At 40.5% G+C, this 72,089-nt stretch overlaps 1 protein-coding gene and 6 non-coding genes across 8 annotated transcripts; 4 read left to right on the plus strand and 3 right to left on the minus strand.

The window, feature by feature from the left end:
* Positions 1-4,483: 4,483 nt before the first annotated feature.
* Positions 4,484-4,556, plus strand: TRNAM-CAU (transfer RNA methionine (anticodon CAU)). The gene has a single exon. It is a non-coding gene; the product is annotated as a tRNA-Met (tRNA).
* A 4,748-nt stretch (positions 4,557-9,304) lies between these two features.
* On the minus strand, positions 9,305-9,377 carry TRNAM-CAU (transfer RNA methionine (anticodon CAU)). The gene has a single exon. It is a non-coding gene; the product is annotated as a tRNA-Met (tRNA).
* A 1,604-nt stretch (positions 9,378-10,981) lies between these two features.
* Positions 10,982-11,053, plus strand: TRNAQ-CUG (transfer RNA glutamine (anticodon CUG)). The gene has a single exon. It is a non-coding gene; the product is annotated as a tRNA-Gln (tRNA).
* Positions 11,054-11,492: 439 nt separating this feature from the next.
* TRNAL-CAA (transfer RNA leucine (anticodon CAA)) lies at positions 11,493-11,598 on the minus strand. The gene is made up of 2 exons: positions 11,561-11,598; positions 11,493-11,538 (listed from the first exon to the last, which is right to left on the minus strand). It is a non-coding gene; the product is annotated as a tRNA-Leu (tRNA).
* Positions 11,599-22,743: 11,145 nt separating this feature from the next.
* On the plus strand, positions 22,744-38,364 carry TRIM27 (tripartite motif containing 27). 2 transcript variants are annotated; one of them, XM_019719147.3, is made up of 8 exons: positions 22,744-23,547; positions 24,511-24,606; positions 27,341-27,571; positions 31,924-31,946; positions 33,756-33,871; positions 34,001-34,033; positions 35,927-35,953; positions 37,533-38,364. In XM_019719147.3, the coding sequence occupies exons 1-8, from the start codon at positions 23,128-23,130 to the stop codon at positions 38,126-38,128; spliced, it is 1,542 nt and encodes a 513-aa protein (XP_019574706.1). In that variant the 5' UTR covers positions 22,744-23,127; the 3' UTR covers positions 38,129-38,364. The 2 variants fall into 2 exon arrangements, with proteins under 2 accessions (XP_019574706.1, XP_019574707.1); XM_019719148.3 differs by lacking the exon at positions 35,927-35,953.
* LOC141571952 (U6 spliceosomal RNA) lies at positions 29,981-30,083 on the minus strand. The gene has a single exon (XR_012496989.1). It is a non-coding gene; the product is annotated as a U6 spliceosomal RNA (small nuclear RNA).
* Positions 38,365-45,439: 7,075 nt separating the features above from the next.
* On the plus strand, positions 45,440-45,544 carry TRNAL-CAA (transfer RNA leucine (anticodon CAA)). Its single transcript has 2 exons — positions 45,440-45,477; positions 45,499-45,544. It is a non-coding gene; the product is annotated as a tRNA-Leu (tRNA).
* Positions 45,545-72,089: the final 26,545 nt, after the last annotated feature.

Raw genomic sequence — 72,089 nt, forward strand, 5'->3', positions numbered from 1 at the left:
TAAAATAAATGAATGGGACTATATGAAACTTAAAAGCTTCTGCACAGCAAAAGAAACAATCGACAAAATAAAGAGGCAACCAACTGAATGGGAGGAGATTTTTGCAAACAGTGCCTCCGATAAGGGGCTAATATCCAAAATATACAAGGAACTCATGCAACTCAACAACAAAAAAACAAACAACCCAATTGAAAAATAGGCAGAGGACCTGAAGAGATATTTCTCCAAAGAGGACATACAAATGGCAAATAGACATATGAAAAAATGCTCAACATCACTAATCATCAGAGAAATGCAAATAAAAACCACAGTGAGATATCACCTCACCCCAGTTGGAAGGGCTATCATCAACAAGACAAATTGTAACAAGTGTTGGAGAGGCTGCGGAGGGAAAAAGGAAGCCTCATACAATGTTGGTGGGAATGCATATTGGTGCAGCCGCTATGGAAGGCAGTGTGGAGATTCCTCAAAAAATTATGAATAGAATTACCGTATGACCGAGCAATCCCTCTCCTGGGTATGTACCCAAAAACTCTGAAAACATTTATACCTAAAGACACGTGTGCTCCAATGTTCATTGCAGCTTTGTTTACAGTGGCCAAGACATGGAAACAACCAAAATGTCCTTCGATAAATGAATGGATAAAGAAGTTTTGGTATATATACACAATGGAATACTATTCGGTGGTAAGAAAAGATGAAATAGGACCATTTGTGAAAATATGCATGGATCTTGAGATTATAATGCTAAGCAAAATACATCAGACAGAAAAAGCAGAGAACCATATGATTTCACTGATATGTGGTATATAAACCAAAAAGAACAAGACAAACATATGAGAAACAAAAACTCATAGACAGAGACAATAGTTTAGTCGTTACCAGAGCGTAAGGGGGGAGAGGGGTGGTAGTTGAGGGTAAGGGGGATCAAATATATGGTGATGGAAGGAGAACTGACTCTGGGCGGTGAACACATAATTTGAGTTATAGATGATGTAATACAAAATTGTACACCTGAAATCTATGCAACTTTACTAACAATTGTCACCCCAATAAACTTTAAAAAATAAGAAAGAAAAACATGCTACCTTTGACCTTGCGATTAACCTAAATTGCAGGTACTAACCCTAGATGTAAATTTCAGTCGTATCTCATACTGACCACCACGTCTCGTCTTTTTAGCTCATTTTCTCTTGCCCACTGGCAAGTTACTTAATGCATCCCTTTCCTCCTCACATCTTTACTTCCCTATTTTTACAACTTAGATTTCATGATTGATTTCCAGCATTACTAGCTTGCATAACCTTCATCTCCTTTGCCCCACTCCCAACCTTTGGTCAAATCAAACACACCACCACTTTCTCCAAACCTGAATCTGAATAGCTAAATGGATAGAGAATACTCCTAACTGTGCTCCTCTATTTAACCCCCTCTAAACCAAACTTTTATCCATCCACTCTGCTGAAATGTCCTTGTCAAACCCTAGCAGCTGCCATCTTGTGAAAGCCGGTGGTCAATTCCCAGTTGGTGAATTCCCACTCTTCAATTTGCTCAGTTTTTCAGTAGCATTGGCCCAGTTGACATTCCCTCTTTATGGAGACACATTCTTCACTTGCCTCCTGGAACATCACACTCTTGGTTTTGTTTCTACTTAAATGTAGTTCCTTCTTTATCTCTTCTTCTTCCCAATCTCTGAATGTTGGAGTTCTGTTGGGTCCATACCTGAGTCCTCATACATTCTCTGTGTATACTCTCTCCCTACATGGGCTCCCCTGATCATCTATCTATTCCCCCGATGATTCCCAAACTGATACTTCCAACTCCACCTCTCCATTGAGCATACCCAGTTATACAACTGATATCTCCACTGAATGTCTAAAAGGCATCTCAAACTAACATGTTCGAAGATTTCCTGATTTCCTCTTCACCCTCCAAATCTGCTTCTTCTCTAGTTCTCCTCATCTAGATAAAAAGCACAGCAGTAAATTGAACTCTTGAAATAAAACTTTGATTCCAAACTTCTTAGTAAAGAAACTGAGAGGATCCTGTTTAACTTGACTACTTGGCTGCCCTTTTCTCGTAATCTTTTTTTTTAAAATTATTGTTTCATTCAGAAGCAGTCTTATTCCTCCCCTACCCCTTCCCCCCATGAATCTTTTTTCCAGTGTATGAGTTTTTGTCACAATCTACATAACATGACATCAAAAAATATTGGAGAAAGAGCAGATACATTTCCATTTTACTGCAGTTCTTTTCTCCATTCACATTCTTAAAGTATTTCCAAATTAGGAACAGTCTTCTAATTCCACACTTTGAAAATAAAGGTTTTACAGTAGGACAATATTTTAACTTTTTTTTTTTTCCTGTGGCCAGCACAATGATAGCCATGGTGTAGGCACATGCCTAAGGTGCTGTCTCCTCTCATTTCCATAAAGTCGAAAAATCTCAGTAAGTGCTTCTGCCCATTTTGAAGAAACTAAAAAGTGATCATAAACCTGAATAAAGCATGAAAGCCTCCATATCACAATTGTGCAAACCACAATGCTGTTTAGCAGTGCTGTGTATACAGTCTGCAGGAAATTTTGCAGATAAGATCTTTTAATTTTCTTTGGTAAGAAATGGAATTTGCCAAAATTTACATTTGCACTGTCTGCCAAATATGCAGAAGAACAAGGTCCAGTTTGTATTTGAATAAAATATCCACAATAGTTTGTTTTATGTATCTGGCGGTTTCATTAACTCTTTATACAAATTGAGAAGAGGATTTTCAATGCCATGTTTCAAATTAAAGTAAGGAAGAGCTGGGGGAAGCATTTTGGTTGCAGTCATTTGACGCATCACTTGAAGTTGATGTATTGTAGAGAGCAAGGTCAACTGACAGAATCAGCTCCACACTGCAAGGGGCCAGTACCTGGTGCCAGAAATATCCCCTTTTGTTTGCCAGCAGGCTGTACCCCCTAAATCACGGAATAGAACAATCACAAAGAGCATGCGTGCTCTTTTCTTGTATTATGTAGGCTACTATTTTCTAGTGTGAGCATTGGTGTCATTTACGGAGACGAAACCTTTGATTCACAACTTTTTGCCTGTCTCATCTAGGACTTGTGAGATTCAGTGTCCCTCTCTACTGTCACACCTCCATGCCCAATTCCAAATCCTTTTCCACGTATTGTGCAGGACTCTCTGTTTTGGTTATTTATCTCCCTAATCCTGTTATATGTGTCTTTCCATCTGTCATTAAAATAACAAAGTCATTTATACTTTTTCAGTGATGCCTGGGTGGAGCTGGCGTTCACGGGGTAATTGTTCTCATTTTCATTAACTAAATTCAGAAAACATGGTCCTAATATTCGCAATGGTAAAAATTAAACCAGAGCTATTTCGATATAAAGCCCAATAGTTAATCTACAGTCTGAGCAAAGCGGTTAACGCTCACGACTACAAAATTCTTCGCACATTCAAGTTGCATCACTCAGAGTGATGTAATACTGGATGGCCCATTGTTGGGAACCGAAAATAATAGTTGTCATGGTCAGCTGCCAGGGACACAACAGCGACTGAAAGTACAGAAGACGGGTAAGGCGTGGCCTGTGACAGCAACGCCGGTCGGGTTTCAGCCCCGCGCGGGGCGGGCGGGTCATACCCCCTGCCGCCCTCAGGGTGTTCCGTGCTTTCCCCAGGCCCCCGCCCCCATCGCGGACCTCCGAAAAACAGCTCTTTTCACACCTGGAGGGGGGGGTTCCCGGGAGGTGGGACTTCAGTGCTGACACCCGGACGTTCCCGGCGAACCGAGGCAGTAGGTGAAGCGGCCTTTCCGCGTCCCTGTTCCGGTGACTGCCGCTCTCCCCTGCGAGCCGATCCTCGAGAGTCTGCACCAAGAACATTGTGTTCTTTAAACCAACGAGTCGCTGTGTGCAGGACCCCCCTTAGAGGTCGGGGAAGACTGCAGTCTGTTGAAAATGTAATGGGACTTGCGGAGGTGTTTTCTTTAAATGGGGACAGACGGCTTTAGGAGAAATCCATCTGAGAGGGAGCAAAGGAGACAGGGTGACGGCTACAGGTCCGGGCGCCAAGTCCACGAGAACTGCTTCAGAGAGTGAACACTTGAGTGCATTTAAATACTGATGGGAGAGATCACGTATGGAAGGAAAGTGGGCAAGGTGAGAGAGGAAGGAGGCGGGTTTCCTCTCACATAGAGACAAAAAGGGGCCGGTGTGAGTAAACGTGCAGGTTTGGGGTAGGAAGGTTAGCAGATTTTTCTTCTGATTTGAAAGGTGGTCATCAGTTCAGATTAAAGGTCGCGAAGGCAGTAGGATCAACAGCGACTTTCTTCATCTGAATGAAGTTTGAGAAGTTGTTGTACTTTTAAGACGTTGCAGGACAGCATTTCACTTTCAAAATTTAAGGTGAAAATAACCGATAGAAACTTTAAGCAAAGCAAAATGTAGTATTAAAAATGTACGGTGGGAGAATTTGCTCACCTGCCTCCTTAGCGCAGTAGGCAGCGCGTCAGTCTCATAATCTGAAGGTCCTGAGTTCGAACCTCAGAGGGGGCAGTAAGGCTTTTGGCTCCTCGTTCAGCATAAAGTCTACTTCTTGGTCTTTGGACTGAATAGATGTTTGTAAGTTGCCAAAAAGATTAAGGCTAAACTTTCTTCCTCCTGATTAGTAGATGTACAGATATTGTAAACAATAACATAAAGATATTTTTTGGTATTTTTAATTGTTTTTTGGGTGACACTAGTTAATAACTACGTAAATTTCAAATGTACAATTCTATAATACATCATCTGTATATTGCATTGGATAATCACCACCCCAAGTCTAGTCTCCCTCCCTCACCATGAATTTGACCCCCTTTACCCTCTTCATTCTCCCCCTTTCCCCTTGCCCCTCTGATAAGCACCCTTCTGTTGTCTGTGTCTATGAGTTTGCTTGTTGCTGTTTTATATCCCACACATGAGTGAAATCATGGTTCTTGTCCTTTTCCATCTGACTTGTTTCACTTAGCATGATACTCTGAGGATCTATCCATGTTGTTATAAATGGCTCTATTTCATCTTTTCTTATGGCAGAGTAATATTCATTGTGTATATATACCACATTTTCTTTATCCAATCATCTATCAAAGGACACTTTGGTTGTTTCCATGTCTTGGCCACTGTGAATAATGCTGCAATGAACATCAGGGTACATATATCCTTAGGAATGAATAAAGGAGCCACTTTAAAATGGAGTGGGAGCTGCCACCCCCAAGGAACTGCTTTGCATGTCTTATACCTCAAACCTTTGAAATGCTAAAACAGGGAAAAATAACCTTTGCCCTGCGCCTAGAACAACCTTGTGCCCCAAAGAATTGCTTACAAAGGTATCAGGAAAGCAGTTATTATGACTCCTGGACTCGTGACTACTGGACTGAAAATTTAAAACATTGTTTAGAATTAATGTCACTGTTATTATGTTACCTGCAATAGAAATATCTTTCTTCTATTGATGTTGCTCTCCTTCCTTTTCTCATAAGTTCCCATGGCCTTTGTCTCCTAATCAGTACATTGTTTAGGTTTCTGCCTGAATTAATGATTCCCAAATAGCTATTCTTGTTTATCTCAAATAAACACTTGTAACCTCTTACTTTGAAAGGCCTTCCTATATTTAGGTTAACAATATAGATATTTTTCTTTAGTTCTTTATGTGTAATATACTTGTTATAGTCATCTTTTTCCAATGGACAAGCTCTTTTGTCCAAGTTCCTCTGATTTCTATTCCTTCTTGGGACAGTATCCTTCTATTGGTGCAACTTTATTTATTGAAAAAAAATGGACAGATACATGAACACCTGATTTATGCAATCTTCCCAGCAAGTCTTGTTGTTTCCTCATCATATATACATGCGACCTCTTTGCCTGGGCCTCCATACTTAATCTGGTCCTAATTGGTTTCCCATCTGTACTGGCTAAATACTGTTCTGCAAAAACATGAGTCCACCAGGAACCTCAGAATGTGACCTTATTTGGAAATAGAGTCTTTGCAGATGGGCTTAGTTAAATTAAGATGAGATCATACTAGATTCGGGTTAGTCCTAAATCCAGTGACTGGTGTCCTTATGAGAAGGCCACGTGAAGATGGAGGCAGAGACTGAAGTTATGCTGTCACAAGCCAGTGAGTACCAAGGATTGCTAGCAACCACCAGAACCTGGGAATAGGCAAGGAAGAATTCTTCCTGAGAGGTTTCAGAGGGAGCAGAGCCCTGTCAATACCTTGATTTTGGACTTCTAGCCTCCAAAACTGTGAGGAAATTAATTTCTGTTGTTTTAAGCCACCTAGTTTGTTGTAATTTGTATTGGTCATCTTAGGAAACTAACACACCTTTCCATCTCTCACTCCCCAGTCTTCCATCACATCACCTCAACTTGTTTTATTTTCTTCATAGCACTTATTTCTATATGAAGTTGACTTGTCCTTTTATTTGTTTAACATGTTGCGTACGGCGGGGTTTAAATCCCTCATACCCCTCTGTTCCGGGAGGTTTTTAAAAGAAACTACTTTAAAATGCACTCTTCTCTTTAAAGCGTAAATGCTTCTATGTCATTTATTATTTTTCTATGGAATTTTTTAGGATTTACTCACCTATGATGTTAGTAATCCCTCCTGGTGTGATACTGCAGAAAGCAGCTTCCTTTGTGCAGTGGGACACGGCAAAAATTGCATATGTACCGAGTTTCACTTCTCACTTTTTTTGATGCGCACACTTTACACAATCGTGTGTGATATTTTTTCTGTTCTCTTCCCACTTTAAATAAAATAATTCGGTGTTTTCCCAAAAATAACATAATTCAAAATCACCTAAGGGATACTAAGTTTCCAAATGTTATAAACAAATCACTACAGTTCTGGAAAACTCTGTTTATTCGTACATCCACTGTTGTGAATGTAACACGTGAAATGACTCATGGGTGAAAAAATGTATCCAATTCAAAATCACTATTTTTTTAGAAAAAAAATAATATGAATTCTAAAAAGTGTACATATGATGCAGACTTTATTCATTAACGACATTTGCCCGTTAGATATTAACGAAACACAAATAATTCAATAAAATATGCAAAGTAAAAAGAGTCAACAGTAAAAACGAGAATTCTCGTTATCCATCCTTAACGCAGGGCTCAGAAAAAATGAAGATTCTCGTGATCCGTATGCAACGTATTAACACCTTTATTGTCTATTTCCGACCCACCCCCTTAAATTGTAAATTCCATGAGAGTCATCTCTGGGTCTGTTTTATCCACTCCTGTATTTCCAGTGCCTAGCACAGTATCTGACAAACAAAACAGATAAATCAATGAATTAATTAGCATATTAAATGTTATTCTTTTCCTTCCATGTTCCTTATCACTATCTTATTCTAGGCAATCAACAGCTCAAACTTGAATTTTTGCAGTAATTCCCTCAGGAGACACCTATCGGCATTCTTTTTGCAGGCCATACCTCTTTGGTTCTGTCTGTGCTGGAAAAAGAGAGGGCAATATTTGGACTGCTCCTGCAAAATGTCTCGACGTCTGGAGAGTCTGTATTTTAGGACAGCTCCTTCAACAGGTCATTCTGGTGCAGACTTAAAGAGACATACAATAGGGAACATCTTAACAGTGTCTTTTGGACCCTCGGCCTCTGGTTCCAGTAGTCTGCGTCTGACACAGTTAAGGATTTGGGAGAGGCCAAAAACATAGGTGGCCTGGCTGTTCAGGCAGCCCCTTAGGAATACTTGATCCTCATTGGAGCTATTACCATTCAAAAATCTATTCGTCTCCTATGTAGAATCAGAAAGTATTTCTAAGTTCACCCAGAATTATACAGGCTTGCAGGACTGACTCACAATAACCAAATGTCTGAGGCATCCAAGCCAGAGTGAACATATTATAGCCATATTGGTGGTTGATCAGCATATTGTCTCTCATGTAAAATAAACTCTACATTGGAAAGCAAATAACATTAGATGGTTGCTCTGTGAAACGGTAATAACAGCAACAGAAGTAACAGAATATTAATGGCTGTGATATCAAGCAATGGTGGTCTGGTGCCAAGCCAACCCAAGCTCACTGAAAATTGTGTTGGCTTATGTAATTGCCTCAGGCAGAGATGGAAACACGGAGTCTAATCATAGCATTCTATTTTCCTAAACAAGGTTTCAATCCCATTGGTTAGATGAGAATTTTTAGTTCTATTTAATTTTCGTCCTTGGTACATTTCTTGGTTTGGATATCCAGAAAAGATTCCTCAGCCGCACATTTACCAACCAACTCTTGAGTAGATCGCTTCTATAAATGGCCAACCACATCCTTTATAAAGCAGATGTAGTATCTTCACTTTGGCTTTATTTTTTTAGTTAAATGGGATTAACAGGCAAATAATGTGATTCTGGCACAAGGTCTTGTAATCTAAAGTGCTGCTTAAAGAGTCTATTTAGGATGGATTTGAAGCCGAGAGGGAACAGATTAATAGGGAGAGACACAGCTTTGAACAGTGTGTGGCACACAGTAGGTGCTCAACAAATAACTGTTGACTACTTCCCACTTGATAAACACAGATGTTAAGAGCAGGTTATTAAGTATCAATCTTGTTCATTTTTATTTGAGTCAGGTGGTTATCTTGACTCTCTATCACTTCTTGTTTCTTCACTTCTTGTTTCTCTTTTTGCTGCTTCCTTCATCTTCTGGTTTGCATGACTTAAGAGATCCAGTCAACAGCACTGAAGTAGGAAAAGACGTCCAATGCAACGAGACAAGGGGGAAACTTTTTCTCTTTTTTATGTAGGATGCCACTAGTGATCTGGTGGTAAGCAATTCCAGAATAATGGCAAAAGATAAACAATCAGTAATTAATGAAAATTATTGCACATCGTACTACACATTCCACATCCCCAGTACAAGCCTCCATCCCCTCCTCCCTCCCAACCAGTGAATTTCTTGACGCTGATGTTTTTGTAACAAAAACAATTGCCAAGCAGATCTCAAAGGCATTTGAAAAAATCTCCTAGCTTTATCTATAATTGGTATTTTTAAAAAGGAAGAATTTTGGAATATTTAATTCTTAACGAAAATCACTATTTTGTACGAAACATTACATGGTTGGGCTAAAGAGAAAATTACCCGTTCAGTCTCATCGAAGCAATTTCCTCGTTTTTTTGTTTTTTTTTTTTAATCTTAGTGTACTCTTTCTACCGAAAACATAGAGGAAGAACAAAGATGTGTTTACTCCTTTCATTATCTGGATCTTTTAGGTTAAAGGAAAAAAAAAAAAAAACAAACACTGCCCCCTCTGAGGTTCGAACTCAGGACCTTCAGATTATGAGACTGACGCGCTGCCTACTGCGCTAAGGAGGCAACTAGCTAACTGCGGCTCCCTGATGCTCTACCAACATTATTATATGCGAATCGTTTTAACTTCTGAACCATAGTATTTCAAAATAAAATGGAACTGATTTATTTTGCATCTAAAATAGCCAAAGTTTAGACGACAAAGCCATGCAGAACAAGACGAGCGCCGACTACCAGCCCAACCCTGTTTCCCCCGCGGACTTTTCTTCGGAGATTTCAAGTGCTTGGAGCGCGACTGAGCCCGGCCTTTGAGGAAGTTCTGTTCGGGTATGCCCCGGGCCTGCGGGCACAGTCCGCCTTCTGAACGGCACCCAAGACAAATAGCTGGGGCTGCACTCTTTTGCTCCCTCGTGAAGTTCTCTTGAGGCGCTCGGTCCCCTAAAATGGATGGAGGTGGGGGCAAGGGGACCTCAAGATTCTTTCCTTACTTAGCAGTTCCCGGGCTAAAACCAAACGCCCGGACTTGCTCAATCCTGAAGTCCGAAGGGTTACTTTCTGCGGTCCAAGCGGATCTAGAATCCACAAAGTCCCCTGGAACTCTCGGTCTGTAGAATCAAGCTGGCAGCCGCGAGAAAGCGAATCGGCGGGTGTCAGGCAGGTCAGGGGGTTCTCGGCATGCCCGGGGGGCGAGGCCTCCCCCATTCGCTGGAGGCGTGGTGGGTGGGCGAGGCACCGAGAAGCGTTGGAACCGGAAGAGAGAAAGGACCGGGAAGGAGCGACGGGAGAAGTGCAAGTCAGGGGGCGACCAGCGGACGGTAGAGTGGCCGAACGGTCTAAGGCGCTGGCTTAAGGCTCCGGTATTCTCGGAGTCTCGGGTTTGAAGCGCACGCCTGCTAAGGGCAGTTTCTCTGGCGCAGTCTACATTCCTTTATTATGTCCAACGTGGACAGCTCTCACAGGCTTCAGGTCGGGTTCGTCAACTCCTACCACTTCTGTTTTCCAAAAGGTTAGGGATAACACCCGTGCGCACCCTCTCCAAAAAGGTCACCAACGCCTGATAGCCCTTCAATTCATTATTTCGGTTAACAAAAGGTTAATGAGCACCTACCTGCATGTGACATTTACTGACTTCATCATTGTATTTTCACCACTCAGAAGTACCCAACATATAACAGACCTTCATTTAATACATTCATTTATTTTTTAAAAGTTGATTCTGCAAGTGTCCTAGAATGAATAAGTGAAACTGTAGAAAGATGTTATATTTTTATTTTGGTAAGATCTCCCTTTTGAACGGTGAGATTAAAATCTAACTTGCCCTTGCTTGGGTTGGAAATAATGGCAAAATCAAAATCACCAGCGGTGACAGTATTCTCGAATCAGGATCCTGCCCTGTCCCTGACATCCAAGGAAAGAACTGTGGAAGGAGGCTCGGTGAAAGCACTCAGTGAAAACCTTCTCCTGCCCAGTTCCCATCCTTGTGTTGGACTTTTCCTTCGCCCTAAGGCTGAAAAATGCAGAGATCCATCTTTTAAAAAAAAAAAAATGCTTTTAAATTAATTAAGAAAAAGAGGCAGAACTTTCTTTTAAACCAACGTCTCCTTCAGAAAAAAAAAAAAGCAGGCGTAAAGCAGTATTAGGACGATAGTAGGAAACAGCTTACCAAAAGAGGTTCCATGGTGTAATGGTTAGCACTCTGGACTCTGAATCCAGCGATCCGAGTTCAAATCTCGGTGGAACCTTCCGTTTTCCTTTCTCACCTTATTTACCATCACGCGAGAGTATCAGCCAAGCTGCTTTCAATTCTAGCGTTTAGATTTCTGAAGGGCTCTCGCAGCGAGATGAAACAGGAGATTCCGGTCCATTGTGTCAATAAGCTCGGGACAAGCCTGTAAATCACCGAGTCTGTGTACGGGTCCTTCTGTTTTAACCAGTGTAATTTTTCTCCCAGGACACCCCCGGGATAATGAGCTTTCAGTAAACGGGCCTTCAATTGAATAAATCAGTATACAGGGCAAAACGTGATCTGTGATTAAGTAGCAACCAAAACTGACAAGGAAGGGGACAGACGTCACTGACCGTCAGTCATTAGGATCGAAAAGGAAAAGGTAGAGAGAAAAATGAAAACAAAATAAACAGCTGAGAAAGTGATTCGAGGTTAAAACGGAGGCAAAACCTTTGTGTCAGAAGTGGGATTCGAACCCACGCCTCCATTCGGAGACCAGAATCCTCCGGCAGGGGAAGCACAGCTTGAGTCTGGCGCCTTAGACCACTCGGCCATCCTGACACTACGAGACAGTGGCTCAATCACTGACCCCCTCAGTTGCTTCAAATGTGTTCTCACTGTAAGCCACTTAATGTTTTTCAGTTTAGAATTTCTCCAAGAAATGGGCGTGTAAATCTCCTTTCTCACTGGAGTCGGGAACTTTGCACGCGGCGTGGCCTGCCTCAGTGGGCCCCAGTTGGGCGTTTCCTTCTCTCCCGACCAGCACGCCCCGGGGCACCCGAGCAGAGAATTCTAAGAACGCGCAACCGACTTCCGACTGGACCAGAGAGAACCCCTATTATCCGTGACCAGAGCACACTTAGCGAGGGCTCTGTTCCAGAGAAGACGCCGGCAAACCAGCCGAATTGGTGGGAGCTCCGCGGAGAGGAGTGAGCGATCCAGTGTAGACGCAGGGAAAAAACCGGCGAGTTAGTATCCGCGGGAGAGGTGCCAGGTGGATGGGGTCTGGAGGTCGTGACCGTGAAGAGTGGATGCTAGTGTGAGGAGCAGGCCTGGCCCGCTCCGGAGTTGAAAAAGAAAGAAGCGCCAGAGTGAAAAGCAGAGAGGCGTGAAGGGGATGTTGGCACTGAGCCCAGGTCCCCAGTCCCTGGCCCCGCCAGACTCCCAGTTCACCTCCGCTCTGTCTGCATTCGGCAGGAGATTTAAGGTCTATCAGTGGAATTTTATCCCAGAGATAAAGAACCGTAGACACTGACGTTGGAAGGTCTCCCAAAGAAATGGCCGGATCTCCACGCGGTCCGCAAGACTCTTCAGTCTACAAGCTTGGTCCACCCCCACAGAGCTTCCACGTCGGGAGTTTAGTTCCTTAATTTAAATATAAACGACAACCAAGAATCACCAGATGTTTATGAAAATATTTCTACAATAAAGAAAAGGGCTAATATAGACAAGAGGTGGGAAAAGGAACTAAGCGGCAACAAATACAATGCAAGAAACTGGATTTAAAAAAAAGAAATCCTCAGTGAGGTGAGAAAATATGTTGCATTCGTGAAAGGAAACAAATGGGTAGTTCTTAAAATTAATATTTTGATGGCAGACATTTTTTAGAAAGAATTTCAAAATAAAGTAGAAATCTCCTAGAAAGTGTAGGATCGACATGGAAAGTAGGAGAGACTCGATAAGAAAATAAACGGGTGTATAGTGAAAGGTATACCATCAAATTACCAAGGCTTCCAGGAAGAGAAAAGGAGAAAATGAAGGAAAGCAGATGAAGCTAGAACACAAGATTATTTTCCAGAACTGAAGACCGTAAATCTCCAGATTTAAAAAGGCCCACCAAATACCCTGTATGTGTGACAAGAGACGCACATCAAAGCATATCATCATGAAATATCAGAATCTTAGAGATAAAGTGAAGATCCTAAAAGCTTCCACAGAGAAAACAAAAAGCTTGTATAAACAGGGTTAGGATTCAGAATGGAATCTTTCTTCACAGCAACACTGAAAGCTGGAAGACAGTGAAACGATGCCTTCTAAATAATTTCCATAGAGGTCAATTATTTTCACACTAGATTTCTGAACCCAGCCAAACTACCAATCAAATGTGAGTGGACATTTTTAGTCCTACAATCTCTCAAAAAATTTCCCTCCCATGACCCCTTTCTTGGAAAGCTTCTGAGGAATTGTTTCATCAGTGAATTAAAAAGAAAAAGGAAGACATGAAGTCTAGTAATAGGGCACCTAATACAGGAAAAACGGTGAAGATGAATGAGCTCCAGGATGCCTACTGCTTAGAAAGCAGTCAGTCTAGAGTGGAGCAGAAGGAAGACTAACAGAAGAATGTTTCCAAGGAGGAAAATGGAACTGACGTATTTGCCTCATGTGTTTGACCATAAAAAGAGTGTCGAAAAGCTGGTGTTGAATTAGGAATAAACGTTTAGAAAAGTAAGCAAAGACACAGAATGCAATTACTTAGGAAAACTGTTTGGCAGTATCTAAAAAATTAAACATATACTATCCTGTGATCCATCACTTCCACTCTAAGAACTGAGTGCACTTGTCTATTTATGGACATAGAGAAGAATGTTCAGAGCAGCTTTATTCATAACAGACAAGAACTGAAGGTAACTCAATACCCACAATGGCAAAATTATTAAATAGTGATATACAGTGAATCACACTACACAGCAGAAAAAAAATTGAATGACTGCTGTAAGTAGGAATGATTCTTACAGACATAATGAGTAAAAAAATGTCAGACACAAAGAGGTGCTTACTGCATGACTATTTATATAAAGTTCAAGAACAGGCAACATTAATCAATGTTTCTAGAAATTTGGAATAGCGATTTTTTTCTGAGTGACCTCTGAGGGGTGGGTATTAATGGGGAAGAAGGACGAGGGAGCTTTCTGGGATGCTGAAAACGTTCTTCATTTTTATTAACAATTCATTAAGCTCTACACTGAAAACCTGTGCACTTTATGCATTTTTTACCTTGAAAATGTTAAAATTATAAGACAATTTCTTACTCAATGTCAATTCAATGCTATATATTTGTAAGCTCTGAAGATATCAAAAGAAGAAAGAAATTGTTGTACTCTTGGGAAGACAGGGAAAGTTTTATAAGAAGCTGATTCTGGAGGAAGTGGGTTGCCTGCAAGGAAAACAGAGGTACCTACTTGTTGAAGTTCAGCTGAGGAAGGGAAGAGAAATGGTTCCTGAGTTCACAAAGGCATTGTAATCTCCCTTAGGTCCAACATACTCCAGTCCTTCGATAATTTCTCCCTTGCGGTTCAGGATGCCATTCCTTCCCACTCTGTTACTCTTTTTCATAGGATCCTGTCTCTTCCTTCATAGCACTAACACCAATTAGTAACCATATATTTGTTTGTTTAATAACTTAATGCCACTCCTTATTCTAATTATTTCATACTAGGTGACAAACGCTCCCAAACTTATGGGTCATTGGTGTGATTCTTCTGCTCTGTGTGGCATTGACCAGCCACTCAGAATGCATCCGGCTGACAGTTGGGCTATTCCTCATTCACATATCTGATGCTTGTGAGGGAGTGGCTGTAAAGATGGGCTCAGTTGAGCCCCTCCCCCTCTATAGAGTCCCATGGTAGGGTGGTGGAACACTGTTGTGGACTGAATTGTGTCTCCTCAAAATTCATGTTGAAGCTCTAACCCACAATGTGACTGCATTTGGAGACAGGGCCTTTATGGAGATAATTAAGGTTAAATGAGGTCATAAGTGTGGGGCCCTAATCCAATAGGATTGGTGTCCTTATAAGAAGAGGAAGAGATACCACGGTTGAATGTGCACAGAGGAAAGGCCATGTGAGGACACAGAGAGAAGGTGGCTCTCTGCAATCCAAGAAGAGAGGCCTCAGGAGAAACCAATACTGCTGACACCTGAACCTTGGACTTCCAGCCTCCAGAAAATAAACTGAGAAAATAAATTTTCTGCTGTTTAAGCCACACAATCTAGTATTTTGTTATGGTAGCCCAAGCAGACTAAGAGACCAAGGCAGAGAAGGTCAGCCCGCTCACAGGCCAGGACCATTACTGGTGTAGAATCACTGCCATTCTTTATTGGTCAGAGCAGTGACAGGGCTGCCCAGATTCAAGGGAGTAGACTGCACCTCTCCATGATGCAATGTCATGTGCATACAAGGAGGGAAGAAACTAATGGTGACTATCTTGGAGATAGTGACCATTCCTGCCCCCACCCAGCCTCCAGTGAGCTCCATAAGGGCAGGAATCTTTTCTAGGGGTCCCTTGCTGTTTGAAAGGAGGGGTCAGATTAGCTTTTCCTCCACTGTCTCCAAAGATTTGATCCTCAGGAAACTGAATACAGTTAAATGTTGGAAAGCAACTTACCAATTCAAAAAGAAATATTTAAATGACTAAAGATAATCACATTTTTCAATGACAGTATTACCTGAGTAAAAAAAAGTGTTTGACAGAAACCTGGGTTAGATCAAGAGAGGCCATGTGTGTACTGGTTAGTTTTGACCCTGGAGCCAGTCTACCCAGATCCCAGTCCTGGCAGTCATTCACTGACTATGTGACCTGAGACAATTCACTTAACAATTTCTCCAGCCAGAATCTAGAAGGATTTTGTGCCTTAACTGACAGAACCCAATATATAATAGCTTCTAAATAGGTATCTATTATATAAAGAGCTCATATCTCCTTCTCCAGAATGAGAAAATGATTGGTGCAAATCAATTATTCTTAAGTATGCTGATTTTTTTTCCTCCTACTTATGTTCAGTCCTCTGGATCCATAGCAGTGCATTCTGAGAGGCTGCCATCTGGGTTCTGTTTTGGTGGGCTTGCTGGGTGATGGTCAGAAAATTACAAAGCCACACCTGTACAAAAGAACTTCTCTTTCCCAAAGTGCAGGCAAATCACTTTCCTTTATCAGATGTTCTTCTCTCCTCCCTCTCTCCCCATCTCCCTCTATCTCTTCCTCTTTCTCCTTTTCTACCTCACTTCATTATTGCATGCCAAAATCTAGATTTCCCTACTTTAAGATGTTTCTCTCCTTGTCTGTTTCAGCTTCATTCTACTTAGAAATAGCTCAGGAGAATGGCACTGACTATCTTGATTTTTGTCCTGCCTATCTGCCTATTCTTCTGTTTCTATTAGCGCTTTCCACACACACCAATGTCCTCTTGCTTGTACCACTATTGCAATAACCTCCAAATCAATCCTCCTGACTTATATTGCCTTTACTATGACCCAGACTATCAATAGGTTACTGCTATGCTCACAAAGCTTCAATGGCCCTTCCTCTTACAAGGATTCAGGACTCAGAGTCTGTCTTCCATAGCCAATTTTATCACTATTGCTTTTTCTCATGAATTTATTTGGCCAAATTTATCAGTATTTCCTGTCTAAATTTTCTTCCACATATCCACTGCTAAACTTATTGCAAGTCAGATTCTCTCGTGGTTTACCAATATCCTACCAATAGATTATTTATTATTGCTTTTACCGAAATCCACAAAGGATTTGAGGTGTTTGAAGGAGTATAACCATACAATAAATAAAACATAAGCACTTTCAATTTTGAAAAAACAAAACGTCTCAGGATAGCGTATGTCTTGAGTTCTTGTTTGTAACCCTTTGCAGTCTCTTACCTGACTCTAACTACCCCTGTCTTTCGTAACTTTTAAATTATCTGTGCTTATTTTGTTTATAGAATAACACACACTTGTAGTAAAAATAAAATTTATGTTGCAGAAATATATAACCTAGAAAGTAAAAGTAAAAGTCACTCGTACTCTATCTCCTCCTCCCAGCCCTTGCAACACATTTTATTCATTTGGTTGATTTCCTCCAGATATTTTTTAGAGTATGTACATTAGTATATTACTTTACAAGGATTAATTAATTCTATATAATGTGTTGCAATCTGTTTTTAACATAAGTGGGATGTCTTTTCACATCATTACATATATTCTTTTTAATGACAAAACAGTGTAGTATGTACCATAATTTTTAAATACATGTTTCATTATTTTTTTCTTTGCTGTTTTCTTTTTTACTTTGGTTCTCCTTGTTTTTCTCATGCAGTCTCAACTAGACCAAAATCTAGATTTAAATAGTCAATACATTTGAAAACAGCAAGATAAATGCTGTCTTATAATGGAAAATTTCAGAGGATTTAGGATGGACAGACCACTATGTCAAAATGAGATGCCTCATGCTTCTTTTACTATTAGAAAAAAATTCAGAGCTTATTTGTAAGTGGATCAATATTTCTCAAAATTAAAAAGCTAATTTCTCAAGCAAAACTAATTCCTTTACTCAAGCAAAACTATTTTTAAAGTTTGAAATTTAAACTAGAACATCCATTTCCCTGCACAGGAGTGCTTTAAATACTTGAAAATTTATTTAAATACTTGAAAATTCATTTGTTTTTGCATAAGTAAGGCATGCACATGATACAAACTTCAAAAGATACAAAAAGTCCACTAACTTCTCACCCCAAAGCAGAAAAGCCTCCAGGTTCGTGGGAGTCCTTTGATCACTTCTCTCCAAGTTTCTTTCGCTGTGGACCTAGTGGTCCCCTCCACGTTGCTTTCTGCACCCCCTCCCCAGCCATCCATCACCTCCATTACCAATTAGAGAGCAAAGGCAAGAAGCTGAAAAGGAAGGCACTGTCGTCTTTCCCTTTGTGTCCTTTTACAAGCTACCCTGAAATGCTCTTTCAAGTTGGGATAAAATTAATGACCAAAGAGTAGGCTTTTTACCTAGACTAAGTCTGAGAGATTTCTAATATGTTTGTGAAGGTTTTCTCATCTTGTATTCATGGTATTTGTACAGCAAGGAATTAGCTTCAACTAAAGAGTTCTGGCCTTTGTTTCTTGGAAGGAAACCTCTAAAAACTTGGGATCTCACCAGTTATAGAAATGTCTGCTATTCCTGGTGGGTCCCTCAGCACACCTGACAGTTTATGCTAATGGAGGGCTCAGGGTGGGGTACCCACTTCTCAGGTCTGTTTTTTGGAGACTTGATTTTTGGCTGAGGGAAGATGTTAGGAAAAGATGAGGACCGAAGAGGGTTTGGCCCTAGCCAGGCTTCACATACTATTTTGAGTGCCTTTGGAGAGAAGTATGAAAGCCAAGAGGAGTTGTTTCAGAAAACTCTGTGAAATTCAGGTCACAAGTAGGGCTAATTCAGGGCCTGTGACACAAACTGCTAATGACTTATCAGTAGTCATTCTCGCCTTCTTCCTTCCTTGCTTACAAACCCTGATTTTTATCTTGGTTAGCAACGTGCTCAGCGGAAGACTACACTCCCCAATGTCTTTTGCAGTAGCCAATGATACTTACGTGGAAGCTGTGCAGTAGAAGAGCCTTTTGAGTGGGGTCTTCAAAGAAAGAGTGATTTTTCCCAATTTATCTGGAACATTTCCTATTTCTACCTGCTGTCCTTGTATAATTATTAAAAGCACCCTGCATAGTAGTTTCCTTAACTTGTCCCCTACTAAAGCATATTTATGTTGGTTTCAGTATTTCACAAATTCAAACAATGCTGTAATGACATCCTTATATAATCAAGCACTTTTGTGCAGATGGGAGAGAAGTAGAGCAAATGGTTCAAAAAGTTTGTGCATTTAAAAACATGAGCCAAATTACTCTCAATAATGTTCTCCCAATTAACATCCCCATAGTGGACTGGAATGCCCATTTCCTCACATTCTCACCAATACTATTATTGAGCTTTTTGATCTTTACTAATCTCATTAATTAAAAAGCAACACCACATAATTTTATCTCATTAATAGTGAGTTGGACCACTTTTCACATTTATTAACCACTTGTTCTTTTTCCCTGTACCATCTGTTCATATCCTTTGTGCTTCCTCATGCCTGCTTTTTACTTAGCTTTGTTGAAAGTATTTTGTCTCTCAAGGAAATTCATCCTGTCTTATTTGCTAAAAATAACTTTTCCCAATTTTCCTTTATTACTTGACTGTTTAGAGCTACTTTTTTTTGTATAGAAGTCATTTGATTTTTACTTGTACATAATCAAATGTATCCATTTGTAGCTTCTGGGTTTGGGATCATGTTTGGAAAGAACTTCCAGACAAGACTTATTATTATTATTATTATTTATTTATTTATTTTTTAAAGATTTTATTGGGGAAGGAGAACAGGACTTTATTGGGGAACAGTGTGTACTTCCAGGACTTTTTTTTTTTTTTCCAAGTCAAGTTGTTGTCCTTTTAATATTAGTTCAGCTTCAAGTTGCTGTCCCTTCAGTCTTAGTTGTGGAGGGCACAGCCCAGCTCCAGGTCCAGTCGCTGTTGCTAGTTGCAGGGGGCGCTGCCCACCATCCCTTGCACGATTCGAGGAATCGAACCGGCAACCTTGTGGTTGAGAGCCCACTGGCCCATGTGAGAATTCAACGGGCAGCCTTCGGAGTCAGGAGCAAGGAGCTCCAACTGCCTGAGCCACCCGGCCGGCCCAAGATTTGTTATTTTTAATCAATCAGTTTTCTTTTTAAAGAGCTTTTATGGATTCATTGTTTTTAATTCAAATCTTACATTGACCTAGAATATATTTTGGTATAAGAAGATGAGATCTTTTTATCTTTTCCCCCAGCTAGCCAATTGTTCAGATCATTTACTGAGTGTGTAACACCAACCTGCAATTTCTCCTTCATCTTTTACTAAATTCTTATTCACATTTAGGCCTTCTTAGTTACTATTCTGTCCCTTTGCTCTACTAGCTTATTGTTACTTTAATTATTGTAGCTTTGTGTTTTTCCTGACCATTCTTTTTGTTTTCCCAGATTAACTTTAGTAACATGTGGTAAAGGCAGGTAAGAGAAAAGATGGTAAGAGTAAGCAGAAATACCTTGGGCCTCATTAGGTCCTACTCAGTTTGGTGCCAGGAAGTAAAACCAATCCAAGGAGAGAGGGGTCAACAGTATCAAATGCCTCAGAAACAATAAGATGCAGACTGAATAGTGTCCTCTGAATTTAGCCCATACTCTTAGAAATCACTGGTATTCTTAGGGCAGATAGGTTGTGTAGAGGGGGTAGGTAGGAATTCATTTTAAAATAAAACGTTTTATTAATAAAAATTGTATTTTATCAGATAGGTTTAGTTTCTGTTGCATATACAGACAATCCAAATAAGTGGCTTAAACAAGACAGTGGCTTTAGTCTCACTCACATAGATGAAATTTGGATGCAGTCACTCTGTAGTGAGTAAGGACCCAGGCTTCTTTACCTTTCACTACATCATGTTAGTGCTGCCTTCCATTTTCAAGATTGCCTCATGGTCCAGGACAGCTGCCTGAACTCCTGCCATCATGTGCACATTCTAGGCTGGAAGAACTTGGAAAGGGTAAGTTTAAAAAGGGCATACTTCTCAGCTGAGTAGACTTTCTTTAAGAAGTTTTCTCAAAATTCCCATCCAAAAACTACCACGTAGCTATCATTGGCTACCCACAATCTCAAGACTGTTAAAATGTGAAAGAAGCTCTGGGTGAGGTAAGGGTGTTCCTAGGAATATCCATAACCAGCCAAACAAGGTTTCATATTGTAGCATTGCCTTTTTGAATTTACTACAATACTGGCAGCAAAGGGGCCTGGGAAGTATCTTTCAGCCGGACATATTGCTACCTGGAACAAAACTTGAAGTAAAGAGTGGAGACTGGCTATAAAACAGTCACCAATACTCCCTTTCATGTTGTGTTAAGATTGATAGACACTTATTAAAATAAATAGCTGTACCAGAAGTCCCAAACTGGAGGGCAGAAGGCCAATTTTCATCTTGCATAGATGATTTTTATAATTTTTAGTTAATAAATTTCATATAAAATTTTCATATAAGATTTTTGTCTTCTCTTGAAAATCTGAAAATTGGCAATATGCTGGGCCTATATTCTCAATGGTCATCTTTAGCTAAATAGAAATGAGCTGCCTCTCAGGAGGGACATTTGTCCTCCAGTTAGTCACAGTCCCCATCTTTCCCTATTGATTTGACCTCCTCATTTAAATTACCTTCTTGTCTCCAGCAGGCATTTGTGTTTGTACCTGTCATTTTATGAATGAATAAATAACTGTTACAAAGAAGTATGCATAAAATGTGACAGTAGAATCATTAATTATTAGTCTAATAATTCAACAAGCATTTAAGTACTGCCAATATGAGTAAAACTATGGACAAGGTGTAATGGAAAACATAGAAGGGCTGGAGAGGAGCTTCTGTCCTCAGAGTCACTTAAGGACCTGACCTCAGTTTCCTTATTCGTAAAGTACATTAGACAATGTGAGAGCACACATTATTTACTGTTCTAAACTAACCTTAACAATAGGTAAGAATTCCAAAGCAAAGTCAAAGAAAATCTTAAGATGGAAAATAACCAAGTATCAGAATCTGAGGTGTTATGTGAGCCTCGGAGGCTGATGAGAGAGAGAGAGATTAATGAGACCCACTTGTTTAGGTTAAACTCCAAGGAAGGACTCATGAGTAGGCCCTGGAGAGGACCATGGTGAGCACAGCCTGAGCCAGAGCTGGGCTGGTAGCATTGTATGAAGACTATGAATGGCAGCCGATGTTGGAGGCGGGAAGTGCTCAGACTGAACCCCACGCTCAAAGGTTTGGACAATGTCCTGGAAGCAAAAAAGCTTTGAAGATTTCTGTGTGAGAAGTGACTAAATGAAAGGGGGCTGTTAAGGATGATTCTCTCCCTTGCGGTTGTTATGCATTCATTCAGTTACTAATTCACTTAACAAACATTTGCAAACTGACATTTGAAATAATTTAGGTCAAAGTGTAGTAATGGAAATGAAAAGGAACAGAGGCAAGTTGAAAGGTAAAGCAAAGCAAGGCTGTCCAAATTCAATCAAATCTAGAGGATGAAGGACAATACAGAGAAAACAGCAAAGGAAACTAAGAAATACCAAGGTAGGGATGAAGGAGAAACCAAAAAAATTTGTAAATCTACTGGACAATGAAAAGAGCCCAGGTTATCGCAGGATTGCGAAGCTCCCAATACTTTGGGAAGGAACAAGCATGTTTAAGTCCTAGTCACCACAACTCTATGCAGCGGGTAAACGTCCTTAGGGTTAAACAAGCAAAGACATAATGAAGTCTCCCTCCTTGGTGCGGTGCAGTTATTCCCATTTCACCAGAGGAAACAGGCTCAGAATAGTCAACAATCTGCTTAGGAAGTAGTTGAACTGGGCTTATTTGACTCTTTGTCCCACAGGAATGTTGCCGTCTGATTAAGCCTTTCTTTTTTGAAACAAAATAGCGAGTGCCTGTATATGGAGTTGTTTAATAAAGCGACTCACAAACCGGCTGGGACTCGGTCGGCTAACCCTGTCCCTCCAGGGGAAGCCAGGTGCCTGTCCTTCCCACACCAACGCAGAGCCAGTTTGCTCTCGCCGGAGCTGAGTCCTGAGCACAGAGAGGAAATCTAGCCAAAGACTAGGGGTCCAGGCCCGTGGCCGCGGAAACTCGGCGGTGGGCCCGGAGCTTGCACACAGGGGCTACTGTCACCGCCGCGCCCCGCAGACACCGAATGCCTGTTAACGGGTCACCGAGGCTAGTGCACCTGCGCGTTCCGCCCTAGGGCGGGCGGCCAGGCCTCCTCCGCCCTCTCCCGGAGGAAAGAGTCCAGGCCCAGAGGCCACGAAATCACGTCGGTGGCGAGAGGCCCGGGCAAGCCCCGCCCTCGGAGCCGCCTCTTCCGCTCTTGCCGGGTGGGGTCTGCACGGCCGCCGGGATCCGCTCCGACGCGGCCACGTTGTCCTGCCTCTGGCGCTCGAGTCCCACGGGGACGCCCGGATCGCTTAGCGGCTGGGCTCAGCGGAGCCACAGCCTTGGCGAGCTACCCGTGCCGGGCACCGCGGCGCTGGGGGACGCCCCACCACTCTGCGGGCCAGTGCACAGGCGCGTCTGGGATCTGGGCCCGCGAGGCGCCGCCCTCCACCCGCCACGCTCTCTGCCCCACGCCGCCCAGAGGCAGCGAAGCGGAGGGCGCGCTATAGAGTTGGGCGCCGCGCAGAGCTGGGCTCTGGGGCCCATGCCCGTGCGCCCCCGCGGGCCCGCGCTATGGCCTCCGCGAGCGTGGCCGAGTGCTTACAGCAGGAGACCACCTGCCCCGTGTGCCTGCAGTACTTTGCCGAGCCCATGATGCTCGACTGCGGCCACAACATCTGTTGCGCGTGCCTCACCCGCTGCTGGGGCGCGGCGGAGATCAACGTGTCCTGCCCGCAGTGCCGGGAGACCTTCCCGCAGCGGCACATGCGGCCCAACCGGCACCTGGCCAACGTGACCCAGCTGGTGAAGCAGTTGCGCACCGAGCGGCCGTCGGGGCCCGGAGGCGAGATGGGTGTGTGCGAGAAACACCGCGAGCCCTTGAAGCTGTACTGCGAGGAGGACCAGATGCCCATCTGCGTGGTGTGCGATCGCTCGCGTGAGCACCGCGGCCACAGTGTGCTGCCGTTGGAGGAGGCGGTGGAGGGCTTCAAGGTGAGGGCCCGGCGCGCCCCGCGGGAAGGGGCGGGAGCGCGTGTCGGACAAAGGGAGGAGAGATCCAAAGAGGCTTCCTTTTTTCCGCCTAGAAAATGGCTGAGCAGGTTGTGTGGTTCACAGCCGTCATTTCCTCTCTGTCCGCTGCAGAGCCTCGGCATTCAGATTTGGGAGGAAAACCTGTAGATTGAGGAAGCCAGAAGCCCCCCCTCCGCCCCCACTCTCCTTTCCTTATTTGCCTCTGTTTACCGGCTCACGGGCAAATAAAGACAGCCCACGGAGCCCTCCCCACCCCCGTATAAAAGATGCGTGTAAAACCACGTGCACATCGGCAAGCCTCAGAGACGCTCGTACTCCTGTCGCCTTCTAGTTGATCTCAGACACATTAACTGGCTGTATACCCGCCTAGCAGGTAGATGCCCACCACCTACTCTAGAAGCATTTCCCCAGCACTTCCTGTGCTCCGTTCTGTTCCAGAAACTCATGGAAAAGAACACAACTCTTTACTGCTTAAGTTATTTAACCACTTTGAAACTCATAGGAGGTAACACAGTTATTATGAAGATTAAGTTAAAATGTGGATGGAGCCCCTTGTGAACTCTTGAACCAACAGACTAGCACAGCTAAACAGTAACATGGAAAGGAAGACATTTCCTCAGTGTGCTACTGTGGAAGAGCTGCAATTTAACTCCAAGCCTCCTAGTCCTGTCACCTTTCCATTAGGCCAGGCAGTAGGTATCCTTCCAGGGGCAGGTAGTTGACTCAGTTTAATTTACACACAACCTGCCAAAGGAGGGGTGTGGCGACCCCCTGTGCCCTCATGATGGCAACATTGTCCAAGGACAGGCTCTAATCCCCCACTTGGCTTCAGGAATGTGAGTTGCATGTGTGATAGCAGAAGAGCCATGCTGATGCTAAGATTTGCCTAATCCTGAACTTCCCAACTGTTTTTGCTTTTCTTAGGAGCAAATCCAGAACCAGCTGGACCACCTAAAAAGAGTGAAAGACTTAAAGAAGAGGCGTCGGGCACAGGGGGAGCAGGCACGAGCTGAGCTCTTGGTGAGTAAGCGTCTTTGGGATTCACAGATAATATCACTTCTGCTGGTTACTCCTTCTTTTGTAAGGCTTAACGTTGTCCAGACAAGTCTTCCAGACTTCTAGGTGAAGGTGGGGAAGTCCATATGGCAGTTGGGAACTAACCTGGAGAACCGAGCATTCCCATATTTTTTGGGGAAAAGATGGAAGAGCTAAGGTTGGGAATCCTGGAGAGCTGACCTATCAAAAGTTTAAACTGCTAGCTTTGTTTAGATCACGGGTGATCCTTGACAGAGCTGACATAGGTGAAATTCTTGGGCACAGCCAGCCTCCTTTGGTACCCTTCTGCAGACACACGCTGACAGTGGCTTTGCATAAGCCCCTGGAGTGTTCCCTTTCTTGACGACACTTCAATTCTGAGCTTTTCACTTTGTTTCCTTCTTTTAGTCTCCTAAAGCCTTAGCGAATGGCTGATCTGCTAATTTATGACAGGGATATTTGGGGATTTTGTTTTGAAAACCAAAACAAAAAGTAGAGACTTTTATAGTAAACACTTACATATCCACCATCTAGGTTTTTAAGCATTTTTTTGAACAATAAATAAAATAGTAAAAATTTCTACCCATTAGGAGTATTTGCATGTGAAAAGCAAACTGTTAGACCAGTAGTATATAACACTATTTTGTAAGAAATTTTGTCAGCCTGGCCAGGGTATAGCAGAGAACTTGTGGACAGGGAACTTATTCCCATGATGCCCTTAAATGCCACCACTTGTTCTGCCCACACAAGCTGAGACCTCAGCTTTCCTTGCTTGAAAGTAGGTCTGATGGATGGAGAATCTTCTAGTGAGCTTGAGTGGAGTCAAATCATGCACATGGCCTCTCCTCTGTGGGAGGATTGTCAACGAGGGGAGATAGCCCTTCTCTGATCATCAGGGCACCTGGACTTAGGAATATAACCTCTGTAGGCCTTCAGTTTCCTCATCTGTGAAATGGATAGGTTGGATTAGACTTGTTCTTCAGCAAGGCTAGTACTACCCTCTCTTCAGTGGTGTGTGGGTTTCTTTGGTTGTTACTTGAAGAATCAAGTGATTAGGGAGAGTAGGGCAGGGAGGTTACTTGTCCTGCAATCAAGAAACAATCCCATTGGCAGCCAGATGGCTCAGTTGGTTAGAGCACGAACTCTTAACAATAAGGTTGCTGGTTCAATTCCCATATGGGCGGGTGAACTGCACCCTCCACAAGTAGATTGAAAACAATGGCTTGGAGCTGAGCCGCAGGTGGGTGGCTGGTTGGCGCAGCTGTTGGGGCGTGGTGCTCAAAACACCAAGGTCGCCAGTTCGAGTCCCACATGGGCTAGTGAGCTGCGCCCTTCACAACTAGATTGAAAACAATGCCTTGACTTGGAGCTGGGCTGTACCCTCTACAAAAAAAAGCCACACTGTTCCCCAATATTACACAATTAAAAAAAAAAAAGAAACAATCCCATGCCAGCAGAATTGTCCCCCCACCTGGGGGCCAATAGCATGCCCTTGGAGAAGCACTGTATTAGTTGATCTTCAAGGTCTCTTCCAGCGTAAGATTTCCGTTTCTAAGATATTGTATCATTTATGTCTTTGAAAGACTTACCCCAGCTAAGGAGAGGTATGAGCCTATAAAAATGATCTGTAAGCAAAGGTGTTGTGAGTGCTTAAGAAGGGTTGTTAGAGGGCTGGTTAGCAAGGGAAGGTTCTCAGGAGTTGAGTTTAGATAGGTCAGCAAGCTTTCTGTAAAGCACCATCAGATAGTAAATTTTTTTGGCTTTGTGGGCCGTGTCATCTCTGTTATAACTATTCAACTCTGCTGTTGCAGCTCAAAAGCAGCTAAAGACAGTATGTAAATGGTAGGTGTCGCTGTGTTCCAATAAAACTTCACTGCAAGGGAGTAAACAAGGGGAGTTTGCTAATCCTTTGTTTAGAACAAAGTGTTAATAGAGCCCTGTCAGTGGGTGGTGGGGTAGAGATGGGAGGGCAGAGAAACTTTGGCAAATAAATCTGCACTAATGAACACCCTTGAAGGCCAGATGGAGGGTACAGATTACATGTGAAGGGCCTAAGGAAGCCATCAAGGTTATTATACAAGGTTTGTTGTACAAATTGTGTTTGAGTGTCCCAAAGCATCCTCCTCAGGTCACATATCTGACCATGTCACTTCCCTGACAGTCTTTCATGGCTCCCAGTTGCAGTAAAGTCCTTGGCCCCCGTAGCCTGCCAGGCAAGGAATGTTCTGGTCTGTTACCCTTTCTGGCCTCTTCCATCAGCATTCAGTTGTTCCAGCCAGACAGAACCGATGCCTCCTCTCCCCACTCCTTTGCCTGGGTCGTTTCTTCTGCCTGAAAAGCTCTCCTGGTCTTTGACCACATGGTGAACTCCATTCATTCTACAAGACTGTGTGAAGACTGTACCAACTTCTCCCACCATAGGCTGTCACCCTGTCTGGCTTATCCATTCGTGATTACATATATCTCATGAACCCAGCTCACATGACTCAGTACCTTGAGGGCAGGGACTGTGTCTGGATTATCACTGGGGTAATTCAGTCCTCGGCCATTATACAACCAGTCAGTAAAGAATGGAAAAAACAAGTGAGTGAACGAGATGCTTGTTTTAATATACTGGATGAAGTGATGAGGTCTTGGGGTAGGTAGTGGGGGGAGAAATGTGAAGGGCTCTGGAAGCTAACTTTTCTTCTCTTCACTGCCCTGCCCTGTGCCTGCACAGAGCCTTACCCAGATGGAGAGGGAGAAGATCATCTGGGAGTTTGAGCAGCTGTATCACTCCTTGAAGGAGCATGAGTACCGCCTCCTTGCCCGCCTGGAGGAGCTAGACTTGGCTATCTACAACAGCATCAATGGTGCCATCACCCAGTTCTCGTGCAACATCTCGCACCTCAGCAGCCTGATCGCGCAGCTGGAGGAGAAGCAGCAGCAGCCCACAAGGGAGCTCCTGCAGGTAGGGAAGGCATAGAGCCCCTGCCGAAATGCTAGCTCCTCTCTAGGCAGCATCCAGGCCCCTGCTCACCTGTCAATTCTGTGGGAGCAGCAAGGGCTCACACCAGTCTCTCTGTTGGGCGTGTCGGAAGGAGAACGTGTGCAATCACAGAAGCTCTGGTTGACAACATGGACCAGTCAGTCACACTGTCTCACAGAAAGGGCGGGGAGGAAGATTAAAACCCTGGCTTGCCTTGCACTGACAAGTGGTCTGATCATAGGCAAGGCTCTTGACCAGCCTGAGCCTCAGTGACCTCATCTGCTCATTATATCATGAGGGGTTTGGCCCACGTGCCATTTAAAGACCCTCCACTCTCCGATGTCCTGTAATTTTAGCATACACAGGTGCAGTACCACGACCACAAAACGACGAGCACTTAACCAGGAGTGGTCAGGCCGAGGAGTCCTGTGATTTAACCTTTATAGTGCAGGTGACAAAGCTGCAGTTGAGGGAATCCAGCAAGATCCTAGGAAGTGAGCTAATGCCTGTCTGTCATGTGTTCATTCAATGCATATGAATTGTCTGCTCTGGATCAGGCACTGTTCTAGGTACTGGGGTTAAGTGGTGAACAAGTTCTCCTGAGATTTATATTCTAATGTTGAGATCAGACAAAGAAGCGGACAAGCAAGTATCATAGGTGTTGATAAATGCCATTAAAAATTATGGCCCATCGCCTGTTTTTGTATGTCCTGTGAGCTAAGTAGGGTTTTTACGTGTTTAAGTGGTTGGAAAAAATCAGAAGCCTGTTATTTTATGTATGTGAAATCATTCAAAGTTCATTATCCTCACATTTTATTGGAACCTACCCATGTTTATTCATTATGTCGTGTCTGTTGTTACTTTTCCACTACAACAGCAGAGCTGAGTAGTTGTGACAGAGACTGTATGGCTCACAAAGCCTAAAATGTTTACTGTCTGGCCTCTTCAAAAGAGTTCACCAACTCCTTTAGAATAGTGAGAAGAGAGGGCCTAGCTTTGAGCCTTAATGAACCCCAGCATTTCATTGTCAATGGGAGAAGAAGGGGCTTGCAAAGGGAACAAGTGACCAGAGAGGCACAGTAATCAGGAAGGAAGAATGTTTCAGGAAGATGGGATAGACAACAGAGTTGAGGTCAAATAATATGCGTGCTGATAGACACTCGCTTTGGAAACACGGCCATTGCTGACCTCATGTAAAACCACCACCATGGAGCAAGTTGGGCAGGAACCGTGTCAGGAAGAGTTGCAGTGACTGGGTAGGGTGAATGGAGACTGCAAGAGGGATGACGTTAAGACTGAAGGAGATGTAAGAAAATACTTGAAGATGAGATAGGATTGTGGGGCTTCATGGGAAGGGATGCTTAAAGAAGCTAGTGGAACGTTTTGGAAGAATGCAGGGAGGAGAGCCTATGTTGTAAGGAACAAGGGGGAAAATCATCGAAGCTGTAAAACTGATGGACTAATCACCAGTGTGTGGTTCCTGAGAAGGCAGGGGAAATGGGAACTGGAGCGTGTGTGTGGGAGTTTGTTTTGGAAGAGCCTCTGTTGTAGGGGAAGAAAGGGGGAAGTGGGAGAGAGATGCAGGCAGGTTGTAAAGTGTGGTATAAAACCTGGAGACTTTTATTCAGTTTTGAAGTTGGACAGCAAGATCATCTGCTAAGCAGGACTTAGGGAAGATAAGGGCTTTGAAGAGTGTTGGAAAGTTCTGAAATTATTGTTTCAGAGCATAGGAAAGCCAGTTGGTTTGTAAGACATAGTACTTGGTTGTTGAACTTTGGTTTATACTGGGAACAGTCTGCTCTGTTGTCTGCTTTGCCGTCTTAGACCATGACTGCTCGATACAGGCACAGGGAGGCAGGTATTTGGACTGACCCAGGATTCCGGCTTTACAAGATGGACTTGAGGGTGTTTGTTTGTTTGTTTGTTTGTTTTATTGTGATAAAATGTACTTAACATAAATCCACTGCTTCAACCAGTTCAAATTGTATAGCTCAGTAGCATTTAGTAAACTAAACAACAGTCATCACAACTGTTTAGTTCCAGAGCACTTTTTATAACCACAAAAGGAAACCTGTGCCTATCTCTCATCCATTTTTACCCACTGGCAACCACTAGTCCTGCTGTGTGTCTGTGGATGTGCCTGTAAGGGGATCCTGAAATCTGTGGCCTTTTGTGTCTGTTCTCTTTCAGTTGGCATACTTTTTTCAAGGTTCATCCATATTGTAGCACTCATAAGTACTTCATCTTTTTGTGGCTGAGTGAGCCATTTGGATTACTACCAAATTTTGTATGTATGGACACATACCAAATTTTGCTTATGCATTCATGAGCTGATGGACATTTGGTTTGTTACCACCATGTAGCTATTGTGAATAGTGCTGCTGAAACATGAAAAACGTGAAATGCTTCACAAATTTCAGCATCATTTCTGTGCAGGGACGATGCTAAACTTCTGTGCACAGTTCCAATTTGAGAATATATACTCCCAAAGTGAGCCCTGGAGATCTTAAAACATTTTTTTTAAGGTAGAAGGTATTTGTGAGAATGTTTTTGAACAGATGAACCATGATATCAAAACAGATGATGAGGAAAGTAGAGAAAAAAAGAGGAATCATGGACTCCATGGGGAAGAGGGTCTTGATTACCAAAGAAGGTTGTGGTGTAAGTCACTGGAAAAGCAAGCTATACCTTGCTTACTGGGGAAATATTAGAGGTAGTCCCACTGAGGTCAGGAATAGGACCAGGAACCCACGTGTTGTCTACCTCTGTTTAATATGGTAATGGAGGTTTTAACCAGTTTAGTTAGATAAAACAATTACAAGTACAAGAATTGGGAAAGAGGAGATGCTATAATATATAATTGTAAATTAAAGAATCTCTTATTTGGAGACTATAATATAAAATAGTTTGCAATTACAAAATATTGGAAAGAACCAAACTTTCAAACCTAGATTGGTTGAGTCGGTTATTTGTGCAGACACACACAGACACACACACACAAATACTATGCAACTAAAAAAGAATAAGAAAGATACCTATGAACTGATACAAAGTGGTTTCCAGGTTATGGTCTTAAATGAAAAAAATCAAAGTGCGAAATACATAGAGCAAGAAAGAAAGAAATAATTAGAAAATACATGTATCTGGCTTGTTTTTGCAAAGGAAACACTAGAAGGATACACCAGAAAATATGAGGATGGGGAGAATGGAATGGGAGGGGATAGAAGAATGAGTGACATAAACTCTCTCCAACCAAGTCACAGATAATTTGAGCACCAAAATAAAAACAGTGATGGATTATAACCCATTGAATAATGTAAGAATCTATGAGTCCATACTAATAAATAAGAAAGGAAAATTCTTTCCAGTAGAATGTCGACTAAGTAATATAGAAGGAATTTTGAAACTAGCAAATAACCAATTGGAAACAATCATAATTCAGACAATAATTATTGATGGGTGCTAAATCTAAGGAGGGAAAGTTTATTAAGACTTGAAATATTAACATAATTTTTAAGTATCACTTATAGGTTACTTGTTAATTACAAAAGGAAAAATAGCTATACACTGATCAAAATGCCACAATAAGGGTCAAGCAAATATTGTGAATTTTTAGAAGGACACAACATATGCTAGTCAACAATGGAACAACCTGAATTTTGTCATGAGGGGAGTATCTGAGAAACCCTCAAATGGAGGGACATTCTATAAATTAACTATCCTGTATTAAACCAGTGCCAGTGTCATGGAAGACAAATCCATCCTAAAGAACTGTTCCAGATGAAAGACACATGTCATGATAACTAAATGGCAATGAACAATCCTGTATTAATTGAGTGGGAAGAGGAATAGCTGTAAAGAACATTATTAAAACAGTAGGTTAAATTAGAATATGGACTATGGATTAGATAAACATATTGTATAAATGTTCAGTTTCCTGAACATTGATAACTATACTGTAGTTATATAAGAAAATATACTTAGGAAATAAAGAAGTATAAAGGAGCAAAGGGATATAATGTAAACAGTGATCTCGCAATTGGTCCTGAGAATAAATATGGTTATAATAATTGGGTAAATCTGGGAAAAAGAATACACTGGGAGCTTTTCTGTGTATTTGAAATTATTTCATAATAGGAAGTCAAAAGAAGCAAGTTGGACAACTGTGGTCCATGGGTGGGATGCTTGAGTTAGTAAATTAGAGTCTTGAGGTCCTTGACCAGTGTTGCAGGAGGAGGACCCCAGCCTGTAGTTGGGTTTTCAACAAACTTCTGTGAAAGAAAACTGAAGTTATAAACGACTTCTCATGGTTATCCTTTTCCTTTCTCTTACAGGACATTGGGGATACATTGAGCAGGTACGGTTTTCTCTCTCCCCAGGGTTAAATCAAGACTGTCTCCCTCATATTTACAAATCCTGAAAGGAGCCCAGAGCCTGAGATGGACAGCTTGCCAAATGGACACCATACCCTGCTGTCCCTGAAGAGTCACTAGTGTGCAAAGAAATTAGATGGACTACAGATCTTCTCATTAAAACTCAGCGATTACTGACAGATTGTGGGGGTGAGGGAGTGGAGTAGGGGCTCACTTGGGAGGGTGCTAGTGGTTTGTGAGGACACTTCCATGAGGAGGGAGGGGACTTACAGGTACTTGGGCAAAGTACCGTTGATTATTGCTTCCTAAGCATTTCAGAATCCTTTTTCTTTCGTTTTCTCCGCCTACTTCCTGTAATGGGGAAAATATGGCCTTTGACCAGCTTAGTTATATAATTAGTGATAGCTACCTGGATTTGGGCTCTTATTGTTCTTATTTCTCTACTGTATCATCAGATGGGAAGTGAGGAAGAAAGAACTCCCAGGGTTGGGACATGACTGAGCAGGGAGAGCTCAAAGTGGGCAAGAAGCCCAATTCTTGGCGAAGTTGTGTCGGCAGACAGATGACGACAAGTCAGAAAGGCCTTGGGGACATAATGTTTAGTGGAGTACCTACAGGTGTGGAAACTGACTGAGAGAGCTGACCTTTGAAGCTGATGAAAATCCTCAATGGTGAAAACCCTCCAGAGGAAATGCAGCTTGATTATGTGGGAGCCTCTAAGGAGATGGGGGAGGGTCTCATGGATACAGTAGGTTGCTTCGGAGGGCTATGTGGATAGAGGCATGGTGATAGAATTGAGTTTCTTGAAGGCCACTTGGATGGAGATGAGTTGGTACTTGTAACTGTCCCAGCCAGTTGACCCCAGCAAAAATACTACCTTATTACTTTTTGATACCAATCTAATTCTGACCTAATGGAGGGACATAGGTCCCTTAGATCCCGGCACTTTGTGACATTGAAGTTTGGGTTTGGCCATATGAGACAGGAAACCAAAAATTTCATTGGCTTAAGGTTTAAACAAAAGTTTTGTCACCATATAAGAATGGTGCCCGGGGCTGGTCTGGTGGCTCCAGTGATCATCAGACTCTTGGGTTTCTTTCCATTCCCTCTTCTGCCATCCCCAAGGTATAGTCCTCATTCTTCGAGTCCACGATAGTTGCTAGGATGCCAACCTCAAGAAGAATGTTCGTCACATCACATTTCTTTTTAAGCAGACTTCTTAAATTACCTCAAGATACTTCTTACCTCTCATTGGCCAGAACTCTGTTGTCCCAGGATCACATCTAGACTGGGCAACCATGAACTCAGTAAAGTTTGGAAGATGGGAGAAGGAACAGTGTGGATAGGCAACTAGCAGACTTTGCCATAAACTCCTTGCTGGTGTGGGTAGTTGGATGTTGTCCAGACAGTACCCATCTGTCTAAAGGTACCATTCTCGCCATATTCGGGAACCTGAGGATTCTGGGTCATTGCCCACCATGAATACCAAGGGCTTTGTCATGGAATCTAGTGCTTTCTGGCCTTAAATTCAATTTAATTCAGTAAACCTTTTTGAGGACATGCCATTTGAAAAGCCATGAGCTATGTGCTTTGGGGGATGAAAAAAATGAGTAAGACGTCTCCCCTTCTCTGGTCTAGAGGATCATAGTCTAGGAGGAGCATGTGGAAGAGGCCTAGTTATTGCTTTTAAAGACTTGACCTCTGTAGCCAGTTTGGCTCAGGACCTGTCCTAGCCCCTGGAAGCTCATAAAGTTGGGGGAGGGACTCACTCTCTTTTTCTCTTTTAAACTTAGGGCTGAAAGAATTAGGATCCCTGAACCTTGGATCACACCTCCAGATCTGCAAGAGAAAATACATATTTTTGCCCAAAAATGTCTGTTCATGACTGAGAGTCTGAAGCAGTTTACAGGTAATGTGAAGAGGGATCTATGATGTGAAATGGATTTATGCTGTGAATATCTGTGTATTACCAGACAGGATACGTTTTCCAGCCACATAGTGTGGGATGCAAACTGAATATCTTTTTTTCTCCCCTTAGAAAAAATGCAGTCAGATATGGAGAAAATCCAAGGTAAATTTATCTACTTAATGGGCTTTTTATGTTGAAGTTTCTCGGGAAAACTAACATCTGTATTCAAAGTGGGGAAAGGAAAAAGGGGGATATGCTCAGGCCAGCCTTCACTGGTATTTGACACCTTCCTTTTTGCTTTGTTAATTTTTTTCAGTTAATAGCCTCTTGTTTCACTTTGAAGTCTTTTAACAAATGCACTCAGTTCTCAATCTACATTGATGAGGATAAAAATAGGCAATCCAAAATTGATACAGAATTAGTGTGATTGTTTTGATTTTGATTTTTTAATTGGAAAAGAGAATAGACAGAAACTATCCTAGTTGTATTTCATTTGAGCCAGTGTTTGTAGCTATAATCTGCCGAGTTCCTCCTGCTCATGGGCACAGGTGCAAACCAGTGCAGGAGGATGTGAGCAGCACTGACTGAGGCAGAGCCTTGAGGGAAGTGGTTGGGAGTGGGATTCAGGAGTGAGGCTGCTGGGGTCCCGACCCAGCTTTGCCTTAGTAAGGATTCTGCACCTTACAGGCATAGTTTGGACTATTGCAGGTTCGGGTACAGACCACCGCAGTAAAGTGAATTTTGCAATAAAGCAAGTCACATGATTGTTTTAGTTTCCCAGTCGTATAAAAGCTGTGTTTACACTCTATTGTAGTCTGTTAAGTATGCAATAGCATTATGTCTAAGAAAACAATGTACATACCTTAATTTAAAAATACTTGCTTGCTAAAAAGTGCTAACCATCATCTGAGCCTTCAGCGAGTCGTAATCTTTTTGCTGGTGGAGGGTCTTGGCTTCAATTTGTAAAAAACCACAATATCTGTGAAGCGCAATAAAACGAGGTATGTCTGTAATTTCTTCATCTGTAAAATGAGGAAAATAATAGTTCTTACCTCACAAGGTTGTAAGATTTCATTAAATTACGTTCAATTTCTAAAGCCTGTAGAATAGAGCCTGACTCATAATAAATCCTATACTTACGTTTATTAAATAAAGTATTCTAGGTATTTAGGAAAACTTCTACAAATATAAAATTTTCTGCTCATACATTCAGTTAGGAACTGGCTACATACTAAATGCTAAAATTCCTAGGCGGTCTGGTGGAATCTGAAATCTTTATATGTAGGTAATCCCTTATTTATTGCAAATTACAATTCCCCATAATCTTTGATGATTTCCTATGTTATTGTATCCTGAATCCCTGTTTGCATTGTATCTTTCCAGATACATACTTTGTGGGTATCTACCTACATAGATTCAGGGGACACTCACATGTGCATAAGCAAAACAAATAGGGAGAAATTCCACTTAATACAGTGGATAATGCCAGAAGCCATTAGTTCAGACATGACCTTCCTTGATTTGGCTCTCATTTACTTCTACTCTTCTCCTGCCATTTAAAAGGCTAACTGTGAACATATATGCATAAATACTTTGTCATCTTTAAAGTGCCTTTTAAGTGAATGGTCTTGTTTGCTCCAGTGTGGTAGTGGGTGTCACTCAAGCCACCCAGCCCCTAGAACAGAGGTGGCTTATGAAAGCCAACAGTTGTGTGTGATGTGGACTTAGAACCGTGTTTCCCCTTGCAGAGCCAGCTTGCACACTGGAGGGTGGAATCCTTGATCTTGGCTCGGTTTGACCCAATAGGCTACCAGTGCCAGGCATGTGGTTATTCTTCTACCCAAAGTTCCCAGTCCCTCTTCCCTTAAATCTCTTGGCTAGATAATGGAGTCATGTATTGTATGAAGACATCAGTGCATGACTGACAGCAGGGGTCCTGGGGTTTCTGATGGAGACCACTGCTTTACCATGACTCTGACCAAAGCTCCCTCAGTCGGGATTTCCTGAAAATACTTATATGACTTTCGTAACTTCTTTTCTCTTTTGTTGTTTCAGAATTAAGAGAGGCTCAGTTATACTCAGGTAGGTGATAGGCAAAGAACCATATAGGAAAGGAAGTAAGAATCCTTATGAACCTAACCACTACTGTGAATGATTTTAGAAATTGCCTAATTTTGGATCCTTTAGGTTACATGTGTAAAAGTGATAACCATTAAAAAAAAAACAAAAAAAAAAACATTGCTTGTTTCTGTGTGTTTACAATATTTCTGCCTCCTAAAATGCTTCAGAGCTGAAGCCATGGACCTTTGAAATCAGAAGTCAAGCTCAGGTGCTGTGAAGAGTTCTAGAGCAGAAACTGCAATTTCCCAATAAGCAGAGCACTGTTAGTACACTCTTACACTGCCCAGCCTGCCCAGCCTCGGGGCAACATGCGGTTTGTGAACAACGGACTGAGTTCCACTCATTCTGGGTGCTAGTGAGAGACTAGGAATCTTGTGTCATCCCATCTCTGTGCCCTGGGGCAAGAGTCGAAACTCCCCCTCCCCTTGACCATCACCTTCACCTAAGGTTCAGAGAGACTGGGCAAATCTGTGTTCCCAGAGGTGCTCACATCTGAGGTATGTCCTTTTCATAGTCACATGCCATCTTCTGTGGTGTGGGCTCCTTTTCATGAAGGGAGGGACTCTACACACAGCAAATCTTCTTTTATTGGTGCTCACCGGTGATGATCCATATTTAATTTTTTTCAACAAATATTAATTGAATACTTTGTTTATGTCCTACACTGTCTAACGCTGTGTAGGGTACTATAGAGGGAACAAAAGAACATAAGACACTGTCTAACCTTTGGAGTTGAGTGTCTGATTGGAGGTGTGAGGTGTACCCATGACACGAGAAAGCAATGGGTGACTGTTGAACCAAGAGCTGACCATCTGAGGTTCTTGGTCACTTCTACCAGTTGCCTGTCATGAACTTTTTGTGGGATGAATGTAACCCACCTGAGCATTTGATTGGAGGGATATATGTTTGGCAATCTTCCTCCTGAACAAAATGTGAAGAGCAAACGAGAGAATGTTTATGAACACTTTTAAGCAGGGAAGATCCATATGATTCCAAGAAGCTGTAATATCAAATACCAGAGTATGTGGCGTGGGTGATACAGCTTTAGATTTAAGAAAGGGAAAGTGTAAATGGCATGGGCTGGTGAACAACAACTTTCTGAGGAAGAAGTGGTTCATGCATTGGATATTAGAAGAAGATGAATGGGGTTTGGATGTGCTCAATAAAGATCTCATGGAATGGAGGCTATAAAAGTGAATTGAAAGGTGGACACATTTTTCAGGTTCCCAGTCCCTTATCCACAATTCCAAGACAATTTGGGAAATTCAGTTTATAATGGATGTTGTGGCAGAAGATGTGAAAGAAAGGGAATGGAGATAAAGTCTCAGTGTTTTTATATATATTAGTTTAAAAAGGTCACCAGCTAATCCAAATAGTCATTCTTTTGAATGTTAAATTCAGGACATATTCATGAGATGATTGCAGCCTATAGTGGGGAGCTTTTATCGTCTTCTCAGGCAGGTAGGAGAAAAGCTGAGTGATCTGGAGTGGGCTCCCTGCCCTCAGCTGACTGACCCTCCTGTTCCCTCTGTCTCTGCAGTGGATGTGACTCTAGACCCGGACACAGCCTACCCCAGCCTGATCCTCTCCGATAACCTGCGGCAAGTGCGGTACAGTTACCTCCAGCAGGACCTGCCCGACAACCCTGAGCGGTTCAATCTGTTTCCCTGTGTCTTGGGCTCTCCATGCTTCATCGCTGGGAGACATTATTGGGAGGTAGAGGTGGGAGACAAAGCCAAGTGGACCATAGGTGTCTGTGAAGACTCAGTGTGCAGAAAAGGAGGAGTAACCTCGGCCCCCCAGAATGGATTCTGGGCAGTGTCCTTGTGGTATGGGAAAGAATACTGGGCTCTTACCTCCCCAATGACTGCCCTCCCCCTGCGGACCCCTCTGCAGCGGGTGGGAATTTTCTTGGACTATGATGCTGGCGAGGTCTCCTTCTACAATGTGACAGAGAGGTGTCACACCTTCACGTTCTCTCATGCTACCTTCTGTGGGCCTGTCCGGCCCTACTTCAGTCTGAGTTACTCGGGAGGGAAGAGCGCAGCTCCTCTCATCATCTGCCCCATGAGTGGGATTGATGGGTTTTCTGGCCACGTTGGGAATCATGGTCATTCCATGGAGACCTCCCCTTGAGGTGAACACAGGCCAGAATGGCTGCCGGCCATAGTCCTAACCCAGGCATAAGGCATCTTGTTGCCTTGCCACTTCCTGTCCATTATAGCTGGATATCCTTACCACTCTCCATGCCCCAGCAGTGGGAGATGAGACGTCCATGTTCTCTCTGTCATCCTTTCCCTTCCTGTGAAAATTATGAGATGTATGAGAAGCATTAAGATTGTTCAGAAATAAAAACCAGGTGTCCATCTCGAGTGTATCACATTTTTTAGTTTTGTACATTACTGGATGGGATAATTGGATTTGGAAGGCCATTCAGATACTTAATCCCTTGGCTCAGCCTGGCTTCCTCTGATTCAGTCCCCCAGCGATCGTGAGTATTTGCTATCATTTCTGGACTGGTGCTCCTTTCTAAGGACCTAAAGTGGAACTACAAAGCCCTGTCAGCATGGCCCTCTTTATCTCAGTTTTTCTTTCTGGGAGAGGTTCCTCTATTCCTGATTCACAGTCTTCATGAAAGAGGCCTATATGTGTTTTGATTCATTAACAATTATTTTACAATAATGGTGGGAAATGGCCCCACCTCTGTTATGATAAAATGTTCTAATCAATTTTCTCTTTGCCCATATCTTTTCTGAGGGCTTTGTCTGTTCACTTCATTCTAATGAAAAGTGTATCCTGGTGCTGATGGACATCACCCAGGATAATTTTCTGCCTGACACCATCCATTGTTCCTAGATCCCCTCCCAATCACATTTGTGTTTTAATGGTCAGTCATATATCATCCCTGGAAGGATTTTGGGGCAGTATTCTAGGGATTCAACATAATGAAATGACATTATTTGAGGATCCGCTGTACTTGAATTTGACCATAATTCCCAGTTATATTTCCCTTTTCTTTTTGGAGAGTGTTAGAAAATAATAAATGGAGTTGGAGCTGCCATTCCAGAGGAACTGCCTTGCATGTCTTATGCCTAAAACCTCCAAAATGTTAAAACAGCAAAATAACCTTTGCACTGGGCCTAAAGCAATCTTTAGGCCCAAAGGACTGTGCAAAGATAAAAAGAAAGCAGTTACGACTATTGACTTGTCTCTTCCGTCCTCTTAGGGGGTTGGAGAGTGATCTTTCTAATGTGTACCATCAAAGGGCAATTCCACCCCCTTGGCATTGTATCACAAGGCATCCTGGCATCAGAAGGCTGAGGCAGATCACAGAGCAAGCTCCCACACGGGTTCTTAGTTCTATTCTGGGTGAAAATAAAGTGAACATGGATGTTGTTTACATTGTTTTCTGGGTCTTGGTAGGATTGGGTTCCTACATGATATATGGGTACGCTTCTCTGCATGGAAGGCAGAGCAGAGACTGGGAACCTTGGAGTGCTGGTACATGGGATACATGCCTTTAACAGTGAGTCCCTCTACTCTAAAGGGTCTGCAACTGGAAAATAGGGTGGAGTACCAATCAAAATTGCATTGCACTTTGACTTAATTTAGTCCATTGGGACAGGGAGGAAGAATTAGGACCCACAAAGAGGGCACCTTACTTGTAACAGTCCAAGAAAAGGTGCCCTTTGGATGGACTTGGCCGTGGCGGGAGTGATGGAGCTGCCGAGGCTAACTTAGAGGATCACGTGCTTTGTCCCCAGTGCGTCAGGAACGGCGTCTTCCTGCGTTTTTATTAGTAGCTGGGGCAGGGATATGCTACCTTGTTGGAGTCAACAAAGCGACTTCCAGTGTGAATGGGGCTATACTATAACAGTGATTCTTCCTAAAAATAGTGAAAAGTCTCAGACTACATACCTTACGAGACCCTTTCTATATGGACAGAAGGATTGTGGTTACTGATGGGGAGAAAGGGAGGGCAGGTTACAGTGTTGGTCATCTTTTGGTTCTTTTGATGGATTCATAGGCATATAAATGTTTAATATTTTAAAACCCTGCCATTTTGGATGAATCTATATGAACCTGTAAATGATTCTAAATTTACTCATTAGCAGAAAGGTAAGCAACATTTGAATTCATTAAATCAGGATTTGGGCCCTTAAGGCAGACATGGGTCCCAGTAGTATTCTTTAGGCTCCTCTTTGGGTTCTTTCCTCAAAACATCTGAAGTTTTTAATTATGCATTAGGACATCAAAAATTCCTCTCTCTATAGTTATTTTGCTGCCCCAGGAATATTGTGTCTCCAGCTGCTCTTGTTTTAAACTTCTGATACTGGCCCGGCAGGCAGAGAAGAGCATCTTCCCCAAGAGTAGATGAGACCTAGCAGGGACAGGTTCAGAGAGTAAGAGGAAATACAACATGGCCCCGGCCCTCCATATTGTGCAATTAAGAAGATGAGACAATACATGTGATAACTGCCTACCACTTAAAGGCATTCTGAAATGAAGAGCAAAATAGCTATTACATGGTAAATGAGAGCCATTTGTTAATGCCTTCAGTTATCTGTGATCCCAAATACTTCCAACAAAGCTACTTCCAGTGTGAATGGGGATATACTATAACAGTGATTCTTAGATCAGGAAATGGAAAGCACTGATCTCCCAGCAAAATAAAAAACAAAACTCATAAAGTACTTAGTGTATCAGTGGTAGGTGGGTTGCCTCTTCACAAATGAAAGAATGGTTCTTTGACTCTCTAAATATACAGTTAAGCAATGTTGATGCCCCAGCTGAACTTGACTCGACGAGAATAGAGAGAACATGGCTTGTTTATGGCAAAGTTAAAGTCAATTAAGAGGAAAAAAAAATAACATGAAAACTAGAGAGAGCAACAAAAGATGGTTTGTAGTTGAGTGGAACATTGTGTACTGCTGGAGACAACATGGACCACGGGTCTGAGAAGAAGCCGAAATCCTACGTCTACATTTCTTCATCAGTACCCTTTTTTTTTGAGACTGAGAGGTCAGTATCAGTCCTGCAATAAATGTACTTGTTTATGTATTATATCACTAAAATCCCCTGCCCCTCCTTTAACCCAGAAATTCCTCCTATGTGAAGTCTCTGAAGAACAATGAGAAACCCAACAAAACCGGTGTAGATTGTCATTGGGACATTGGCTTTGCTAGGATGTTAATGAAATAGCTTAGATTTCAAACTGCAAATGATACACTAAATCCTCACTTAATGTGGTTGAGTGTAAGAAAAACGACATATAATGAAGCCAGTTTTAACCATAGGTTTAAGATATAAATGAGTTAAGTTCCCTATGGCATCTCATAAACATAATGAAATGACATTATTTGAGGATCCGCTGTACTTGAATTTGACAGTAATTCCCAGTTATATTTCCCTTTTCTTTTTGGAGAGTGTTAGAAAATAATAAATGGAGTTGGAGCTGCCATCCCAGAGGAACTGCCTTGCATGTCTTATGCCTAAAACCTCCAAAATGTTAAAACAGCAAAATAACCTTTGCTCTGGGCCTAAAGCAATCTTTAGGCCCAAATGACTGTGCAAAGCTAAAAAGAAAGCAGCTACGACTACTGGACTGAAAATGAACATTGTTTAGAATTCGCATCACTATGTAAGCTTTTCTGCAAGATGGACATGCCTTTCTTCTATTGTAATTACTCCCCTTCCCTTTCTGTTAAATACCTTTTGCCTTTGTCTCCTAATGGGAACATTGTTTGAGTTTCTGACTGAATCAGTCCTTCCAGAGTAGCTATTCTCTTTGATATCAAAGATGCTTGTTGCCTCTCATTTTGAAAGGCCTTTTATTTTCAGCTTAGTTACAAATTTCTCAGATCTGGTTTGTTGGCTTAATTTTGCATTTGAAGTTTGAAATGTAACCAGGGCATTTGAGGGTAACATTTTGAGGTATACTCCTCTATTTCTAAGATTCCTCATTCACAGCACATACAGAATGTATCTGGATAATAGTATGGGATATAATTGCCAAACCCATTCTGGGATTTGTGATACACAGAAGAATGCAATAGAAAAAAGATATTAACTTCTTTTAGTTTAGAGAGATTTTATATTTTTCAACCTACACATAAAAAAACAGCACTAAAATATATCAAAATATTAACATGCTTTTGGTGATTCCCCCCCACCCTCACGCCTTATTGAACTCTTTGCTATGAAAACCTTTAAACAAACACAAAAAATGGAGAAAATATACAGTGAATCCTCCATACCATCTCCCAACTTCAACAACTTCAATATATGGTCAATACCAATTTGAATATAGCCTCATCTCAATTTTCACCCCCATCCCTATTACTTAAAAATAATTCCCTTATGGAAGATATTTCCATAAAAATGTAGGATGCCCTCTGGTAAGTCCTGTGGCACAATAAATATTGTTAGTAAATGTAAAAATATTTATTAGGTGTGATGAAAAAAATATAGTGAATGTTTAAATTAAAAAATTTATTACAGTAAAAGACACATTGCCATTAATTCCCCTCAAAATACTCCCCCTTGCTTCAAACAAACTTATCCCATCATTCTTGCTACTTTTTGAAGCAGTTTGGAAGTCCTCTTTCTTGTGTGTCTTTAGTTGTGCTGTCCTGCCTGCCTTAATGTCCTGAATTGATTCAAAACATTTACCTTTCATGGTCATTTTAATTTTGGGGATGAGCCAGAAGCCTCATGGTGCCAGAGCTGGTGAATAAGGTGGATGAGGACACAGTGTAATGTTTTTATTTGACAGAAATTGCCATATTCCAGAAGTGATGTGTGACACAGAGACTTTCCATGTGATCACAAAATACGATGAATGCTGCTGCTGAGTGCCATCCAATGGAAAGGCAGAGATCTTAACATTGGCATGTGGAACCTCAGTAACTGTGTGATAAGTTTCAACTTGTTCAGTTCAGTTAGTCAGGTGTGAGCTATGGTTGAGAGAAGGTGTGTTTTAAAGTGTGCAGTAAATCATCCTCCATCATGACAATGCTCCATGTCACACATTGCTTCTGGTATGTGGCAATTTCTATCAAATAGAAACATTACGGTGTGTCTTCAACCACCTTATTCACTGGATCTGGCACCATGCAACTTATGGCTCTTCCCCAAAGTCAAAATGATTCAGTACATTGAGGCAGCCATGACAGCGCAGCTAAAGACACGAAAGAGGACTTCCAGAACTGCTTCAGAAAGTGGCAAGAATGATGGGATAAGTGTGTTTGAAGCAAGGGGGAGTATTTTGAGGGGGATTAATGGCAATGTGTCTTACTGTAGTAAAAGTTTTTTTTTTAAACATTCACTGTATTGTTTGATCACACCTCGTATCTCATCTTATTCCAGAAAGAACTTCAAGGCATTTAAAACATAAAGCTAAATCGAGGTAGCAGGAATTTAACATACATAAAGGAAGAAAGGAATAAGGATGGAACAAAAAATGACCTGGAATATAAGTAAATGTATAGCGTGATAATATTATCAGGACACTAAATGTGTGTGCCACACTTTGGTTTTTAAAGATTGACATGGGAACCTTTTTAATTTTATAGCTTATAGTTTCTATGACATGGAAATTGACTAAATGATTACGGGACTTAATGGGATCTTTGTTAGTAAAAGGAATTTCTACCTGGGTTCTTGTAAATAGAAACTATCACAAGGTTTATCTTTCATATAATGAGTTTCAAATCAATAAGGAAAGATGAACACCTCAGTAAACATTTGGTAAGTAATTTATGGCGGAAGAAACAAAAATCCTTTTAACATGAATGTGAACCTCACTAATAAAGTCATATAACAATGCCTTACCATTTTTCACCCATTTTGTTGCTTTATTATAGTATTCTATATTGATCAGGTTTGGAATATCTCAATTGCTTCATTTCTTTTGGTAAGCAGTTGGACATTATGTATGAAAAGCTTTTAAAACTGGATAAACTTTGATGTAGCAATTCCACTTCTGAAAATTTAAATAACTATGGGTATTTGAAAATATTTAAACAAGGATGTTCTTTAGAATATTGCTCATGAAAATGAAAAGTTAGAAATAATCCAGTGTTCAATACCACTGCAATCTGGGTTATGTGCAATACTTTGCTATTAGGGAAAAAAAAAAATTATACAATTTGAAGAGGTTACAATTGCCATGTTGGGAATCACTTATGGAACAACTTCCTTCCAGTAGAACTATAGTTTATGAAAGAAAACATAGTAAATTAATTATTTCTTGGATAAGCAGAAGATACCTAACCTTTACATTACTAAAAAAGAAAGGAAAACCTTTGTGTGTTAATAAACAACAGAAACTAATCCATCGGGACAAAACCTACTTAAAATTCTCAAATCTATATGTTTCTACTCTGAACTTCAGGGCCCAAAATACAGCAGTTGAAGCAAGTGAGTCAAATATATTTATTGAGCCCCTACCATGTATGCCAGGCGCCGTCCTGGGCAGGCGTTGGGCCTACAGAGTTTATTTTAGCACTGCTTACCTGATCCCTAAGGGCTGTCAGTATTGGAGGAATCATTTCTGATTGTTTAGTTTCAAGACTCCATTAAAATATGTGACCTCACACCTTCCAGACCTAGCGCTCAGATTACTTAGCGCAAAGCTGAAGGACAGCTGGAAAGGCTGGGTAAAGAGATATGGCACGTTCTCGTTATTCTCGCCCCGCCATATCCCCTAAACACCGCCATTGTTATCCCAGACCTGGCAATGGATGCCATTAAAACTTTAAATCTGGACTATGTCAGAGTGACCAGGGAGGTCAGGGGGCGAGCCTAACGCCTCGGAAGTTTCTCTGGACTGGGGACAGGTCAGCCCCTGGGGCAGAGACTGGCCTCGTCGCACCTACACCTGCGGGAGACGTCTTGTCCCACGCCGCCTTTCCCAGGCTGTTTCTCCATGTCACTTGCCACGCCCAAAACAAACTCTTCTCAAATAGTGGTAAGGCAGTTCTGGGGACAAAGGGAACCTAAATAGAGGAGAGAAAAGAGGGCCATGCCACAGAATCAGGGTCGTTTTGTTAATTTTTTTCTTTTTTCCTTCAATACAAAGAAACCGTAGGGCGAGGCTAACGCTCAAGGTTTCAATGAGGACTGGCGGCTGGAAAGCCGACCAAACGATCTAGACAGATTGATGCTCTTCCTTCCTTCCCGAAATAAGGGCTGTGTGGGCACAGGAAGTGTTTGCACTCCGTTCTCGAGATAGGGATGACAGTTGTAAGGCCCACGAGACAGTTGTGTCGTTTTATGTATTAACATTTTTCTACTCCCTGCAGTCTTCTTTTTAACCTACAGGTGGCCTTTTTCCATTCAGGTCTGTTACCTAACAACACTGACATCAACACCTTAACATACCTTACAGAAGCACTGCTCGGTGGATATGTATTTTAGTGAAAAATCTGCACGTCATGACGGAGTGTCAGGATGGCCGAGTGGTCTAAGGCGCCAGACTCAAGCTCTGCTTCCCCAGCTGGGGATTCTGGTCTCCGAATGGAGGCGTGGGTTCGAATCCCACTTCTGACACACTATTTTCCCCCTTTATTTTTCAAAATAAATACGTATATTGAACGGGGCAATACGCATTTATAACTTACTGACCCATAGAGTTAAAAATTGACTAAAAATCTTCTCACTGTTACTTAAGTATTAAAAGCGGAAGCATCGCGACATCTTGGAACCCGCGAGATTTGGAGCAAAGACGCTTGATAAGCAAATTACTAGAGGGTGACTTCACTGAAGCATCGCGAGATAACCTGGAAACCGCGAGAATTAGAGCCGGATACCCCTTGTGATGCTGAAGGAGAAAGGGGGTGATGGTCTCATGTTATCTCTGCCTCTCCAGCTGACCTGCCCAGTTTGTTTCCGACCCAGGCTCTCCCCTGAATATTTCCGGTTGTGCTTACTCGCCAATCCCAGTCCTTTCTGTAAAGATATCCTGCACTGATCCACTGCTCTCCTCTCTACCGTGTTTCCCCGAAACTAAGACCTAGCTCGACAATCAGTTCTAATGCGTCTTTTGGAGCAAAAATTAATACAAGACCCAGTATTATATTCTATTGTGTTGTACTATGTTTGTTACATTATATTATGTTATGTTATATTCACAGCTGGGTCTATTGTATTTTATATTCACAACTTGGTATATTATAGACCTGACCAGGTATATAATATAATATTATAATATAATATAATATAATATAATATAATATAATATAATATAATATAATATAATATAATATAATATAATATAATATAATATAATATAATATAATATAATATAATAATATATAATACCAGGTCTTATATTAATTTTTGCTCCAAAAGATGCATTAGAGCTGACTGGCCGGCTAGGTCTTATTTTCGGGGAAACACGGTATTTTCAAAAATCATGAAACTAGTTCTCAAACATTTCCTTTGTAAATTATTCATATTCACACTCAGGGTGGCATCTGATAATTATTGCTTTGTCTCCTCAGTTAAAACTGACTACAAAATATGAAAGCTATACCTTCCTCCTCCAAATGTAGCCGTCAATATTTTATTGTGTGTCTTACTGTTCTGTCTGCATTTGCATGTATGTATTCAGAAATATTTTGTTTTTTACAGTAATGCGGTCATACCAACACAACCATTCTCTGACAAAATTTTCACTTAATATATCTTAGGTTCTTTCCAGAACCTTGCAAAGGAAATACCACAAATCATTCCACAGGATAGATATATCCTACTTCATTTGTCCACTTTTTTGGAGGGGGCAGTGGGAACATTTAAGTTATTTCTAATATCATTCATCCAGTAAATATTTAAGGTGTGTTCATGTGCCAGGGATACAGCCCTGGGGCTGTGGCAGTAAAAATAGGAGATAGGATACAATATGATGGGATAGGATAGAATAGAATACAAAATTAAACTAAATTTTAAAAATAATAAAATAAGTTTCTGCCATTATGTTGCTTATATTCCAGTTAAATGACTTTGGTTGTGCCTCAGGAGCACCACATTCCAAGATTTCTTTATATGTCAGGAGAAGAATATAAATCTTGTATCTTGAGACTAAGTGTTTAATGCCAGCTGTTGAAGATTCATATCTGCATGACCATATATTTCTCCATCATTATAACCACTCATGACTGTACTCATTTTATTATTAATTTTATCCTAATAGTCAAAATGTGAGAGACTGGACAGGTGAAAAGAAAGTTGGTTTATTCAACAATAAAATTTTCAGGAAACATGCATCATGGACAAGATCCAATTGTTCCATTTGAGAAGCCACTTTCTGAATTCAGGTGGCTGGAACCAAATGGTTTCAACTACTACCAAATAGCCTCAGCTCCCTGCAGTCCTTAAATTAACTGTGGGTAGGTGAAATATGAAACGAAATATAAAAGCTTAGGGAGGGGAAGTGAAACTAATTCTCACAAGATTTCTATTATACTATTAAATACATAAGTGTACAGAGCAGTATGACACATGCATGCCCTCATAAAATCATTTTCAGTGTAGCGGACAAGTGTGTCTCTGAAGACTCTGGAAGTATTTGTAGTTTCTTCTGGAGAACTGGGAGACTTAGAAAAAGAGAGGAAGATAGTATGAGGGAGAGGAGATAGCAGCTGTTTCCCCAGAAATTTCTAGAAGAAAAGGAAGCAAGGATGCTATCATAAATGATTTTTCATATAACTGTCATGTTGGAATTTAAAAGGTTAATTTTAGTTAAAAAAAAAAAAGAAATACGAGTACAAAATTTTTATAACACTACTTTTTAAGAGGACATTTCCTCTTCCTGTTTTACTCACAAGTGCCTCTTGGAATTATTGGGAATTATCCAGCCCTCATTCACTCTTTTCTTTGCCATTTGAGTAAGTCAGTAAGAGTTTACCTTCTTTGACCCATGTTTCTCTTTTGGGTGGCATTAATGCTCAGCTTCTGTGATCTCCCTTAGCCCTTTGCATTGACGGTTTTTGGGAGCACCTGTGCCTTCACAGAGCTGCCAGGTGAGTGTGTTTACTTGGTTCCAGGCCTAGATGTGGGGAAAAGGTGTAGAGAAAGCCCATCCATGCCAACTTCAGATCCAAACCATGTCCTGCAATTTACATTTATCAGCCACAAAGCTGACATTTTGTTTCTGCCACTGGTGTATATGCCTCAATTGTTACCAAATTGATAAAAGATACTTTAAAAAAGGTAAAATTATGACTTTTGTACAAACAGAAATGAATATGTGTCAAAGATTATTTAATTCATGAAGTAATGTAGCAACCAGTGAGGTGTTGCCATTGGTTCAAAAGAAAATTCAAAGTACCACATATTTATAGACAATCTGGAATGCTGAAATAAATTTAGAAACAGATTTTCTTTAAACTTTCAATTTCCACAGTAATGATCAATTCCATTCCATTGGACACCATTTGTACTTCTGTGGATGAAAATGATTTGCACTATTATCAGTTTCCTACATGTGAAAGAGTTGTAAGATAGCTCAAAATCAATGAAATTTGCTCTTATAGACTGAGTGTTTGTGTCCCCTCCCAAATTCATGTGTTGAAACCTTACCCCTTAATGTAATGTCATTAGGAGATGAGTTCTTTGGAAGGTAATTAGGATTAGATGAGGTTGTGAGGATAAAACCTTCCTGAATGGGATTAGTGTCCTTATAGGAATACTGAGAGAGCTTGCTTCCTCATTCTACTTCTGTCATTTGAGGACACAACAAACACAGCCTTCTGCAACCAGCCTCTTTCTTCCTCACAAGAACCAAGTCAGGACTTTCCAATTTCCAGAACTATAAGAAATAAACACGTTTTTTAAGACACGCAGTATTTGACTAGGACTGTTACCTTAGACAGTGGGATTCCCCCCCACCCCCATCTTGAACTCACAATTTTTTCTGACAAAACTCACATGGGAGAAGGATGGGATTATGGCTTTCAAAACTAAACACATTCTTCTTCCTGACAAGGAGAAAATTCTGAGATGTTCTAAATTGAATTACAAAAGCCAGAGAATGAGAGAAAGAGACAGCACTGCTAGCCTGTTAATGCCTGCTGACCAGTTAACAAAAGATTTCTCACATCCCTTTTTGCCTGTTGGAATTTTGGATTAATTTCCAGGTGGCTATTTCTGCAGATTATTTTCGCCAGGCCCCATCTAATTCCAGGAGGCTCCACGTGTTTATACGTGGGCTTTCAGGACTGCTGCCTCAGCTAACCCACAGGAGCAGACATTATGTGAACTCTGCTAGTTTAGAGCTGGCCCTGCTGCAGCTCCCCCCACCCTTTTACCAATATCTCATGTAAATTCTTTCAGACTACCTCCTTCTTCCTCCTTCTCCTTACTTGATGTATAAAAAATGCTTGTAAAACTCTGGGATGATGGACAGGTTGGCTTTCCTACACAGCCATGCTGCTGGTGGTTTAGACTCCATGCCCAAGACTGGTCTTTTGGCTAGCATTTTTGGCTCAACAAACCATTACTTACAAAAAGACTTTTAGCCATGGAAGTTAAGATTTTTTAGTTTAACATTCCCTACTTAGCTAATAAAATCACATAGAATTCGGATTTAGAGTTGAATTTATTAAAAAGTGGAGAATTTAGGCATCTATCTCACCACATCTCAGCAAGAACTTTCCAATTTGAAATACCATATTTTGCCGTGTATAACACGCTCTCGTGTATAATGTGCACCCAGGTTTTTGGCCCAGACTTTCAGAGAAAAAAATCTTTCATTTTAATTTTTTAATTCAAAATTTTACTTGTCTACATTTAGGTACTTATTTTTTGTATTATAAAGGAATTTTAGCATTTATTTTTTAACATATTATGGTACAAGAAATTTTATGTAACAAATAATTACAAAATACGAGAACAAATACAAGGTACAAGAAATTGTATGTGCCTGTAACAAATTTATGGCATTTACGCATTATAAAAGACCAAGAACTCTTCATCATTGCAAGTTCATCATAAGTTCAACAAAACCTATTATTGTATTCCAGTGTATTATTTTGCATATGGATGTCATTATTTATTTCTAGAGTTACACTTTTAAATCTTAAACATAAATAAAAGAATTAAAAACATTTATATAGATATGGAATTAGTACTACCCACGTATAATGAACATCCTTATTTTTCCCTCACAAATGTGGGCATAAAATGCCCATTATACGTGGCAAAATACAGTAATTCTCCAGTCAATCACTGTTCTTTTTGTTTGTAATAATAGCAAACATTTATTGAACAAGTCTATGAAATTTACATTATGTTGCATGCAAGTTCTTCATATGTAAGTTTTTTGGGGTATTTTTACTTTCATAACATGAAGGTAGTGATGACAAGAAAGAAAAGGAGAAAGAGAAGGAAAAATGACTAAAATTTCTACCTAATACAATCATTTGTAGTTTGAAGTATTAGCCACCAAACTAAATGACCTTTGATCTTGACCTAGTAATCTCTTCTGGGAAAGCTTCTTCTTTGTTTCTTACTTCCTTTCCCCCTTTTCTCATTTTCTCTCACATCTTCCTTTTCCTGCCAGTCCCTTAGCTCTGGAATCCCAGATACTCTCCTGCACGTTTCACCTCCACAAAACTATTTTCTCCAACAAGAAAAATAAATACAGATTATTTAAAGAAAGAAAAGGAGATTACAAATTCCTTTCAAAATTCACTAAGGAAGGTATGGTTTCTTATCCAAAATCCATCCTGTGTGTTTGGATTTACCCTACTTCTCCCTGCATTGTTCACATTTCTGACTCTTTCATGGAATAAAAGTTAATTATCCTCTGTAAACTTTTATAAAACTAATGAAATTTTCCACTTCTTAACACCTCCCTTTTCAAATGGCATTTAACTGTGAGAAGGGATATAGGAAATGTCTGTTATATCTCCTTTCCTCCTTTTTTTATTTATTTTTTTATTAAATTTATTGGGGTGACAATTGTTAGTAAATTACATAGATTTCAGGTGTACAATTCTGTATTACATCATCTATAAATCCCATTGTGTGTTCATCACCCAGACTCAGTTCTCCTTCCATCACCATATATTCGATCCCCCTTACCCTCATCCCCCACCCCCCACCCCCCGCCCCCCCTTACCCTCTGGCAACCACTAAACTATTGTCTGTGTCTATGAGTTTCTGTTTCTCATTTGTTTGTCTTGTTCTTTTGTTGTTTTTGGTTTATATACCACATATCAGTGAAATCCCATGGTTCTCTGCTTTTTCTGTCTGACTTGTTTTGCTCAGCATTACTCTCTCAAGATCCATCCATGTTGTCACAAATGTTCCTATATCATCTTTTCTTACTGCCGAATAGTATTCCATTGTGTATATATACCACAACTTCTTTATCCATTCATCTATCGAAGGACATTTTGGTTGTTTCCATGTCTTGGCCACCGTAAACAAAGCTGCAATGAACATTGGAGCACACATGTCTTTATCTCTAAATGTTTTCAGATTTTTTGGGTAGATACCCAGAAGAGGGATTGCTGGGTCATATGGCAATTCTATTCGTAATTCTTTGAGAAACCTCCACACTGCCTTCCATAACGGCTGTACCAGTAGGCTTTCCCACCAACAGTGTATGAGGGTTCCTTTTTCTCCACAGCCTCTCCAACATTTGTTATTATTTGTCTTGTTGATGATAGCCATTCTGACTGGGGTGAGGTGATATCTCATTGTGGTTTTGATTTGCATTTCTCTGATGATTAGTGATGTTGAGCATTTTTTCATATGTCTATTTGCCATTTGTATGTCCTCTTTGGAGAAATGTCTCTTCAAGTCCTCTGCCCATTTTTCAATTGGGTTGTTTGTTTTTTTGTTGTTGAGTTGCATGAGTTCCTTGTATATTCTGGATACTAGCCCCTTATCGGAGGCACTGTTTGCAAAAATCTTCTCCCATTCAGTTGGTGGCCTCTTTATTTTGTCAATGGTTTCTTTTGCTGTGCAGAAGCTTTTAAGTTTCATATAGCCCATTCGTTTATTTTAGCTTTTACTTCCATTGCCTTTGGAGTCAAGTTCATAAAATGCTCTTTGAACCCAAGGTCCATAAGTTTAGTACCTATGTTTTCTTCTATGCAGTTTATTGTGTCAGGTCTTATGCTTAAGTCTTTGATCCATTTTGAATTAACTTTGGTACATGGTGACAAATAGCAGTCCAGTTTCATTCTTTGGCACGTGGCTATCCAATTCTCCCAGCACCATTTATTGAAGAGGCTGTCTTTGCTCCATTGTATGTTTTTAGCTTCTTTGTCAAAAATTATCTGTCCATATTTATGTGGTTTTATTTCTGGGTTCTCAATTCTATTCCATTGGTCTATGTGTCTGTTTTTCTGCCAATACCATGCTGTTTTGATTATTGTAGCCCTGTAGTACAAGCCAAAGTCAGGAAGTGTGATACCTCCATTATTGTTCTTTTTCCTTAAGATTGCTTTGGCTAATCGGGGTCTTTTGTGGTTCCAAACAAATCTGATGATTTTTTGTTCTATTTCTTTAAAATATGCCATTGGGATTTTGATGGGGATTGCATTGAATCTGTACATTGCTTTGGGTAATATGGCCATTTTAACTATGTTGATTCTTCCAATCCATGAGCACGGAATGTCTTTCCATTTCTTTGTGTCTTCTTCAATTTCTTTCAAAAATGTCTTATAGTTTTCAGCATATGGGTCTTTCACATCCTTGGTTAAGTTTATTCCTAGGTATTTTATTCTTTTTGCTGCAATTGCAAAAGGAATTGTTTTTTGTATTTCTTTTTCTGAGATTTCATTGTTAGTATATAGGAAGGCAATGGACTTTTGTGCGTTGATTTTGTAGCCGGCAACTTTACTGTATTTGTTGATTGTTTCTAATAGCTTTTTGGTGGAGTCTTTAGGGTTTTCTATATATAGTATCGTGTCATCTGCAAAGAGTGATAATTTAACTTCTTCATTCCCAATTTGGATGCCTTTTATTTCTTTCTCTTGCCTGATTGCTCTGGCAAGGACTTCCAACAGTATGTTGAAAAGCAGAGGTGATAGGGGCATCCCTGTCGTGTTCCTGAACGTAGAGCAAAGGGCTTCAGTTTTTCTCCATTAATTAGGAGATTAGCAGAGGGTTTGTCATATATGGCCTTTATTATGTTAAGATATTTTCCTTCTATACCCATTTTATTAAGTGTTTTAATCATAAATGGATGTTGTATCTTGTTAAATGCTTTTTCTGCATCAATTGATATAATCATATGATTTTTGTCCTTTATTTTGTTTATGTGATGTATCACATTGATGGATTTTCGTATGTTGAACCATCCTTGTGCCCGGGGATGAACCCCACTTGGTCGTGATGAATAATCTTTTTAATGCATTGTTGTATTCGATTTGCTAGAATTTTATTTAGGATTTTTGCATCTGTATTCATTAGAGATATTGGTCTGTAGTTTTCTTTTTTTGTGCTGTCCTTACCAGGTTTTGGTATCAGGGTAATGTTGGCCTCATAAAATAAGTTAGGGAGTACTGTCTCTTCTTCAATTTTTTGGAAGAGTTTGTGCAGAATTGGTATTAGATCCTCTTTGAAGGTTTGGTAGAATTCACTAGTGAAGCCATCTGGTCCCGGACTTTTGCTTTTGGGAAGGTTTTGGATGACTGATTCAATTTCGTTACTGGTGATCGGTTAGATTTTCCAGTTCTTCATGGTTCAGCCTTGGAAGGCTATATGTTTCTAAGAACTTGTCCATTTCTTCTAGGTTGTTGAATTTGGTGGCATATAGTCCTTCATAGTATTCTTGGATGATCCTTTGTATTTCTGTGGTGTCCGTGATAACTTCCCCTTTTACGTTTCTGATTTTGTTAATCAGTGTCTTCTCTCTTTTTATCTTAGTAAGTCTAGCCAAGGGTTTGTCAATTTTGTTAATCTTTTCAAAGAACCAGCTCTTTGTCATATTAATTTTTTCTATTGTCTTTTTGTTCTCTATTTCATTTAGTTCCGCTCTAATTTTTGTTATTTCCTTTCTTCTGCTGACCTTGGGTTTTACTTGTTCTTCTTTTTCTAGTTCTTTAAGGTGTAACATGAGGTTATTTATTTGGGCGTTTTCTTGTTTCTTGAGATAGGCCTGTAATGAGATAAATTTCCCTCTTAAAACTGCTTTCGCTGCATCCCAAAAATTTTGGTAGGATGTATTTTCATTGTCATTTGTTTCTATGTATCTTTTGATCTCTCCTCTAATTTCTTCTTTGACCCAGTCCTTCTTTAAAAGTATGTTGTTTAGTCTCCATGTATCTGGGTTTTTTGCCGCTTTCTTTTTACAGTTGATATCCAATTTCAAAGCCTTGTGATCAGAGAATATGCATGGTATGATTTCAATCTTCTTAAATTTGTTGAGACTGATTTTATGTCCCAATATATGGTCTATCCTTGAGAATGTTCCATGTACACTAGAAAAGAATGTATAGTCTGATGTTTTAGGATGAAGTGCTCTATAAATGTCAATTATGTCCATTTCATCTAATGTGTCATTTAGGGCTGCTATTTCGTTATTTATTTTCTGTTTGGATGATCTATCCATAGCTGTCAATGATGTATTTAAGTCCCCTAGTATAATTGTGTTTTGGTCAATTTCTCCCTTTAGTTCTGTTAGTAGTTGCTTGGTGTATTTCGGTGCTCCCTGATTGGGGGCATAAATATTGATGACTGTTATGTCTTCTTCTTGTACAGTCCCCTTCACCATTATGAAATGTCCATCTTTGTCTCTTGTTATCTTTTTGACCTTGAAGTCTGTTTCATCTGATATCATTATGGCTACACCTGATTTTCTCTGGGTACCGTTTGCTTGGAGTGTCAATTTCCACCCTTTCACTTTGAGTCTATGCTTGTCCTTGTAGCTGAGATGTGTCTCTTGGAGACAGCATATGGTTGGGTTTAGTTTTTTGATCCAATCTGCTACTCTGTGCCTTTTTATTGGTGAGTTCAGTCCATTTACATTTAGGGTGATTATTGATATGTGAGGATTTCCTGTCATTGTATCCTTAGTTTTCTGGTAAGGTTGTATCTCCATTGTTTCTTTGCCTTTTTGTTGTTGTCTATTATTTCTGTGTGGTGGTATTCCATGATGTTTCCCTCTGTTTCTTCTTTTATTTCAGTATATATTTCAATTCTGGATTTATTTTGAGTGGTTACCCTTAAGTTTATGTAAAAGAAAGTTTGATATTTAGAGTATTCCATTTTCTTCAGCGCGCTTACTTTCTCCATTCCCATATTCCGGTTCAGGCCTTTACTCTCCCCCTTTTTGAGTTGTGGTTGCCACAAATTGTCCCTGTTGATGGTGGTCGAATAGCCTCCTTTAGTATTTCTTGTAGTGCAGGTCGTGTATTAGAAAATTCCCTCAGCTTCTGTATGTCTGGAAAGGTCTTTATTCCTCCTTCATATCTAAAGGATATCTTTGCTGGATATATTATTCTTGGCTCATGGTTTCTCTCTTTCAATAGTTTGAATATTTGGTTCCACTCCCTCCTGGCTTGTAGAGTTTCTGCTGAAAAATCTGATGATAATCTAATGGGCTTTCCTTTGTAAGTTACCGTCTTCTTTTCCCTGGCTGCCTTGAGGATTCTTTCTTTGTCGTTGATTTTAGACAGCTTCAATACAATGTGCCTTGGAGAAGGTCTGTTGGGATTGAGGTAACTAGGTGTTCTATTTGCTTCTTGGATTCGAGGGTCCAGTTCTGTCCACAAATTTGGGAAGTTCTCATCGACAATTTGTTTGAATATATTCTCTGTTCCCTTCTCTCTTTCTTCTCCTTCTGGTATGCCCATTATTCTTATATTGCTCTTTCTGATGGAGTCAGAAAGTTCTTGTAGAGTTCTTTCATTTCTTTTAAGTCTCAAGTCTCTTTCTTCTTCTATCTGTGTCATTTTCAGGTTTCTATCTTCGATGTCACTGATTCTTTGCTCCATCTGGTCAACTCTACTACGTAAGCTGGTTATTTCATTCTTAATTTCTTCTATTGTGTTCTTAATCTCCAGAAATTCTATTTGGTTCTTTTTTAAGATTTCAATCTCTTTCGTAAAATACTCATGCTGTTCTTTGATTGAGTTTCTGAGTTCCTTTAACTTCCTATCTGTGTTTTCTTGTATCTCGTTGAGTTTTTTCAGAACTGCAATCTTGAATTGTCTGTCATTTAAGTCACATATTTCTGTATCTTTAAGTGCCTTCTCTGGAGATTTTTCACTTTCTTTCTGAGCTATCTTGTTGCCTTGGTTATTCATGGCGATTACTGGTTTACTATTTCTCTTCCTAGACATCTACAGGAGTGACTTCTGCAACAGGTTGATAGAAAGCGGTCTTTCTTTTGTTTGCCTGTACTTGGTAGAATGTTTTATTATTTCTCCAACTGCAACTTATTTTTCTTCTCCCGCACAGTAGTGCTATGTTTTCTCTGTACTATTCCAACTTTTCACGCAATGGGGGGATTCCCTGGGAGACGGGCTTCTCTTCTATTAATATTTCGTCTAGGTCACAGGGCGCAGTGTCCCGGTGGGTATGCGGAGAGCTTTTGATGTTCCAAAGCTCTTCCAGCTCCTGATTCAGAGCCCGTATATTTCAGCAGTTCTGTTTACTCCTGCAGGGATCCGCCCAGATAGGTGGGGTCAGGGGCGGGGTGAGTTGTGAGAGGTGGCCCAGAGCAATGGCGGCGACCACCACCACAGCCGGTCCTGCTTCCACAGCTCTCTCCCCTTTGCTGGAACTAGTTGGGCTGTGAATTTGTGTTTGCGGTCCACAGATCTCAAAACAGCAAATTTTCTGTTGTTTTGATCTGACACTGCTACTGTTTCGCTTCTAGCACCGGGCAGGTGGGGGCGGGGCGAGCTCTGGGAGGGGAGGGAGGGGGCGGCTAGTCTCAGTGCCTAAGGCTCCGTTCTCTGCTCAGCAGTGCGGGCTTAAACCACCATTTTCAGCCTTTTTCCTCAGTCTTTTCTCCGAGGTCTCTGCCGTGAGCGTTGGGTTCAGCCGTGTTATATGCTGTCCCCTCAGCCCTGTGGAGCCCTGACGGAGCCCTAGCAGTCCGATCTCCCACAGCTGCGGTAGTTCCGGGAAGCAGCGAGCTCGGCGCACTGAGCGAGGTCTGCGTCCTGCGCCCGGGAGCTCCGTCTCTGCGCACTTCTCCCTTTCCTCCTGCCTCCACCCGCGCGAACCTCCCACCTGTAGGTGACCCCAGTCGGCAGTGGGCCTCCTCGTCCCGCCTGTCCGCTGTGCAGGGAGTCCCCCGTGGAGCTTTTGTTGTTCAATTGTTTGTAAATTCCAGGGGAGCTTTACAGAGGCTCACCTCACGCCGCCATTTTTCCGGAAGTAGATTTTGTTTCTTTGTTTGTTTGTCTTGTTCCTTTGTTGCCTTAAGTTTTATATACATATGAGTGAAGTCATATGGTTCTTGACTTTTTCTGTCTGACTTATTTTACTTAGCATAATAATCTCAAGAGCCATCCATGTTGTCACAAATACAACTTGACAACAAAAAAGACAAACAATCCTATTAAAAAATGGGCAGAGGACATGAACAGAAACTTCTCCCAACAAGACATACAAATGACCAAGAGCTATATGACAAAATGTTCAACTTCACTAGCTATTATAGAATGAAAATCAAAACTACAATGAGCTATCACCTCACACCAATTTGAATGGCTACCATCAACAAGACAAATAATAATAAGTGTTGGAGAGGCTGTGGGGGAAAAGGAACCTTCATGCACTGTTGGTGGGAATGTAGATTGTTAAAGCCACTAGGGAAGGCAATGTGAAGATTTCTCAAAATATTAAGAACAGTATTACCATATGACCCAGCAATCCCTCTCTTGGGTATCTACCAAAAAATCTGAAAACATTTACCTGTAAATATATATGTACTCTGATGTTCATTGCAGCATTTTTTATGGTAGCCAAGACATGGAAACAACCAAAGTGTCCTTTGATAGATGATTGGATAAAAGATGTAGTATATATACACAATGGTATACTACTATGCCGTAAGAAAGGACTTAATAAATCTTTACTGATTATTTCACCCCCACATAGCATAATATATGTTCTTTTTGAGGTCACATGGAATGTTTTTCAGAAGAGATAACATTCTAGGCCACAAAACAAGTTTCATTACATTTAAGAAGGTTTACCATATTAAGCATCTGCTCTGATCATAAATGTATGAAACTAGAATCAATTACATGGGAAAACTGAAAAACATACAAATATGTGGAGGCTAAACAACATACTACTAAACAAAGAATGAGTTAATAATGAGATAAAGGAGGGAATCAAAAGATACTATGAGACAAATGAAAATGAGAACACGACCCAAAGTCCATGGGACATACCTAAACTAGCTCTAATCAGGGAAATTCATAGAACATAGTCCTAACTCAAAAAACAAACAAACAAAAATCTCAAGTAAACAATCTCACCTTACATGTAAAGTAGTTAAAAAGAAGAAGAAACAAAAGGAAACAAGTAAATTTCAGAGTGAAAATACATAGAGACAAAAAAAAAAAAACACACAAAAAAACACACACAATTAAAAAGATCAATAAAACAGGAGCTGGTTCTTTGAAAAGATAAACAAAATTGATAAACTTTTATCCAGACTCATCCAGAAAAAAAAAGGAGGTCAACAATAAATAAAATCAGAAATGAAAAAAAAGTGACATCCAACACCACAGAAATACAAAATCTTGTGAGAAAATACTACAAACAAATATATGCCAACAAATTGAACAAACTGGAAGAAATGGATAAATTCATAGAAACGTAAAATTTCAAGACTGTATCAGGAACAAACAGAAAATCTGAACAGACTTATAACTAATAACAAAATTCAACAGTTATCAAAAAACTCCCAACAAAGTAGAGGATCAGGTGGCTTCAAAGGTGAATTTTAGCATACATTCAAAGAAGAGTTAATCTCTACTCTTCTCAAACTATTACAAAAAACTGAAGAGGAGGGAAAGTTCTCAAACTTATTTTATGAGGCTAACATTACTCCAATATGAAAACCAAAGACACTACAAAAATGAATATTACAAGTCAATATTTCTGAACAATATACATGGAAAAATCCTTAACAAAATATTCACAAACACATTAAAATGATCATGTGGGATTTATTCCTGTGATGTAGGTTTAGTTCAATATCAAGAAATCAATTAATATGATACAGCACATTAACAAATGAAGGATAAGGGAGTGACATCATAGGAATAGTGGCAGCGAGGTGGTCTTCTTGAGTTCTCCTCCGGAACTTACAACAAATTGAACATCTATAACCCAGCAAAGAACTCTCTGCTCATCACACAGAACAGCTAAGAGACTCGTACAAGGATTACTTGAAGGTGGGCAAATTGGGTGAGCAGGGGAAGAGGGAAGGGAGCGGAGTGGAGAGGTGGCTGCATCTGCAGTTGCAGAGACACAGGGGGTCCCAGGACAGAATATAGACCACAAGAGCCAGGAGGTGGGCTCTTTCCCTGTGTCCCACAGCTGAGAGAGCAGCATATCCAGCATTTGATGCAGTAACCTCAGCTGAGACTTCTAGCTGGGCTCTAGGTCGGACAAAGGAAGTAAACACCATACCTGGGCCCCTCTTCGCACTCTCCCAATACTACCCCCACTACCTGTGCTGAGTGTGGGTTATTAGTTGTTTTTACATGTAAGTGTATTTGGTTTTTTCTTTGTTATTGTTGTTGTTCTTCTTGGTGATTTGCTTTGTTCTGAAATTGCCCTACCAGGGTCCAGCTTAAGGGGCACAAGATTCAACACACCCAGAGGCCAACTCCAGACTAAACCAGAGTACTACCGGGTTTGACCTACAAGTAACACACCCAGAAGGAATTCTCTACAGGCACAAGAGCCCATAGGGGCCAAGCCTCACTTGAGCGGTCAACCCTCATGCAGCAGAACAACCACTGTGGGCAGAGTCAAGTCTCACAACTAGTCAGCCTAGGAATCAATCCCACATATTGACAAGCCAAAAGCAATTAAAGATCAACTTTAACAGGACAATATACACAACACAAGAGTGACCTTTGGAGCACACGCACAAGAAAATAACGAAGTAGTGCAAGTCAAATATAAAGGTTGCATACTACATAAGATAACCCAGCAAAAACCAAGAACCCTAGGGGATCTACCTAATATATCAAAGCAAACACAGAGAGTAAGCCAGAATGGGGAAACAAAGAAACATGTCACAAATAAAAGAACAGAAGAAACCTCCAGAATTGGAACAAAATGAAATAGAGGTAACCAACCTATCAAAGACAGAGTTCAGAACACTGATGATAAGAATGTTTAAGGAGCTTGGTGACGACATAAAGGACAGAGAAATCATAATGAACAAGCAGTTAGAACTAAAGAACACAATTACCGAAATAAAGAACTCACTTGAAGGAATTAACATCAGGTTAGATGAAGCAGAGGATCATATCAGCGACTTAGAAGACAACTTAGCAGAGATCACCCAAACAGAACAACAAAAAGAAAAAAGAATAAAAAACGATGAAAATGGTTTAAGAGACTTCTGGGATAACATCAAGTGCAACAACATGCGCATCATAGGAATACCAGAAGGTGAAGAGAGGGACCAATGGATCAAAAACATACTTGAAGTAATAATTTCCGAAAACTTCCCTAATCTGGTGAAGGAAACTGACATACAAGCCCAGGAAGTGCAGAGAGTTCCAACCAGGATATACCCAAACAGGTTCACACCAAGACACATTATAGTTAAAATGGCAAAGGTTAAAGTCAAAGAGAGAATCCTAAAAGCAGCAAGAGAAAGACAGCGAGTTACATACAAGGGAACACCCATAAGACTATCAAATGACTTTTCTGCAGAAACATTGAAGGCCAGGAGGTATTCAAAGTGATGGAAAACGAAGGCCTACAACCTAGATTGCTTTATCCAGCAAGGCTACATTTAAAATTGAAGGAGAGATAAAGAGCTTCCCAGAAAAGAATAAGCTAAAGGAATTTATTACCACCAAGCCAGCACTGCAGGAAATATTAGAAGGGCTTCTGTAAACAGAAGATGAAACCAACCTAACTACAAATAAAAAGATGGCACTAACTATGTACCTATTAATAATCACTATAAATGTAAATGGATTAAATGCTTCAATCAAAAGACATAGGATGGTGAGTGGATAAGAAAGCAACACCCTTGTATATGCTGTATACAAGAGACTCACCTCAGATCAAAAGACACACACAGGCTGAAAGTAAAAGGTTGGAGTAAGATATGTCATGCAAATGGAAATGAGAAAAACGCTGGAGCTGCAATACTTATGTCTGACAAAATAGACTTTAAAATGAAGAACATATTAAAAGACAACGATGGGCACTATACAATAATAAAGGGATCGATCCAACAAGAGGACATAACCCTAGTAAACATTTATGCACCCATCATAGGAGCACCTAAATATATAAAACAGATATTGACTGACATAAAGACAGAGATCAACAGTAACACTATCATAGTAGGGGACTTCAACACACCTCTGACAACAAGGGACAGGTTTTCCAGACAGAAAATCAATATGGAAACAACAGCCTTAAATGATACATTGGACCACTTGGATTTAATCGATATTTTCAGAGCATTTTACCCCGAAGCTGCAGAATACACGTTCTTCTCAAGCACACATGGAACATTTTCCAAGATAGACCACATGTTAGGCCACAAAACAAGTCTTGATAAATTTAAGAAAATTCAAATCATACCAATTGTCTTCTCTGACCACAGTGCTATGAAATTAGAAATCAACTACAGGGAAAAAAATGGAAGACACACAAATTCATGGAGGCTGAATAACATGTTACTAAATAATGAATGGGTCAACCATGAGATCAAGGAAGAAATCAAAAGATATCTCGAGACAAACGAAAATAAAAACACAATGACCCAAAATCTATGGGATGCAGTGAAAGTGGTCCTAAGAGGGAAATTCATAGCAATGCAGGCCTACCTGAAGAGACAAGAAAAATCACTAATCAACAGTTTATCTTCACACTTAAGGGATCTAGGAAAAGAACAGCAAAATAAGCCCAAAGGGAGTACAAGGAAGGAGATAATAAAGATCAGAGCAGAAATAAATGAAATAGAAACCAGAAAAATAACACAAAAGATCAATGAATCCAAGAGTTGGTTTTTAGAGAAATTAAACAAAATCAACAAACCTTTAGCCAGACTCATCAAAAAGAGAGAGAGAGAGGACCCAAATTAATAAAATCAGAAATGAAAGAGGAGAAGTGACAACAGACACCACAGAAATACAAAAAATTTTAAGAAATTACTATGAGCAACTATATGCCAACAAATTAGACAACCTGGAGGAAATGGACAATTTTCTAGAAGCATACAACCTTCCAAAGCTAACTCAAGAAGAAACAGAAAACCTGAATAGAGTGATTACCACCAGGGAAATTGAATCAGTAATCAATAAACTGCCAGCAAACAAAAGCCCTGGACCAGATGGCTTTACAGGTGAATTTTACATAACATTCAAAAAAGAATTATCACCTATTCGCCTCAAGCTATTCCAAAAAATTCAGGAAGAAAGGATGGCTACCAAATACATTTTACATGGCCACTATCACCCTGATCCCAAAATCAGACAAAGATACTACAAAAAGAAGAAAAAAAAAAAGAAAAAAAGAAAGAAAACTACAGGCCAATATCTCTAATGAACACAGATGCAAAAATCCTTAACAAAATATTAGTGAACAGAATTCAGCAATACATTAAAAAGATCATACACCATGATCAAGTGGGATTCATTCCTGGAATGCAAGGGGTGGTTCAACATCTGCAAATCAATTAATGTGATACACCACATTAATAAAATGAAAAATAAAAATCATCTGATCATATAAATAGATGCAGAAAAAGCATTTGACAAAATCTAGCAGCAATTTATGATAAATACTCTTCAGAAAGTGGGAATAAAGGGACCATATCTCAACATGATAAAGGCCATATATGATATACCTACAGCTAACGTCATACTCAATGGGGAAAAGCTAAAACCATTCCCCTTAAAATCAGAAACAAGGCAAGGTTCCCCACTTTCTCCACTTCTATCCAACATAGTGCTGGAAGTTCTAGCCACAGCAATCAGACAAGAAAAAGAAGTAAAAGGCATCATTGGTAAGGAGGAAGTAAAATTGTCATTATATGCAGATGACATGATACTATATAGAGAGAACCCTAAAGACTCCACCAAAAAAAATTAGAACTGATAAATGAATTTAGTAAAGTAGCAGGATGCAAAACTAATATTCAGAAATCAGTTGCATTTGTATATACCAGTAATAAAATATCAGAAGGATAAATTAAGAAATCAATCCCATTTACAATTGTTTCAAAGACTATAAAATAACTGGGAATAAATTTAACCAAAGAAGTAAAAGATCCATACTCAGAAAATTATAAGACACTGAAGAGAGAAATTAAAGAGGAGACAAGTAGATGGAAACACATACCATGCTCATGGATAGGAAGAATTAATATATTTAAAATGTCCATACTGCCTAAGGCAATATACAGATTCAACGCAATTCCCTTCAAACTACGAAGGACATTTTTCACAGAAATAGAACATATAATCCTAAAATTTATATGGAAACATAAATGACCCCAGATAGCCTTGGCAATCTTGAGAAATAAGAACAAAGTGGGAGGTACAACGATACCTGATATCAAATTATACTACAAGGTTACAGTATTAAAAACAGCATGGACCTGGCATAAAAACAGACACATAGATTAATGGAACAGAATAGAGAGCCCAGAAATAAATTCATGCCTATATGGTCATTTAATCTATGACAGTGGAAGCAAGAATTTACAGTGGGGTAAAGACAGTCTATTCAATAAATTGTGCTGAGAAACCTGGACAGACACATGCAAAAACAAACAAACAAACAAACAAAAAAACGAAGCTGGACCCCCTCCTTACACCATATACAAGAATAAATTCAAAATGGATTAAAGACTCAAATGTAAGATCTGAAACCATAAAATTCTTAAAATAAAATATAGGAAAAAATTTTATGACATTGCCTGGAGTAAGATTTTTACTGATATATCCCCTCAGGCATGGGAAGTAAGAGAAAAAATAAACATGTGGGACTACATGAAACTAAAAAGTTTTTTCACAGCAAAGGAAACCATCAATAAAACAAACAGGGATCCTACTGAATGGGAGAAGATATTTGCCAATAATATATCCGATAAGGGGTTAATATCCCAAATTTATAACAAACTCACTCAACTCAACTCCAAAAAAACAAAACAACCCAATTAAAAAATGGGCAGAGGACATGAAGAGACATTTTTCTAAAGAGGACATACAGATGGCAAATAGACATATGAAAAAACGTTCAACCTCACTAATCATTAGAGAAATGGAAATAAAAACCACAATGAGATACCACTTCACCCCAGTCAAAATGGCTATCATCAATAAATCAACAAACAAGTGCTGGTGAGGATGTGGAGAAAAGGGAACCCTTGTGCACTGTTGGTGGGATTGCAGATTGGTGCAGCCACTATGGAAAATAGTATGGAGGTATCTCAAAAATCTGAAAATGGAAGTACCTTATGATCCAGCCATCCCACTCCTAGGTATCTATCTGGAGAAATCCAAAACTCTAATTCAAAAAAAATTTACGCACCCCTATGTTTATTGCAGCACTATACACAATAGCCAAGACATGGAAACACCGAAATGCCCATTGGTAGTTGACTGTATTAAGAAATTGTGGTATATTTCATGCAAAAAGATGAAGCTGGATCACCTCCTTACACCACATACAAAAATAAATTCAAAATGGCTTAAAGATTTAAATGTAAGATCTGAAACCATAAAATTCCTAGAAGAAAATATAGGAAGAAACTTCACAGACATTACCCGGAGTAAGATTTTTACTGATATATCCCCTCGCGCGAGGGAAGTAAGAGGAAAAATAAACATGTGGGATTACATCAAACTAAAAAGCTTTTTCACAGCAAAGGAAACCATCAATAAAACAAAAAGGGATCCTACTGATTGGGAAAAGATATTTGCCAATGATATATCTGATAAGGGGTTAATATCACAAATTTATAAAAAACTCACTCAACTCAACTCCAAAAAAACAAACAACCCAATTAAAAAATGGGCAGAGGACATGAAGAGACATTTTTCTAAAAAGGACACACAGATGGCAAACAGACATATGAAGAAATGTTCAACCTCACTAACCATTAGAGAAATGCAAATAAAAACCACAATGAGATACCACCTCACCCCAGTCAGGATGGCTATCATCAATAAATCAACAAACAACAAGTGCTGGCGTGGATGCGGAGAAAAGGGAACGCTGGTGCACTGTTGGTGGGAATGCAGATTGGTGCAGCCACTATGGAAAACAGTTTGGAGATATCTCAAAAATCTGAAAATGGAACTACCTTATGATCCAGCAATCCCACTCCTAGGTATCTATCCGGAGAAATCCAAAACTCCAATTCAAAAATCTTTATGCACTCCTATGTTTATTGCAGCACTATATACAATAGCCAAGACCTGGAAACAACCGAAATGCCCATCAGTAGATGACTGGATTAAGAAACTGTGGTACATTTATACAATGGAGTATTACGCAGCCATAAAGAAGAAAGAAATCTTACCATTTGCAACAACATGGATGGACCTAGAGAACATTATGTTAAGTGAAATAAGTCAGAAAGAGAAAGACAAATACCATATGATCTCACTTATATGCGGAATCTAAAGAAAAGAATAAGTGAATGAACTAATCAGAAACAGTTTTGGAAACATGGAGGAAAAACAGAGGGTTGCTAGAGGGGCGGGGGGCTGGGGATAAGGGGAAGGTGAGAGGTTTTGGGAATGTACAGAGGGATAGTGGATGGGGGGAGGGGGGTTCACACAGTGTGAGGGATATAAATGATAAATGTCTAAGTTTTGCTTTGTCTTGTGCACCTGAAACTAATTAAATAAATAAAAAAAAAAAGAAATTGTGGTATATTTATACAATGGAGTATTACGCAGCCATAAAGAAGAATGAAATCTTACCATTTGCAACAATATGGATGGACCTAGAGAATACTATGTTAAGTGAAATAAGTCCGACAGAGAAACAAATACCATGTGATTTAACTTGTATGTGGAATCTAAAGAAAGAATAAATGAATGAACTAATCAGAAACAGTTTTGGAGACATAGAGGAAAAACTGAGGGTTGCTATATGGGAGGGGTGTTGCAGATAAGAGGGAAGGTGAGGGCATTAGAAAGCACAGTTGGTAACCACAAGATGGCCACGGGGATACAAAAGTCAATTTGGGGAATGTAATCAATAATGTTGTAAAGATTATGTAGGGTATCTGATGGACATTTGTCTCATTAGGGAGACCACCTCAGGGATGATGTAGATGCCTGACCACTGCACTGTACACCTGAAGCTGAAGCTGAACAATAGTGAATATCAACTACAAATATATATATATATATATATATATATATATATATATATATATATATATATATATATATATATATGATTACAAGAAGCGGAGTACAGCATTAGGAATAGAGATAGTGTAGATGTAATGGCTGTGTGCAATGTCAGAGGGGTAGTGGATGGGGGATGGGGGTTGTCACTGTGTGTGAGGGATACAAAAAACAAAACAAAAAGAAGGATACAATTATATGATTAAATCAATAGATGCAGAAAAGTCATTTGACAGAATTCAACATGCATTTATGATAAAAGTTTTCAGTAATGTGGGGAAGGAGGGAACATACCCCAACATAATAAAGGCCATATGGGACAAACCCACAGCTAACATCATATTTCATGTGAAAGCTATAAGCATTTTCCTTATTATCAGGAACAAGACAAGGATATCCACTTTCACCACTTTTATTCAACACAGTATTAGAAGTCCTACCTATAGCAATCAGACAAGAGAAAGAAATAAAAGGTATCCAAATTGAAATGGAAGAAGTAAAACTTCATCATTGCAGATGACATATTATATAGAGAGAACCCTAAAGATTCCACCAAAAATTATTAGAACACATAAATGAATTTAGTAAAGTAGCAGGATACATAGTTAATATTCAGATATTGGTTGCATTTTTATACACCAATAATTAACAATCAGAAAGATAAATTAAGATTCCAGTCATTATGGTGGAGTAGGTAAACGCAGTGCTGGCCTCCTCTCATGACCACATCAAAACTACAACTAAATTACAGGAAAACCATCATTGAGAATCATCTGAAGTCTAGCTGAACTGAAGCCCTATATCTGTGGATATGCAGAAAAAGCCACCTTGAGTCTGGTAGGAGGGGTGGAGATGTGGAATGAGCTGACCCCACACCTGTGTGTGACTATTAAAAATCAGGAGGGACATCTAGACTGTGGAGGTCCCCTCCCCCCTGGAAGAGCCAGGGATCCTAGCCCCACACCAGGCTCCCTAGCCCAGGGTTCCAGTACCAGGAAGAGAAGTTCTCACAACTTCTGGCTGTAAAAAACAGTGGAGATTGTCGCTGAGTGAGATGAATGGCAGCTGCAAACCCAGGTGTCACTTAAAGGGGTTATGCATGGGCTTACTTGCTGATGGACTCACTCTGCTCACTCTGAGTTCCAGCTCTGGGGCAGCAATCAAAAGTCATCGGGGGCATACAGAGAGGAACTGAATTGTCTGGCTTAGGGTGAGGACTGGAGAGGAAATTTTCTCCAGGTGGAGGAGCTGGCAGAAGCCATTGTTTCTTTATTGATCTCCCCCCATTCCTGGCAGACAGATGCAGGCATGTGCCATATTTGAGTCTCCATCAACCTAGCTGTGGGGACAGAGCCCCAGAGAGTAGTTTCCAGGCTCTCGGCCTCACATACAAAGGTGCTGGCTCAGGTAGTAGATGGTCATCAACTGTGACTCTTGGCTATCAGCTGTTACCGGTTAGCCATTAGCCACTGATATAACTGCTGTGACTAACCTAGCCAGTGACGGAGTGTGGACTGTGGATCGTGTGGCTCCTGCTTCCTCTGTCTCCAACCCAGCTGCCAGCGAGAATATAGTGGTATGACTCCCCTTCCTATGGCTCTGTGGGTGTTCCTTTTTGGCCTCACCATGTCCTGCATTCTTATGTGGGGAGCGGGACCAGAGACCCTGCATGACACCCTGCATGACACTAGGTAACACCGTTTGCTTCACCCTGGTGATTCCCTGAAATCCTGCCCCACCCAACATTTGGGCCCACCCAAGCCTCTTCCAGTAGCTTTTCTACAAAAACAGCCCATCTTGGCTCATGCTGTGGACTCTCCCAAAATCTCTTAAATGGTCACAAAACCCAAACAAACACCATCTGGCTTCAGTATGTCCTGTGCCTCTGGCTGAACAGCCCTAAGCCTGGCACTAGTGGCAGCTGGTCTCAGTCTGCACCTCCAAGCCCAGCACAGGTGGTGGCCATCTCTGGATTGCTTTGTGACTTATGCCAGGTGGCCCCAGGAAGGGCACAGGCTGCGGCTGAACTTGGACTGCAGTGGGTTCCCTGCCAGGATGACCCAAGGCTGGCAAGCTTGATGGCCAGCTTTGGACCAATCCTGAGCATCACTCGGCCACCTCAAAGATGACACATCCAAAAAGTAGACTGGGCAGGCACCAGAGACCAGCTAAAGTGAATCCTGCTCTGTAGGGTCAGCCCCTGCACCACAGCTCCTCCACTGTAGTCACAGCCAGTCCTCAGAAGCAACCAACCTGAGGGTCAATCCCTCCCACTGACATGCAAACAGCAACTGAGGCTCAACTACAACAGGAGGGTACACATAACCCACACAAAGGACACGCCAGGAGCACCTGACTCAGGTAATCAGGGAGACTCCACCACTAAACCCCACAGGATACCTACTACATAAGTCCACTCTACTAAGACCAGGAGACACAGCAGCACTACCTAATACATACAAAGAAACACAGGGAAACAGCCAAAATGGGGAGACAAAGAAACATGTCCCAAATAAAATACCAGAACAAATCTCCAGAAAAAGAACTAAACAAAATGGAGACTCACAATCTACCAGATGTAGAGTTCAAAAGAACTCAACAAAGAGATAGGAAACATAAAAGTGGAGATCAAAAATGTGAAAAAGAACCAGTCAGAAATAAAGAATACAATAATGGAAATGAAGAATACATTACAGGGAATCAATGGTAGATTAGATGAAACAGAGGATTGAATCAGCGATTCACAAGATGAAGTAGCAGAAAGCATTCGAACAAAACAGCAAAAATCAGGACAGTTTAAGGGCCTTCTGGGACAACATCAAGCAAACCAACATTCACATCATAGGGGTTTCAGAAGGAGGAGAGAGATATCAAGGAATATTTGAAGAAATATTTGAAGAAATAATGACAGAAAACTTCCCTAACCTGGTGAAGAAAATGAATATTCAAACCCAGGAAGTGCAGAGAATCCCAAACAAAATAAACCCAAGAGGCCCACACCAAGATACATTATTAAAATGCCTAAAGTTAAAGAAATAATCTTGAAAGCATCAAGAGAAAATCAGTTAGTTACCTACAATGTGTTCCCTTAAGACTATGCGCTGATTTGTTAATGGGAACTTTGCAGGCCAGAAAGGAGTGGCAGGAAATATTAAAAGTGATGAAAAGCAAGCACCTACAACCAAGATTATTCTATCCAGCCAAGCTATCATTTAGAATAGAAGGAGAGCTAAAGATCTTCCCAGACAAGAAAAAGCTAAAGGAATTCACCACCACAAAACCAGTATTACAAGGAAACTTAGGGGGATTTAAGGTTAAGGAAATTAAAAAAAATATATGAATACTAAAATGGCAATAACTACGTATCTATAAACAATTACTTTCAATGTAAATGGAGTAAATGCTCTAATCAAAAGATAGGGTAGCTGAATGGATAAGAAAACAAGACCCTTACTTATGCTGCCTATAAGAGAATCACTTCAGATTGAAAAGCACACACATACTGAAAGTAAAAGGATAGGGAAAAGATATTTCATGAAAATGGAAACAAAAAAGGAAAAAAAAATCTGGGGTAGTAATACTTATACCAGGCAAAAGAGACTTTAAAACAAAGGCTATAACAAGAGACAAAGAAGGACCCAGTTATCTCACTTCTAAGTGTATTTATTTGAAGAAAAACCCAAAATGTTGCTTCAAGGGGATATGTGGAGGCAGACTAGGTGTCCATCAATGGATGAGTGAATAAAGAGTAGGTGGTATGTATATGGAATATTGCTCGACCATGGAAGGGAATGGGTTCTAACCATCTGTGGTGGCATGGATGGACCTGGAGGGTGTTGTGCTGAGTGGAGTATGTCAGATAGAGAAAGATAGATGCTATGTGATTTTGCTTAACTGTGAAATCTAAAGAAGAAAATAAACAAACAAATGAAACAGAAACTCATAGATACAGAGAACATTTTGATTGTTGCCGTATGTGTGAGAGAGTTAGGGGGGTGGGTTAAAAAGGGGAAGAGATTAAGTATAAATTGGTTGTTACACAGTAGTTATGGGGGTGTAGGGTACAGCATAAGGAATATAGTCAATAATATTGTAATAACTATGCACGGTGTCAGATGGGTACTTGTAGTCACACAACAGCCTAGCCAACTGTCCCCCCGTGTCTTTCCTTAAGGAAAGAAGAGTCTGTGAGACTGTGCCTTTCTGGGTCTTTGTTCCATCCTTATGTTTACACCTTATGTCTCTCTGTCTGGTCCCAAAAAGATGGTTTGCAGCCAAAGACGGGTAAGATATCTTACAGGAGATACAACCTAAGCCAGGTGGAACCGAGTGGGGGCCCCCAATGAGCTGCCTTAGAAAAATATGGGAAGGGGCCTTGCCTCCCCTTCCCCCTGCCTGGGAAAAGCTGTTGCCGGCTCTGGCTTTCCCCTGGTACCTGTTTGTGAGAGAAGTTAAAAAAACAATAAAGATCAGTTCTCTCCACTTAGCTCAACGGAACTTACAAAATAAGAGACTTGACCCTTCTGACTCTGAGAAGGTACATACCTTAATTAGGACATTGTGGGACCTTGTGCTTCAGCTGTTGACTGACAAAGGGTGATTGAGATAAATATTTTTCTGTTATGATGTGTGAGTTTCAGAGACTGTGTAAGAAACAATGTTGCTTTCTCTTGTTTTTGTATACCTATTCAATAAAAACCTCCAGTCGGCCATATTCTGGGCTCCAGTCTTCTGAGGCTGAGAGACCCCTGGCCTTCTGAGATTTAACTGCATTAAGTCTCTGTTTGTTTCTTTCTAAAAAACTTAACCCAAACTGCCCCTTCTTGCACCCTCACTGCCCGTGTTGCGCTGGACGCGACAGTACTAGATTCATTGGGGTGATAGATGAGAAGGGGGTTGAGAGGCCAGGTGAAAAAGGTGAAGGGATTAAGAAGTACAAATTGGTAGTTACAAAATAGTCATGGGGATGCAAAGTAAAGCATAGGGAAAATAATCAATAATATGATAATAACTATGTATAGTGCCAGGTGGGTACTAGACTAGTCAGGGGGATCACTTCTTTTTTTTTAATTTGATTTTTAAATTTTATTTATTTATTTATTTATTTATTTATTTATTTATTTATTTATTATCACTTCTTCAATAAATGTCTAACCTGTTGTGCTGTACATCTGAAATTAATATAAAATAATATTTAATCTTAACTGTAATTGAAAAATTTAAAAAGGGGGAAAAGGCAAAGGGGAATAAGAGGTTCAAATTTTCAGAAATAAAACAAATAAGTCATTAAGGTATAATTTACAGCATAGGGAATATAGTTAATGATATTGTGATAGTGTAATACAGAATCAGATTGTTGCTGGAGTTATCATGGTGATCACTTCTTTAGGTATATAAATGTTGAATAACTACGGTGTACACCTGAAACTAATATAATATTGTATGTTAGCTATATTTTAATAAAAATCTTTTTTAAAAAAAGAGAAATTAAGAAAACAATACCATTTACAATCTCATCAAAAAGAATAAAATAC

This window comes from Rhinolophus sinicus, chromosome 2 (genome assembly GCF_057876585.1).
Source record: "Rhinolophus sinicus isolate RSI-liver-muscle chromosome 2, RSI-T2T, whole genome shotgun sequence".
NCBI classification, from domain to species: Eukaryota; Metazoa; Chordata; class Mammalia; order Chiroptera; family Rhinolophidae; genus Rhinolophus; species Rhinolophus sinicus.

Coding starts and splice junctions, on each gene's coding strand:
- TRIM27 (XM_019719147.3), top strand. CDS start 23,128: ATGGCCTCCGCGAGCGTGGCCGAGTGCTTACAGCAGGAGACCACCTGC. Junction 31,947..33,755: donor ATTGGGGATACATTGAGCAG/GTACGGTTTTCT, acceptor TTTTAAACTTAG/GGCTGAAAGAATTAGGATCC. Junction 33,872..34,000: donor GAGTCTGAAGCAGTTTACAG/GTAATGTGAAGA, acceptor TTCTCCCCTTAG/AAAAAATGCAGTCAGATATG.